We start from the raw sequence: 72089 nt of genomic DNA, 5'->3' as shown, positions 1-72089 counted from the left end.
ACTCAGATTTCAAAGAGCCATCAGGCTGATTTTTTTTCTTTCCGTTTTTGCTTCAATTTTACACTTCCTAAATAATGTTCAGAAAAATAGGGCAAAAGTTAACTTGTGCATCTTCTGGTAACATACACACATACACACACACGCAAGTCAATAGGTTACAAAACAAGCAGACATAAAGTTGGGGGAAGCACAGGGAGGTGATGGTGGGTTTGGACAGAGTTAGAGGGAGTGTGGGATTTATATAAACAAAATACAGTATATGAAATTCCCAACAAATGAAATAAAGTATTTTTGAAAAAGTAGGCTAATTTGGCTATAGATGCCACATTCAGGGACTCATGGGTGGTGGGCTGTAGATATCATACAGGCCCCAGAAGACTGATGGCTTTGGGTGACAGGAGCAGTCTTTGGACTTTCTCTAATACAGTCATTAGAGACTGCTGGGTGAACAATTGCTACCTCTTTGCAACACACATTGGTAGTTTAAAATGCTGCATTACTCATGCAGTGAGGCACAAGAAAGGTTAACTTTGGCTGTAATTCTATTTGATTGGGTGGAGAAAAATGGAAGTAAGGAACTGGCCGGAAACACGTGAGAGAGGCAGGAAACTTGCTGTGATTAGGGCCAGGAGAAGAGGGGCCAGTAGTGGCAATTAGGAGGAAAAGAATAGCTGTTGGATATCCTAACAAGCCCAAACTGACAGCGCCTAAGGCTGATGGATGTGGTGGGGCAGAGGGAGGGGAGCGTCACAGGTCATTTCAGGGTATTCCACTCGGATGCTGACAGGGTCATGATGTCAGGACAGAAGTAAGGAGGTTTGGAGATGGGGGGGCAGCTTTGATTGGGCAGCTTTCTGCTGGAATAGATCATTAAAAGCGGGAGGAAAGGGTCCCCTTTTCTGTTTCAGGAATGAATGCACGTGAGAGGGAAAATAAAACATATGTGCTGGAGGAATCAGTTCACTCAAATGTTATGATTCAGGTTTGCATTATTACTTACACAGACGATTATAAAATCACATATTTTAATTTTAGAGCTCTCCAATAAAGTAATCTAGCTGATCATGGGAATAGCAGACGATCATTACTCTTGGTAGAAATGGCACTGTAATATTAATTTCCTCTCTTCTCCCATCACCTCCCTTTACTTCTCATGCTGCATCTATGCAGACAGTAGAAACTGGGTGTGTGTGTTCAGTCATCTGATCAAATACAAAATTCCTGGAAAGGGAACTCCAGGAACACGTGGAGCTAAAGGAAGTGTTGATCACTCTCCTGTCTGGGTCTGCAAAGTTGTCATTCTATTGTATTGCTTGTTCCTTAGGCTGGTTTTGGTTCAGGTGGGCTAAAACTAGTTTGTTTCCTATGCAGATTTCAGCTCAACCAATCACAGCTTATTGTCTCTCTCTCTACTCTCTCCTCCATCTCTTTCCTTCTTTCTCCTTCCCTTACTTCCTCCCTTTCTTCTTTCTTCATTTTTCTTTCTTCCCTTTCTCTCTTCTTTCATTTCTTCCTGTCTGTTTTTCTCCATCCTTTCTCTCCCATTCCTCCCTCCCATCTCCCATCTCACTTTTCCCTTCCTCAGCTTTCCATAGTATGTCTTTCCACATGCCTAGTTAATCCTGTGGGCATTACTTTTCCACTACAGGAATGGCCCATTAGAAGGTTATACCTCATTGAGTGAAAGAGCTAAAGTAAGATAAAGAGAATAAAACTATCTTATAGAAGGCATTTTAAACTGCTTTTGAAAGGGCCCTGGGCTTCCCTGACCTACGTGCAACATCCAGCTTAGCCTTGGCTTCCTACAAGCATTGAGAGAGAGGAAAATGCATTCTTTGTTTGCAAAAGCCACAAAGAACAAATTGTAATCGCATCTATTATCCAGCCTCTCTAGCTCCTCCAAGAAGCTGGGGTTTAAGTAACAGAATCATTTTAGCGCTGGGGTGGGTGGAGCTTGTTATAAGTGGCGACAGGTGGAAAGCATACTGAACTGAGTACAGCCATCCACTGCTCTTCAATTTCTAGTGAAAATCCCACATACATATTTGATCATTTTAAGTGGGGTGGATTTTTTTCGCTGGCTCACAGGCTACGTGAGAGAAGAGATAAGTGATACATAAGTGATACAAGGAATTGAGTGTTAATTGGTTTGGGGTGCAGGTTGTGATGGGAAAAAATTACTACATGTTTTTCCAGTTTCCCAGTTGGATTGCTTAGAAATTCCCGCAATGCACATGTAAAAGCTTTACCAGCATGATTATTTCAGTATTTTTTTTAATGTGGGTTAACTTTGGCTAAATAATGTTCTGTTTTGGATTCTACCCTTCTCCTTTCCTTGGATTCTAGGGCCAAATGTAAAAAGAGAGCTAAATTCGGAATTAGGATGTAAAAGGGAAAAAATGCAGATAGCTTTCTGGCGCCAACTGCTTCGGAAAGCAGGCCAGGGAGTGCTTTGCATTTTGTTCGCAATATTTGGAAGGGGACCTAAATTTCAGAGATGCCGGCCTCTGGGAACCGAAGCACCAGGTTTAGCAATCTGCCAGGATGAGGGTGAGACAAATTGGAGAGCCAAAAAACGTTTGCCTGTGGTGTGGTACAGGACGGCTCAGCTCTGCCCACCCACACTGCCATCCCCACACACACCACTGCAAGAGTCCATGGGACCTGAACAGAATGAAAACTGGGCAGAGCCCCTTTGGCAGCGTCAAGAGCATATGATGAGGTGCTTCTTGGCTTTTGGAAGCAACAAGGCTTGGTGATTTATGGCTGAGCTCACATTGGGAACAATGAGCAGCCTGCAGGTGACTGACTAGGGAGGCAATGGCTGAGGATACCGGGCAAGAACACTGCTTTCTGGAGGTTTGGCTTTGAGCCAGGTTTGCATGGGGATGTTGGGAACAATTACTCAGCGGTGCCTCCTTGTCCTGGTGTCTGATGTCACTGGCTTCTTTGAAAGAAGACTGGGAAACCGAGCCTGGCTCAAATGTCACCTCTAGTTCTTCTTGTTTATTTTCTCTTCCTCTTTGCCCCTTGCCCTGCCTTTCCACCTGGCTTAACGGAGTTGGAATGAGAGGAAGAGCAGCGACCACATTTAACAAAAGGTGGGCTTTTTTTTTGAGGAAAGGTGGGCTGCCAAGCTTAGAACCCTCTCAACTTTGTGTCTTTGGAGTTTTCAAGAATTTCTTGCCTCCTGTGCCTCCAGTTTGTTTATTCTTGGCACAGGGAAGTTTCCTGTTTTTAAGAAAAACAGCTTACAAAATGCGTGCAAAGTCTTCTTGGATATCAAAACTCCCTTCCGAAACAATATTTTGAGGATTTAACATGTAAATGAACCAAAACACAATGTGAGCAACATTTCCTATAAAGTATATGTGGGCTTTAAAGTAATTATGGGGGTAGTGCTTAACTAAACATACTTTAGTGGTAGAAGATGAAAGGCATCTGAAACCCAGCTAGGGATGTTTGCTAAGTCTACGGTGATGCCAAATTCAGCCACTGAAAACTCCAGGAAGTAATTTATTATTGAAATAGTTCAGGAGTGTGATTAGACCTTGCACTCTTACAAGCAAAACAATCTCTGTAAAGTGATTGGAGCCCTGCTCTTAAGCAATTATGGGACCAGAGCTGTTACGATTTGCATAAAAAGTGTCACTCTGAGAGGCTGGTACGTCCGAGGTTTGGTTCCAGGGCTGCTGGTGGTATTGAAAGGGGACAGAACTATGATGGTGCTAATTTCTTCGTTGGATCGACCCAGGGAAGGGCTGTTGGCCAAATGAGTTATTAGAAGCTTACTACATTGGGAGAAGTGTGGTCTTGCCCACAGCCTCTTTCTCTGTCTCTTTCTGCCTGTTTTCACTATGAAGGGACCCACTTTGCCTGACCATGAACAGCACTTACATGGTACTCTGCTTGACCACATTCAGGTTTAGAAGCAATGGCGCCACGTGCCTCTGGACTAAAACCCCTGAAACCACAAAGCAAAACAAACTCTTCCTGCCCCTAAGTGTCCTCAGGGTACTTGGTTACAGCTCCCAGCCATCCATGAGGGCAGGAGAACCATCTGAAGGCCAGGCTCTGCACCTCCTGGCTCACTCTTTTCCTACTTTAGAGCTCATCTCATGATTTCTTATCCCTGCCCACCAAAACACTCATCAAATCTCAAACTCCAATGTTCAAATCTCCAAATCTAATGAGGCTCAGAAGCCAAAAAGCTTGATGTCCTTCCCATATAGAATATTGCGTGTGTAAAATTCTTCCCAGTCAGGACTGTCAGGGAAGAACATGAATTCCCAGTTATCTCCAACACAATCTTCTGTGGGGAAACCACAGTACAAGTACTGCAGGTCAGTGGGTATATGGTTTGGACAAAGCCGTAGCTTTTATGAGCCACCTACTAAAAAAAAAATTATTATAATAGGTAAATATTTGAAATAAATATATGCACAAGAGGCAGGCTCTTGATTTTAAAGAATTTGAAATTCAGCTGAGGAAATTCCATGACTAACACAATGCATGAGGCTGAAAAACGAGCCTTACAGTCCAATGGAAAGTTAGATGTTCTCCTTCAGATGAGAGAGAGAGAGAGAGAGAGAGAGAGAGAGAGAGAGAGTTTCTCCCTTGAAGATCATTTCAGTATTTCAGATATATGACACTTAAACAAGGAAGATTATATAGTCTGCAGTGTCCTGGGTGTGAGGGGACGTGGAGGCAGTCAGACAGAATAGACAGTTGCATTCAAAGCCCTGTGAAAGTTAAGTCCACAAGTCAGAGAAAGGACAGGAAAAGATTTAGAAGTACCAACAGAACTTTTTTTAAACTGGGATTTCACAAATTGATTTGGGAACATCTTGGTCAAAGCCTACAAATGTCGGGTTTTTTATTTTTTGTTTTTTTTTTTGTGTGTGTGTGTTTGCTTTTTTTTTAATTGGACAAGTTTTTTTGAACGCTTAGACTACCTCCAAGAGAAGGAATGAAAACTATGACATTTATCTCATCCCTTGATAAATATAGGTGGTGAATAGAAGGACTCGTTGGTGGATTGAAGAAAGGCAGTAGCTGCAAGAGTTGTAAAGACTTCTGGCTTTAGCACCTACCTTGAGGTCATCTGTTTGCCTTTGCTATAACCGCTGTTGCTTGGAAAAGGCATTTGACTAAGCTTCTCTTTGTAGACAAAATGAACACATACCATCTGAATGGTATCACAAATTAAGGGACTTAGTAATTGGATCAAAGGCCCATCTTGGGTTATATTCCCTAATATAGATTATGAACTTAGGTTACATGAAAGTCATTTGTTTTCATCTTCAACTAATGGTTTGGATTAATCTATAAGGGTGTGCAAGTAAAAAATTCAGATCAATGGGAACTGCAAAAAAGAAGTATACACTGATTCACAGGAGTTCAATGTGACAGTATCAATATGCTATAATGAGACTATAAAGATATACAAAAAGGAAATTCATAAAATCTAATGTTTGAACCTTCAAATCATTTGTATGCATAGAAAATGTTAAATGGGAAGTTTCCAGGAACACATCAGAAAAGACTCAAAGAACTCTAGTAGCTAACACTGTGATTCCAAGGGGAAAGGGCTCTGCAGACATGAGCAGAGAACAGCGTTTCATTGGCCACGCAGAATCTAGACTGAAGGAGGCAGGAGTCCTCTTTGGTCTACCAAGGTCAACACGGCTGCACCGTTTCCATTCAGCATTTGGGAAGGGTGAAGACTCATCACAGGTATGACCAAGAAGGCAGGATGATCTATAAAAATCTTTCAGGAATAATGAATGCATTGGGCAGTTTCAGTCCACTGTAGAAAAGACTGAAGAGAAAACACGTCAATGCATTCAAATATCTGGGATTTTCTATTTATATGAAGAATTTCACTTCATTTCGCGATATTTTATGCTAGAGTTGGGGTGCAGTAGTTGCACACTAATCTTTTCACAGGCGGGCTTCCTGGATATACGTTCTCTGCCAGGTATTACATTGAACAAGAAACAGTGAGACAGGTTACTCCCCTAAAGGAACTCACTTCCTGTTAGGTGATTGACAGGCAGGTGGCTGAGGTCCAGTGGATTCTGGGACACCCTACTGAGCAATATGTTATAATGCATTTTTGCCTGCTACTGTTTTTGTTGTTGTTGTTGCTTTGTTTGTTCACCAATGTGTTATTTCATGTGAGTCACACATTTTACTCAATTCTGTTGTATCTTTTTTTTTTTTTAATTAAAGACAGCCTCCAGTAGCTCCAGTCTTGTAGTTTCTCTTCCTGCAAAGACAGCCACTGTCATTCAATTTACCTTTCCATGGCCTGGTTAGAGAACTGTCTTTATTAGTTTTTCAGTTTCAGATTTAGGGACTTCTCTGTGTGACAGAGGAGAAGTTGCTTCTATTCCCATCCTCTTTATTCTGTCTATATAATTACTGTGTGGTTTTAACTAAAGCTGCTATCCTGCCTGCTGTGCAAACTATTTGGAGGTGGGTCACGTCAGACATTGTTCAGTTTTGTCTTTGCTACAATGCCCCCACTTTCCCATACAGTATCATACTTACCACTTAAAATTTATTCCATTTCAGATGTATTTGCTCTTTATTCAACCTCATTCAACACCTCATTGGTTGTCTCAAAACTGATTAACTAATTTTAGCATACAAAGTTCCATTGTGGCATTTTCATATACCAATTCTCTCTTAAAACATCCAGGGCCATTAGATTTCTTTTTTTTTTAATTAATTAATTGCAGTTTATTCACTTTGTATCTCCCCCTGTAGCTCCCTCCTTCCTCCCCTCCCAATCCTTCCTTCCCTCCCTCTTCTCTACCCATTTCCCTCCCCAAATTCACTGATAGGGGAGGTTCTCCTCTCCTTACTGCTGATCCTAGCCTATGAGTCAAGAGTGGCTGCATTGTCTTCCTCTGTGGCCTGGTAAGGCTGTTCCCCCCTCAGGGGGAGGTGATCAAAGAGCAGGACAATTAGTTCATGTCAGTGACAGTCCCTGTTTCTATTAGTAGGGAGCCCACTTAGACACTGAACTGCCATGGGCTATATCTGTGCAGGGGTTCTAGGTTATCTCCATGAATGGTCCTTGGTTGGAGTATCAGTCTCAGAAAAGACCCATGTGCCCAGCTTTTTGGTTCTGTTGCTCTCCTTGTGGAGCTCCTGTCCTCTCCAGATCTTTCTATCTCCCCTTTCTTTCATAGGATTTCCTGAACTCTGCCAAAAGTTTGGCTATGAATCTCAGCATCTGCTCTGATACCTGCAGGGTAGAGCCTTTCAGAGGCCCTCTGTGGTAGGCTCCCGTCCTGTTCCCTGTTTTCTCCTTCTTCTGATGTCCATCCTCTTTGCCTTTCTGAATGGGGATTTAGCATCTATTCAGGTTCATCTTCCAGGACAGATCAAGGAAGCTTCCTCTGCTGCTTAAACCACACTGCAACTGTCTATCTTGAGATCTTTGCAAACACCCAGAAGGTCTCCTTTGTGTTACTTCCCTCTCAGGGTTTCTTCTGCAAAGGCCCTATTATCTTCTCTTAGATAACAACTTTCTTTTTCCTTTTGTTCTTTGCTCTCTCAAACTCTCTTTCTTTTTCTCTCACCTCTTTTTTCTTGACAAGCACACTTCAGAAGTTTCCTGCAGAAGGGAAGTTAAGTGATAGATTTTGAGATTATGTTGATCTTATACTTGGTTGACAGTTTGTCAAAGTCTTTATTGGAAGCCATCTTCCTTCATAGTTTTGATGGAATCTCATTCTTGGCTTCTACCTTCAGTTTGATTTACAGCCATTCTGATTCCTGATTTTGTATGTGGCCATTTGATCTTTTAGAGAGATCTCCACGAAATTTCATAATTATTTTCCTTGTTATTGCTTTATTTTTGCTTATTTTTTTGGGCACTCAAGACTGTTTCAATTTTGTCTTTCTAGGAATTTTATTTATTTATTTTGCTTTCTTTTTGTTTTTATTCTCAAACCCTGTGGATATTTATATTAAAGCAATTTGCACAAGCACTACCGTGTTCCCACTCGCTTCTATTACAACTTCATCTTTTCTCTCTTTAAAAATATTCTCTGGTTCTTATTACACTATTTAATTTTTTTTAGTTCCCTAATGACATTAATTAGAAACTCTTGGATTTATGGGATTTTCTTATCTCTGCTAGTCTACTCACTTTTTTCTGCTGTGTCCAAGCGAGGCCAAATGCTTGTTTTCTGTCCCATATCTCCTCCTTTGGAAGCCTTCTTCAATTGCCCAGTTATGAAAGCTTAGATGAGGCCTGCTGTCCATTTCAGCATAGGCCCAGTCTTCAAAGCAGAAGACCTCCACTCTCCAGACCTTACGGCTTTCCCTTAGGCAAGTACTTATTTCCCAGGGGAGAATGCTCTGACACCCTGCTTGGCAGCTGTTATTCTAGGACCTAAGCAAATACCAAGAGCTGAGATTTTTTTAAACAGTTTTTTTATTGTTCTTTGTGAATTTCACATCATGCACCCCAATCCTATCATTCTCCTCATACCCTGGCAACCTACCCCCCAAAAAGAGAAAAAGGAAAAAAAAAAACCTCATTGTGGAATCTGTGTGTCCCACAGTATACCCTTTTCTCCAAACTTCGTTGCTTATAAGTGTTCATTGCAATGCATTGTTGTTCTGGTTTAGGGCTTTCTCTACATTACTAATATAGGAACTCCTCTTGCATATCCTGTTATTGCCCTGTGTCATGGAGATTCTCTAGTTTTGTATCTATAGAACTGGCCCCTTCACACACTCCAGTAGCTCATCAATGGGGTAGATGGATGTGGGCCAATTCAAAACCCTGAATCTGGACCTGAGAGGTATCTGAGCTGGTCAGCCCACCAGCATTCCCATACTGACACCCCAAGGCAAGCTCTCTTGCCCTGCCCTGGCAGGACCATCCATTGCTGCAGCTAGTTAGAGACAGAGCCAGCTCTCCCACTCTCATGCTGTCAGGGCTGGCTCATCTGCACCCATGCCATCAGGGCCAGTTCCACTGTGCTGCCCACTGTGCTGTGCAGGGCCTGCTCTTCTGAAGGCTCCAGTAGGCGAGGGATTGGCCTCTCTTGCTCTCATGTCTTTGGGGCCAGCTCACCCACAACCTCCACAACCAGGGCCAAGAAGCTGAGATTTTTAACACGACACCTTGCAGTATGCCTGCTGCCACTTCAGACTGTTTTGTGCTTGCTGGGCAGCGAACTGGGAGGACGGCCTAGCCCAAAGAACTTGAGAACTGCCTGTCAGCCTGGCCTTGAAAGATTCCTTCAGTCTTTTTTTATTTCATCCATTCCCTTCTAACTCATCATTCCAGATACATAAGGTGGACAAATCTTGAGCCTTTAGGCATTATGTGATGTCTATCTGGATTGATTTCTTTTTTAGTTGTCCTTACAGCTGATGTACTTCCTGTCCTCCTTTGGCCAGTGTCAATTATTTTTCTATCTGTATGCCTCTTAGGATTCAAGTTTGTTTCTTATCCATTGTTTTTCTTATCCTTGAAGTGATATACATATATTATATACATATATTTGTATCTCTACATATACATACATACACGTTCTATTGGTTGCACGTTTGTTTTACATAAATATTGAATCTACTTCTTTTTGTGGTGAATCTGAGTGCTTTCAGAAAGGATGATGTTTGTGACAGACTTTGCAGAGTGAGGGAAACCTTTCTGTGAAAGCAGTAATAATGATCAGCACAAGGTAACATGAGGAAATTTTATCGAGTATTCAGGAAATAATGTATGTACCTGACAGCATGAATGTTTGAAGGGAGCCTGACTTAAGTGCTCAGCAAGACTAGACGCAAAGAAAAGTGCACTCTGTGATTTCTTAAGAGTGAGGAAGGGAAGAGAGGAATCAGAGAAGAACCAGGATTTGAAAAGTGGGTGTGGAGAAATGAATGAAATCAACAAAGGGTGTAGTTTCACCACATTAAAAGTTATAGTTAAGCAGACTGGGGGCAATGTTTGTAATTCCAGAACTTTGGAAAGCTGGAGCAGTGAGACAGGAGGATGGTGAATTTGAGGTGATCCTGGGCAACATGATAGCTTGCACTACCTTGGAAATCCAATCTCAAAAGAGAGAGAGAGAGAGAGAGAGAGAGAGAGAGAGAGAGAGAACAAAAGAAGAAAGAAAGGAAGGAAAAAAAAAGAAAATCATGTGTATCATGTGTATTCCAGATTGTTTTGTTTTGTTTTTGTGCCTTCAAGTGATGTATTCTTTGTGACTTTATCTTATCATACATATTAATGTATGATAAATGCCAAACAGCTGCTGGCTGCATTTAAACTATTTGGTCTCCAGGAAGACATGAGAATCATAGAAATGAAGGAAGGAGTGAAGAGTGAGGAGTAAAGAAAAAAGAGGCACAAAAGGAAAGGGAAAAGGAAAAAAAACAACCAGTCACAGTGATGACATCACCTCTGTTTTAACTGAGCCTTGCATCTGTAGGAGCCATTTCTGCGCTGCCTCAGTAGGGGAAACATGCTGAGCTCGTGGGGCTGCTGCCTAACAGGTCTACCAGATGGACACAGGGTCTGGCAGCTGCAGAGCAGCACTCCGCTCAGGGTTTAAGATTCAGCAATGTATTATTAAACCTGTTTGTAACACAATGTGCAAGATGACATCATGTCCCCGAGTGTGTGTGACCTCACCAAAAATATGTGCCCTGCTGTGTAAGAAGAGTAGAATTCCAAGTTATAGACAGCCAGGCAGAAATTTGAGTAACTTACAACTACACACTTTCTTTCCAAACCTTTAGAGTTCTTACAAACAAACAAACAAACAAACAACCGAATTATTTTGTGCAATTCCACATCAAAAAATTTTAATTTTAAAATATCCAGGGTAAGCATCTATCAGGAAGGTAAAATGGGTATAGCCTCAAGAACATGTCACCTCAGCTATAATCTGCCAAGGAATAAAAGAATAGGAGTAGTAGGACAGGTTTTTACTCACCATGTAGCAGAGAATGACCTTAACTCCTGATTGTCTTGCATCTACCTCCCCGGTGCTAGAATTCTGAGTATACACCATCACACCTGGTTTCTGCAGTGTTGGGGATCAACCCCAAGGCTTTGTGCAGGCCAGCCAAGTACGTACCGACTGAATGCCATCCTCATCTACAGCAGCCATTGCGCTGGGGGAGAAGCTAGAAGGGTAATGGGATAAGAAAGCAATTCAGAAATCAGCAGAGTCAGGAAGGCTCTACTATCTATGAGCTGGTCACGGGAGGCTTGGGGAGCTAATGAGGCAGTTGGAAGAGATGTCGCTGTGTCCTGGGACATCACCAGAAACAGACAAGCATATTTTATTTACCTCCTCTGTATAGCACTCCCTAGAAAGATTTGCTTTCCAGGTGTGTGAGACTGATATGGGGGTCAGGGAAATGAGAAACAGCAAAAGCAATCAGAGCTGGGAAGTTTGAAGAATGGTCTGAGGACAAATAGGTCCCAACCCACCTTAAAAAGACACATACTTTCTTACAAGGATTGTCACCAGAGTCTGCAGAGCCATCACTGATCTGGGCACACCCTGGTCCTCAGAGCCAGGGCTAGAATTAAATGTGGGAGTGTTAGGAGTAAAATTTATAGGGAAACAGAGAGGGTGATTGCCTGGATCACCTTCATAGCCAGAACCTCTGCTTGGAGATTAGCAATGAGGCTACCTATTGTGACTCAGCTTTTTTGTTTGTTTGTTTGTTTGTTTGTTATGTCACATTGATAAAATTAAGTTTACTCCAAAATAATGGAAAACATTATTTGGACAGGGGGAAAAATACCCAAAACTCATATACTACTGGTTCTGTTTCCATCGTGGATGCTGACAGTGCTCACAATATTGGCATCTAACACCCACCTTTCCTTTTATGACTCAACAGCCTCTTTCTCTGTGTCATCTTGTTTTGTATTGTCCCTTTCCCAGACATTCTACTGTGAGGTTGAATTAGCTTAAAGTGATATTTGACAGTTGACTGTTGAAAAAATGTTCTATTATTAACTAACATGTAATTAGCTCATTAAATAATAGCTCAACTGAATAGCATGTAACTTAATACAGTCTACCAAGGTGGGGAAGTCCACACTTTCTCACAAGTGGGAGTGAAATTATAGTGCAAAGAAACTGGAAATGAGGAGATGCCAGCTGGCAGGACCCACAGTGTTTCACATTACCATGTGTTTATGACCTCTGTGTTCTAGAAAAAAAAAATCAATTAGATTATGCTATTTGAGAATCTTGGAATGCCTGTGGCTCTGTGCCAGTTTTATCAGAAGCCCCCATCTGAAAATTAATTAAGCTGGTTTACATTTCACCAGCATTTCTGAGTTTTGAAGGAAAAAAAAACAATAAATGCAGGAACTAATAAACAACAGTGGGAGAATTCTGAGAGTCCCTCAGAGAACAGCATTCAGTGTAGTGTTATAGATGACTCCAAAGCCTACTGAATGCTAGCTTTATTGAATGTGGACATGCCACAATGCTACACTCTTGGTGTTCAAAGAATATTTAGAAAATAAGTGAAAGCAATATGAGAACTGCCAGTGTGTAAAAGCTTAACATATTTGGTTCAGAAATTTTAAGTTATTAGTAGCTTGTGTGTATCTCAGGCTGGGTCCTGTAGAGGAGAGACATGAGTTCCAACACACAGAGGGAACTGGAAGAGCAGTGACTCTCCTGATGGAAGAATCTTCTTGACTGATATTCTAGCGAGTTACTTTACATGGAAGAAAAATGAAATCTTGTTTACCATTGGGAGGTTTCACAACATGAAATTTACTATTTCGATGTCTACTGTCTGCCATTGGCATTATGCATACTCAGGCTGTTTATGGACAACTGTCAGAACCACCCATCTTTCATAATTGCTGTCTAAAAATAATTTTAAAGTCCTTTTGAATTTTACAAAGAATATTAATATGACCAACACTTGAAAATGGAAGGATAGTTTATTTATGTCTACTGGAACATGAACTAATAGGACCCTGCCCTGTGGCCCTCCAATTAGAACAAAGAAAGGGCTAGATTATGTGATTAGATAAATGATTCAAGACTGAATCCTGAAGCTGTCTATCTAGGCTTATGGAAAACTATTGCTTTTTTTTTTTTTTTTTGTAAAGAATATAAACAAATCTAACAAAACAGAACCCTGATGCAACCAACCACTTTGGGCATGCTATTCCATTAATCCATATACCTAGTCAGCACCTATCCATTCATTCCTTTTGGATATCTTCCATGGTGGCGTGTTGCGTCAGTTGCTGAATGAGGCAGAATATTTAAGTCTTCGCTCAGCCCCAGCTTCACTGGTGCTTACATGTGTACTTTCCAAGGAGACAGTCTACAGCTATGAACCACACCAAGAGAGGTGGTAACACTGTTGGAGGATTTTAGGGAACACTAAGATGACTTCCATGACAGCACTCTAATACAAACATTGGGAAGGTAGCCCTAGAGGTGACTTGATACACAAACTAAGCCAGGAGAGAGGCTCTCGGCAAAGGAGAGGTGGCCAATGTGTCGCCACTGCAGAAAGGTTAATCAGGAAAGATAAAAGGTTGTTAGAATAAGTACCCTGTGGGACAGTATCTACTCATGGGCAGGTGGGGGGGAGGCATGCCAGCTGAAAGCTAAAACTCAGGTTATTGATTATTTTATCTACGTGTTGTAGATATTGTATAATAGTTACTTTGCTTAAATAATATCAGCTCAAAGCTGGGGGTGTGGTACAGTGGTACAGTGTTTGCCTACTGTGTGCAAGACCCTGGATTTGATCCCCAGCACCACCAGTGTAGGTTGGTAAGGATGAGGATAACGATGGAAATGTACATATTTGGCAGATTTGTACCTTCAAATGAAACTGATTTATCTATTATTGTTTAAGAGATAATATCAGGTTGCTGAATTTATGCTTATACTAGAAATATAGCAATAAATGAAATTGAAAAAGCTTGTAACCTCATATAGCTTTATTTTAAACAAGGGGTGGATTTAGAGCATGGCAATAAATAGACCACTTACTCAATGATCTATGAAGAAAGAAATTAAAGGGCTGAGATATATAATCTTGGCTGTGCATAAGCATGCCTAGCATCCATGTAAGAGAAGTCTAGTGAGGCTGAACCATCAGAGCCAGTGTATGATACATGACACAAATCCAAACATGTTGTATTCAGATTTGATGGTCCCTCAGGGTCTCACGAAGACCTTTGCATTTACTGAGAGTGTGTGAAGAAATCATTATGGTTTTAGACAGTGAATTGATGGGACCTGATATATGTCTTAGTATTATCCCAGGCTATTTCCTTATGAAGGGATGGAAGACTTCATGTAATTATAATATAGACATATCTTGAATTTCATTGCTAACCTTACACACTGCAGTCATGCCATGGTACCTAAGTCAAGGGAAAAATGATAGAGCTAACTGTTCTTACTCTTAGTCCGCTATGCAATAGTTGTAGTAATAGTAAGCAGGGCTGCATGTAAGAAATACAGCCAGTAGGATCTTCCTTTTCTCCTTTCTTCTTCCTACTTATCTCTCTCTCTCTCTCTCTCTCTCTCTCTCTCTCTCTCTCTCTCTCTCCATCCTCCAATTATGTATCTATCTATCCACCCATTCATTCTCCTACCCACTGAAAAGTCTATTATAAGAGATTTTCCTCTCTGATTGTAGGTACTGGCTATCAAAAAATTTAAATCTCTAAGGCATGCTGGAAACTCTCACATCGATATGCCAGCCTGTCAGATAGAAAAATCTAAGTTCAAAGGCGTAAGTGTAACTTGAAAGAGCCAGCTACCTGCACAGTGAAAGACAGGAGCACACTCATGGAGAGTTGTCAGTCTGCCCAAAGCTGGGCTATTTGTTGTTGGATGAAAATTATAGAATGGTCAGTCTGGTTTCCATCTCATCAACACTGGGAACCTGGCTTCTGCAAGTGGGCTTTCCAATGCCCAGGGGGTCACTTTCAACCCTCCTGGATCTTATCCCTCACACTGTTGCATTTCTAATCTTCAACTCTTTAATAAGGAAAGAGAGGTACTTCCTATATCTGACTTAAAAAAAAAAAAAAAAAAAGAACAACACAGTGCCTGTGTTCTTTCCTGGGTCATGAATGAAATCTAGGTTTAAGGAGTAACTACCATACAGTCCACCTCATTGTCCCCAGTGAACTCTGCTCAGCAAGCATTTGCAATGTGGCTGTCAAGGCATGCCTTGAGTTAATCTGAGGAGCTTCCCTCTACAGTGCTATTGCACTTTATCTTAGTGAACTCAGAGAGATGGTGAAGTTGCTCTGAACCTAAGAGGCCCTATTGGCCAAATTATATGCCTCTGGAAAAGAACCATTCCTGTTTATTAAGAGAAAAATAAAGGAGGAGGGAAAGAAGAAGGAAGAAAGGACTCTTCATGACTAATACGCTAAGAATTATTCTCATCTTCTCCAGTAGAATGGAGTTAAGCAGAACTTTGCAACAACTCCCTGTCAGAAGCCTCGGCAGACACACAGCTCACTGGCTAACCACACGTATGTGTCACACGGAATAGATGATCCCAAGGCTCTGAAACCACAGGCATCTCTCCACTGGATTAAAGGAAGCAGCTCCGCAGGCCCAGACAGAAAAGAGAGGTGCTGATTTTTTATATGACTCTGATTTATAGTCAATAAGGTGAAAGGTTAAGGTACAGAGAGTCCAGGAACCATTTGTATTTCTCTTTACCACCCCCTTTAAGAACTCATGGCTGCTAGCGGTTTCTACAAAGATACCAAGAATTGCAGTAAGTGTGCCTGGTCCTTGTTTCTGGCCCCCAGGCACAGTGTGTGAAGCTACCCTTTGGAATAAAACCCCTGCCTTTGGTTGCCAGCCATGACAGAGTGCCATATATTTCCTCTTTAATTAAAACAAAACAAAACAAACAAAACAAAACAAAAAAAACTTGTCCATTTGCTTTTGCCAGCTATCTGAAAGTTCAAGACCAAAGAACATTTCCCTCCACAAACAATCTGTGGGATGGATTTGGAAGCTGATTTTACCTCAGCAGTTGCTGTTTGACACATAGATTCCACCGTGGAGGAAGGTGGGATGGGAGTTCCTTCCTAAAAGGAAAAGAAAATAAAGCAACTTTGTATTTATAATTAGCCACCTATGGGAGGGGTTATCTGACTTGTGGGCCCACTTTCAGACATTGATGTAAGCACCGTCAGATGGGAGGCAAATGTTGTGCTCCCTTGTCATTTGAGGGATTCCAGTTTCCACTTAGAAAATAAAGATCTTAAAGTGACCCTCTTCTCACTTTGGGATGTTCTGTTCCAGGCCATAATGTAATTAAGTAGTTTTCTAGCAAAGTACTTCATAAACTGAGTTCTTAGCTTATAACGATCCAAAGCCTAATGGCATATTCAGTGTGCAGGAATGCTCATTAGGGACACAGACTCTTATTTATAGAACATTACAGAAAACGCCTCGAGTCCCCTCCGCTCCAGGGTGGAGATGAAGTGTCATGGCGTTTGTGGGGGGAGATGGGTCCTGGATTGAGTCTGAAATGCGGAGGATTTGGAGGACAAGAAAGGGTATAAACCAAGTGTCTGCTGCCTGCTTGGTCTCATCTTCCCACATTCTAAGGGTATTTCTCACTTTCGAAGACTTTTTTTTTTTTTCTTGAAGGGTTGTGTCACACATAAGCCCATACTTAACATTCCTTAGCCTGAGAGGTTATATAGGGAACATATCTCCTTCCATGAGTCTGATCCCAGGAGGATCAGAAGGGAGTTAGCATGTTTCCAAGGGGGCAGCTAGGTGAAATGTGTAGCAAAGGATACTAAAATATGAATCACACCACTTGCTCCCCAACTGCCAGTTCCCTCCGTGGCCTCTTAGCTTGGGGCCGACCTGGAAGACACACAATGGGACGATATTGTACTCTCAATCAAGGGCAAAGTTTTCCTAAATACCTTGGATATGGCATTGTGCAATCTCTATCTTGAGACATTTTGTCTTAAAGTGACCCTAGGACTTATGCATGATTTAAAATAGGCCTAAGGGAATTTTTATCTTAGTGAGATAAAAGTTTGAAAGAATAGTACAGAAGTTCATTTGATTACAGTGTGAATTCTGCTTTCTCAGGGACCTGCTTGCCTTGCCCTAGATATGATGGTCCCAGGACAACACTCCAACTGTTTCTCCAGATCCATCCTGTCCCCTAAGACACCTCCTACCTTGGTTGGAGTATGAGTCTCTGGGAAGTTCCCTGTGTTCAAATTTTCTTGTTCTGTTGCTCTCCTTGTGGAGACCCCGTCCTCTCCAGCTCCCACTATTTCCCACTTCCTACACAAAATTCCATTCACTCTGCCCGAGAGTTGGCCATCAGGCTCAGCATCTGCTTTGATAGTCTGCAGGGCAGAGGCTTTCAGAGGCCCTCTGTGGTAAGTTCCTAGTTTGTTTCCTGATTTCTTCTTCTGGCTTTCAGAGGCCCTCTGTAGCAGGTTTCTAGGTTGTTTCCTATTTTCTTCTTCCTCTAATGTCCATCCTCCCCGCCCCTCAGGATGGGGATCGAAAACTCTAGCCAGGGTCCTCTCTCCTGCTCAGCCTCTCTAGATGCACAGATTCCGGTGGGTCCGTCCTACGTTGCATGTCTATATGAGTGAGCATATACCGTGTGTGCCTTTTTGCTTCTGGGACAACTCACTCAGGATGATCCTTTCAAGGTCCCACCATTTACCTGCAAATTTCATGATTTCCTTATTTTTCATTGCTGAGTAGTATTCCATTGTATAGATGTACCACAATTTCTGCATCCATTCTTCAGTTGAGGGGCATCTGGGTTGTTTCCAGCTTCTGGCTATTACAAATAAAGCTGCTACAAACATGGTTGAGCAAATGTCCTTTTTCATGGAGATGACCTGGAACCCCTGCGCAGATGTAGCCCATGGCAGGTCAGTGTCCAGGTGGGTTACCTAGTAATGGGAAGAGGGACTGCCTCTGACATAATCTGATTGGCCTGCTCTCTGATCACCTCCCCCTGAGGGGGGAGCAGCCCTACCAGGCCACAGAAGAGGACAATGCAGCCACTTTTGACGAGAACTGATAGACTAAGATCAGAAAGGAGAGGAGGACCTCCCCTTTCAGTGGACTTGGGGAAGGGCATGTGTGAAGAAGAGGGAGGGAGGGTGGGATCGGGAGGGGAGGAGGGAGAGGCTTATGGGGGGATACAAAATTAATAAAGTGTAATTAATAATAAAAAAGAAAATGGAAAAAAAAGAAACCTCCTACCAGCCCTTCTCAAATCAATGCTATGTCCCAGCAAATCTGTCACAAGAAAGCCATGTGATTACACCAGCCCCACTAGTTCAGCTTCAGAAAGCCAGGGGCCCATTTCATTAAAGGATTCTGGGACCTCATGGATGGCCCTATTAGAGGAAGTAATGAGAGGTGAGATAGGGAGAAACCCCTCAGATGTGGCAAAGTGACTGAGGAAAGCAGGGTGCCTGTCCGAAGGTGAGCTGCCACACACAGCTGCCTGGAAAGGTCTCCTCCAGGTCTCTGACCTCAGGTGTTGGGGTGACAGTGGTGCCCAGGCCTTATTGTGGCTGTTGTCATTCCCATGCTACCGAGCCAGCCTTGTCCCGAGAACATGCTACCCTCCCTCATATGCCTGGTAGATAGAATGGTGTGGAAGGGTCACACCATCTCTAAGGGGTATTCTAAGCCCTGCAGCACTCCTTAAAATGGCTTAGTGGCTCAGTCAATATTTAGCAGTTAAGCATGAAGCTGATAATACCTCTCTCTAATAATTAGGAAACAAATGGAAGTTCAAAACTTCTGCTTTAAAGATCTCTCATCTTCCATGTACCACTATTCTGTGTGATGGACACCATTTCAGAACCTGGAAAAGTAAAGGTATTAGGAACAAACATGTCGATAGAGAAGTGTCCTGCTAGAATGCAAGCTGCATCAACTTTACCCCAGGACCTGCAGGCTTGATGCAAGCCAAGGTGTCTAACAACAAAGGACAGAGAAAATGGTGCTTCCACACTGTGGTATCACATGGATAAAAATGAAAGTATGTCATTTGTGGGACAGTGAGTACAACTGGAGACAATTATATCAAGCAAATTAAGTGAGTCTGAGAAAGCTATAGCACACTTTGTCTCATTTGTCAGCCCTGGATGTCACAGATACAGAATAGCAGATACATACTCCACTGGCACTATGTAGGAGATCAAAGAGGACTAGTGGGGAGAGAGAGCTGGCCATGGGGTACAGGGGAAATATGGCCCTCTGTGAAAAGTAAAGAACGAAGACTGTGACGTAGAGTGCAAACTCAACGAATGTCACGTCCTTGGGTGAATTACTGTGACTGCCGACATGAAGACACTGAAAATTAAATGGAGGACAAAGTCGTGTCCTCAGAATAAAGCGCAGATGGGTGGCCCCAAAGCACCCCAAGCCACACAGCAACAGAGCAGGGGCGAGGGAGGAAAAAGAACTTGGACTAAAAGGATTCTCAGAGCGATTCCCACCTCTGTCTTGGTGTTGTTCACCACTGCGTCTTGGTTTCATATCTCCTCTCTTGGTACACAGGGACAGTGGCCCAAGAGCAGGCACATGGAGTAGAGTCCTTTCTGTAGCTCTGCCATGGAGAGCTCACAGCAGCCTGTGCTCACCTGCACAAGACCTGTGCAAGGTCAAGCCAGTCAACATCCCAGCAGGGAATGTCACTGAACTGCTACTGGCTCTTGATGGCTGCTGGAAGGGGAAGGGTTAACATGCCAGTGATGTGACCCGGTAGGATGTGAGCACCAGGCCTGTGGGACTGTGGCTGTAATTTCTTGGCAGAAGCTATCTTCTCAGTGCTAAGGTCAGAGCTGGGGAAGGATGCCATAACCACCATAAAGGCCCTTAGGCCCAAAGGCAACGCCCCAGTGCCTCGCAATCTGCACTTTCAGAGAAGCGCACAGCAGCAGACTCTCCCTGCGTGTGGCCAGTTTGATGGGGTTAAAATATGATTAAGCCTAAACATGTAAACACTAAATTCCCCAGCTGATCATGCTGTAATACTCTATTAGGGTTAGGCCAGATTACAGCTGCTTGTGTTTCTTCATACTGGAGCCTGGTCCAAAATGATGAATTCTCTTATAAATTCCATAGTCGTTCCCAGAAAGAACACGATTCGCAAAGAGAGCCTTCCTAAACTTTCAAGTGGGCTTCGGAGAGGCGTATTTGAAGCACCACCTGGAAAAACCGCAGGCAGCGCTGGCTCTTAGGGAGCATCAGGGAAATGCCACACACCTAGGGCCCGAGGCCCGGGGTGCCCTTCCTGAGGGGGAGCTCCACGTGGAGCCCAGGTCACGCGTGCTCTGCCTCACATTTTAACAGGGAAGAAAAGCACAAGGCCGTTAACCATAAAGGAAAAATAATACCACACTAGGCTGAAATCACATCCAACTGGAGCCCGGTTTGTAATCCTTCATCCTTGCTGGGAGTCAGTCATCTGCCATGGACGCCCCCACAGGATGGATCTTTTTTCCAAGGCAACAAACGCTCAATTCATTGGGGGACTGGAGCCGGCTCCTGTGCTGTTTCTTCGAGATCCTTGAAAGGGTTGAATATGAATTGAAACCAAAGACATATTATTTTCAGAAGTGAGCACATTTGCACCCTGGTTAAGGATGTCGGCCCTTATCCCTCCCTTGCGTAGGGAGGGTGTCCCTGCTCTGTAAGCTGTTCCCAGTGACTTCACGGGGCCTGGAAGACAGGCGGGTCTTCTCTGCTCCACCCAGTGTTTCTGACAGCCTTAAGTGCAAAAGCAAATGTTTCGTTTAGGTAGGGACCTTAAAATAATGAAGCTTGGCTTTTTGAAAAGATTAGCTACGAGAAAGAAAAATGCCGGAGGAAGTCGTGACAGTATGGGTATCACGATATTAATGTGCAACATCTGGGTTTCCAGAGATCATGCCAGTGGGATCCAGAGGGCGCTGAGTATACACAAGCAGATCTCAATATAGGGCTAGAATGAGGGGAGAGAGAGGGAGAGAGGAAGAGAGGGAGAGAGGAAGAGAGGGAGAGAGGGAGAGAGGGAGACAAGGACAGAGGGAGAGAGGGAGACAAGGAGAGAGGGAGAGAAAGAGGGAGAGAGAGAAGGAGAGAGAGAGAGGAAAGAACTAAAATTCTTTTTTTTTTTCAATGCAGTTTATTCAGGAACCTTGAACAATCATCTGACCCTGGGGAAAGCCAGCCCACAGCTTAAATAGCCTCTGGGTAGCCAACCCCAGCGTGCCATGTGGGCAATGCAGATAGGTCCACATACATGGAAGCAAGCCAGATCCTCAGCCTTAGCCAAATGTGGAGTTGTTCGTGACGGAGAGCACTCACCATCGGGAAGGTGGAAGGCAGAAACCAGCTCCATCTTTAAGGCGCGGCATTACGCAGCTCTCTACAGTTCCTCCTTTTTGTTTTAGACGCATCAGGCAAGAGTAGAGGTCTGATCTCTGATATTAGAAATAGATTGGGACTTTGTACTGATGTTCATTTAGGTGTCATCCACCCAAAGAGTATCAGACCCGTCCAATACCTTTTTCTCAGAGGCGGGACCTGGGGCATCAACCCGCATGCAATCAGACATGCTCTTCTTAAAGTTTGACTATGAGTCTGTTTTGGAAACCATTGGAATTTTCCAAAAGCTGCATATTACACACCAAAAGGTAGGAAGCCTTTCTATTGGATAAAACCATACAGCTGACTCTACATTCCATTTCTGTGCAACAAAGGTGAAAAATAAAAAATGCCAGGGCTGGGAAAATAATGGCTCAGCGGGTAATGTGCTTGTTGAACAGCATGAGACCCTGGGCCTGGGCTCCCAGCTTCTGTATAAAGGACAGAAGTGGGGTTTTGCACCTGTAATACCAGCACAGGGCATGGAAAAGAGGCTTGAGGGAAGGGGAGGTGGCAGGTGGTTCTGTCTAGTTGAAACAGCAAACAGAGAGTGCCAGGTTTAGAGAGAGACCCTGTCTCAAATGGTAAGGTGGAGAAGTAACTGAGGAGGGCATTCAGACATCAGCCTGCGGCCTGCACGCATGCTCAAAAGATGAGCACACACTCACAAGCTCAGATGCCGTGGTGGCCTGCATTATTTCCATGCTCAGCTGGAAATTCCCATCTGCATAAGTCCTCCTGGGGTCATGTTTTTGGAGGAATCATATCTGCAAGCCTCACTAATGCTACCCTCTGCTGGATCTGCTATTGACAGTGAAATTTAAAAAGCGGGGCGGGGGGCTTGCAGAATGGAATCCTAATCACCTAATACCTTCTGCCAACACCTGGTGATCAGCTCTTTGTCATTTATCACCTCCATTGCTTCATGGGATTCGTAACATCCTGCTAGTCCAAAGGCAGAGGCTAGGGAAGACTCAATTTGATGTCTATTTGGCTGTTAAAAACAAGATTTTACTCAGCAATGAAAAATAAGGAAATCATGAAATTTGCAGGTAAATGGTGGGATCTGGAAAGGATCATCCTGAGTGAGTTGTCCCAGAAGCAAAAAGACACACATGGTATATACTCACTCATATAGACATACAACATAGGACAAACCCACTAAAACCTGTGCATCTAAAGAAACTAAGCAAGAGAGAGGACCCTAACTAAAATGTCCAATCCCCATCCGGAAAGGCAAAGAGGATGGACATCAGAAGAAGAAGAAAACAGGAAACAACCTAGGAACCTACCACAGAGGGCCTTTGAAAGCCTCTGCCCTTCAGACTATCAAAGCAGATGCTGAGCTGGATGGGCAACTGTTGGGCAGGTGAACGGAATTTTAGGTAAGAACTGGGAAATAGTAAGAGCTGGAGAGGACAGGGTCTCCACAAGGAGAGCAACAGAACAAGAAAATTTGAACACAGGGAACTTCCAAGAGACTCATACTCCAACCAAGGACTATTCATGGAGATAACCCAGAACCCCTGCACACATGTAGCCCAGGGCAGTTCAGAGTCCAATTGGATTACATAGTAATGTGAAGAGGGACTGCCTCTGACATAATCTGATTGGCCTGCTCTTTGATCACCTCCCTCTGGGGGGGAGCAGCCTTACCAGGCCATAGTAGAGGACAATACAGCCACTTTTGATGTGAACTGACAGACTAAGATCAGAAAGGAGAGGAGAACCTCCCCTATTAGTGGACTTGGGGAGTGGCATGCAAGCAGAGGGAGGAGGGAGGGTGGGATTGGGAGGGGAGGAGGGAGGGGCTTATGGGGGGATGCAGAATGAATAAAGTGTAATTGATGAAAAATTTAAGAAAAAAGGGAAAAAAATAATTTAAGAACCTTAAATGACTTTCAAAATTGGAGGAAAACATGGAGTTAGTCAATTAGCATGGAGCACGTCTCGCCCCTGGGGGCAATGGTCTCCTGAACCTACTCAGACCTCGGACACCACCACTGCTAGTTCTAGAACTGACGCAGGATGTTCCAATGAGGGGTTAAGGCTTCTCATAATATTTCCTATAAGCCCACACCTGTTTGTCTATATCCCCCATTTTTATTCATTATTAGCCAGATAGAGCCAAGTAATTGTGGTAATGATACTTGCTTTTTTGCTCAATGCTGGAATGCTAGTAAATTTAGGTATGCCCTGGTTACTCGCATGCCTCACTGGGTGCCTGTGCCCATTGATGCCCCTCACGCTATGACTCTCTTCAGACAGAAAAGGGATCTTGGAACTACAGCCACCATTGTTACTACCATCTCATTGGCGGCTGTTGGAGCTACCACCAGGGCATTAGCCATGAGTCATACTAGGCAGACTGCTCAGACCCTGAATAATCATTTAGCCAATGTAGCTCATGCCTTAGTGTAGTTGTACATAAAGGAATTAATGCTCAACTAAAAGGAAGCTTGATGGTGGTCAATCAGAGGATTGACCTCTTGCAGGAGCAAATTGATACCCTATGGCAAATTGCTCAACCTGGCTGTCAATGAAAGTATGCTGGACTTTGTGTCACTAGCATACAACATGAGAATTTTTCCTGTACTGCAAATCTGTCTAAACAATTGTCCAGCTATATTTTAGGTAATTGGACTGGAGAATTCGATACTACGATGGAGCAGCTGAGAGTGGCCATTGTCACAGTAAATTCTACCAGAGTGGACGCAGGACTAGCCACAGGATTATCAACATGGATTGCTGCAGCCATGAATCATCTGAAGGAATGGGCGGGCATGGGAGCGTTAGCAGGCCTTCTGGTGTTGGTCTCCTTGGTTTGCCTGTGGTATATATGCAAGATTAGAGTCTCACAACAGTGTGATGCAGCCATGATCATTCAGGCCTTTACAGCCATTGAAGCAGGACATTCTCCCCAAGCATGGTTGGATATCATAAAAAGCTAAAATGATATGCTCAGGATGCGAGGCTAAGCACTGCACTCAGGGTCAGCCGCTTTGGACCCAGAGAAGAGCATGTCTGATTGCATGCGGGTTGATGCCCCAGGTCCCGCCTCTGAGAAAAAGGTATTGGACGGGTCTGATGCTCTTTGGGTGGATGACACCTAAATGAACATCTATACAAAGTCCCAATTTATTTCTAATATCAGAGATCAGACCTCTACTCTTGCCTGATGCGTCTAAAACAAAAAGGGGGAACTGTAGAGAGCTGCGGAATGCTATGCCTTAAAGATGGAGCTGGTTTCTGCCTTCCACCTTCCCGATGGTGAGTGCTCTCTGTCACGAGCAATTCCACATTTGGCTAAGGCTGAGGATCTGGCTTGCTTCCATGTATGTGGACCTATCTGCATTGCCCACGTGGCAAGCCTGGGTTGGCTACCCAGAGGCTATTTAAGCTGTGGGCTGGCTTTCCCCAGGGTCCGAGGATTGTTCAAGGTTCCTGAATAAACTGCATTGAAAAAAAAAAAAAACAACACAAGATTGTAGGAACAGGGATTGGCTTCATTGGTAGAATGCTTGTTCGGCATGTGCAAAAGCTAAGTTCCCTCACTGGAATGGAATAGAGTTGACTGGAGGTGGAGGCAGGAGGACCAGGAGTTCGAGGTCCTCAGTTACATGGAGAGTCCAAAGCCAGTGTGGGCTACACCACAGGACCCCAACTCAATGAAAAGAGAAGAGTATCAATGATGCCATAAATCAATCAAATTTATCTTTACATGCAGAGGGAAATGAAATAAAACAACTCAGTGGCTTTGTTTCATACAGTACCAATTTTCATCTGTACAGTTTGAAATTTTCCCAGTTCTTTCTGCCATCAGCTAGTTTCTAAGGTTGTACCCAAAATGGTTTTAAATTTTGAAATTACTGTGAAAAATACAGGACCGAAGTCAGGTCTGACACTGATGTACCTCTTGAAGATCCCCTCTCTGGTTTTTACAGTTCTACCTTTGCTCTCCTGTGTGTCCTACCTACCACTTCCTTTTCTGAAAACAGTCACAGTTCCCCGTGCTTCTCCAGGTTCTAGCTCCTTAGTACTGACTAAGGAGTACACCCAACCTGACTCCCCCTCTCACTGTGATTTCTCCACAGGAGACACGGGACTAGCCAGGTGGGACACTGGTTATCCTGAGAGTTTCGCCCCTACAAGGCAGCCCTGCCATTTTCTCTCTACAGGGCTTGTCTTTGTATTTTCCGTTATGATTCAGGCCCAGTACACACGTGATCTCTTATGAGTGAGAAATCTACACTCATCTGACCTGGTTTGTCTTCTCAGTCTCCCACTAGACTCCAGTAGAAGAGTCAGAGGCAGTAAGAAGCGCAGTGAGGAGAAGCTGCCAGAACCAATTCCCCTGTGGCTGTGGGAGCCACGCCCCACCCCTGCCCCCAGGATCTGGCTTACTGTCTCTGTATTGTGCTTTTCTCTTTGACTTTCTATTTGGGTCTCTACCATATGCACAAAAGTCCTTTCCCGCTTCTGTTTTCTCCTGACTTCAGGAAGAGCCTAGTTAGTTTCTCTACAGATTAGACTGTGCAGATAAGACCCAACAAAATACCTCTTTTTGCCATATGGTTATGGGAGCGACATCTCCCTGGATTTGTGGATACTATCTGTGCTCAGTAGAAGGGACTAAGTATAAGATAACAAGATCTTGGGAGTCCTGTTCAAATCCTGCTGACTACACCTTCCCTTTACTCTCTGCTTGGCGAAGTACCGTTTGTGATCCAGGAGTGAGCCTGAAACACGTGCTTCTACTTAGGCTTATGTACTCAGACTGGGGTTCTTGCCATGGGTCCACGTTTATTTCAGTACTGTGAGGTTTCCTCCTCTATTCCGTTTATGTACCCAGATGACTACACTAAGATGTAAGAAACAGAAATACTGTGAACTCTCAATTTCCTTTTGTACACCCAGAGCCCACGTCTGCTGATTCTACGTTTTGAGAGTTAAAACTCCTTTCTAGATATTGTTTGCACGGCCTGAAAGGGAAGCTGTGAGGGTTGTTGCGTTCCCTCAGGTACAGGTGGAAGCTTACTACCAAAGGAGCCCGATCTCCCTCCCATGGGTTTGCTGTGTGTACATGATCAGAAACTCATTCTTTTCCTGACAGAGCCACTGACACACAACTCTAAAGTGTAAGTAAGAGCAACTGCCCATGCCCATGGTGCATCTGGGCTTGCTCATAAGGGCTGGCCCTTACGAGGCATTAGCTAGAGGCACATTGCTGAAAAGGTAGCAAAGTTTGTGTGTGTGTGTGTGTGTGTGTGTGTGTGTGTGTGTGTGTGTGTGTGTGTTTAAATTCAAGCTTAACAATTACTTTGCATTTGTTGTCCAAACGGATAAAGCTGATGATGGCCAGAAATGGGGTAAATGGTAAAGCAAGAGCTGCCCTGGCAGTAAATTACTAAACCATTTTTCCCTCTGAAACTTATTTTCATAAAGGAAATGGAGCGAATGCCATTGCATGTGCTCAACCTCGATTCCTGAGGGGGATTAATGACGCCAGGTTTTTCTCTTCTTTTCTTTTTATCACTTTCCTTAGGTAAAAATGGAAGCAGTGCAAGAGTACCAGCGGCATTCACACGGATGCACTTGAAACCCACAAGAAAGAACTGCTTCTTGTCTATGGAGCAATGTAAATTATGCCCTATTTTGTTGGTTTCCTGATAAGATTGCTGACATTTGAGCCATTGCATACTATAGGCTGAATTTCAGGGCTCCTCGCTTTGAGGGAATGAACATAGGAAGATTTCCAGAACCCTAGCTCTTTACTGCAAACAGCAGGAAGAAGAATCTGGAGCTTCTCTCTGAATATTCTCTGTGAGACAGCATCATGATGCAACCATTCTAGATTCAGAATATTGCAGATAATACCAAGATAAAGAAAAAGATGATGCCTGATTCCTTTCCCAATGTGTGCAGAGAACAAGGGCTGTGAACTCTTTGCCGGGGGAATGCTAAGAATAAGGGCACAGTTAAGCTAGGACAATATTCAACAAAGCGTGTTGAGCTGGCACCAAGCTTCCATTAATGGAATCAAGAACTATCTGCCAGTGTTCCAGGGAGGATGATTCCCACAGTTCCTCTCCAAAATGTTTTCAGCTTCGCAGATCGAGACAAAGGGGTGGAAGAGATGAATCAAGCAGGCTGCCTCACGGATGGTTTCGCTAAGCTGGGGTAAATTAGGTCAGCCTGTTTCCTGATCAATACCCACTCTGAGACATTATGGATAGTGCCATTGCTCTAATTGGCAGAGACAGTTTAAAAAATGTGATCTAGAAAAATCAGCACTTGACCCAGCAACCCCACTCTTTGTCAACACGTTCAATCACAGCTGATCTTTAGCTGTGAAATTGTTGGCCTGATGCAGAGCCTGTTACTCTGAGAGGTACAGGCACTTCCCCACAAAGGAGCGCCTCTCAGAGATTAAGGGAAGCAGCCCAACACAGCCTTTGTTGCTAGGTCACTACGTGTATATTGCATATGTGTGAGCATCTTTATTTATTTAGCAAGAATTAACTGAATATCTACAGTGTGTCAAACTCCCTTTTCAGGACACATATGACATAAAGCCCTTCCAATAGAGAGTGAAGAAATAAGTATCCTGACTAGAAAATCAAGCTATGAGGCTCAGGAGACAGCTTCATCGGTAACCTGTTTGTCTCTCAAGCAGGAGAGTATGAGGTCACGTGCTAGCACCTGCACGAAAAGCTGCTTTTGTAGTCTAGCCACTGACAGAGGGCTGTGCTCTCACTCATGCTCACTCAGGCATCAAGATGTGAAAATAAGAAAGGAGGACTTGCAGGGGTGAAGTGCTTCAGCTAGAGAAGGGGGTGTGGATGAGATGGGGCAGTGGGAATTGAAAGAATGGAAATTCCTTATAGACACATGTATGAAACTGTCAAATAACACACTTAAAAAACTAGAATGATGATAGGCATGGTAGCACATACCTAAGTCTCAAGGCTGGAGAGGTGGAGATGGCAAGATCCCTGGAGCTCGCCACCCAGCCAACCGGTAAGATTCAGGTTCAGGGAGAGGCACCATCTCCAAAAAGTGAGGTGGGGAGCAATTGAGGGAGACCATTGCTATAGACCTCTGACCGCCTCGCATGTGTTCCAGGGGATCAGACACCTTCTTCCGGCCTCCACAGACAGCAGGTGTCACATGGCACACAGATACATACTAAGGCAAAACATCCACACACGTAAAATAATAAACAAAGCCCAAACACACATTGCTGAAGAAGCCACAGGCCCACGGTCACGAGGAACTGCTGATCAGAAGGACCAGCTGCCATTGATAGCTCAGGTCTCTCTGAGTGTATACCATCTGCATTTCTAACTCGGGACATGCCAGCCGCGTTGGGACTGATAGCTTGAGTGAGTCCACTGTCTCTAAGTTGTTCATTGCCTTTCAAAGAAATTAAGTAGAACAACCTACTTAGGTCACCAGGAAAGGTTATCGCAAACAATTCGAAGTTTCCTGTAACTTAGGGAGAGCTTCCACACCGTTTCCTAATCACAGCCAACTTTCTTTGTCCTCTGGTCTCAGTGTAAGTCAGTGGCTTCCTGAGAAGCTGCTGCCCTACTCTCCTGGCGTTTATTCAATCCCAGTCTGGTCACATCACGCTGCCCCCTCACCCCGAGCTGTCACATGAATTCATGACTCTTCCTGGAGACGTTTTCAGCCATACAGATTCCATTAGCATTTAACTGAGAAATCCCTTGACTTTGCTCACATGGCCTTCTGTGCCTATCATTATTATTGCATAGGCTGCATTTAACTGTCTGTTACTATTGGACCATAAGGCCACTATCTCTTACTCTGATTTCAGTAGGTGACATAAAATATGCTCATTAAAAAAAGAAAAAGAAAGAAAGAAAAAGGAAGGTAAATTTCTTTGTTCTACATCATCTTTTATTATTCCGGGGTCATGAAAAATGTCAAACATTACATGACTTCTTAGTGTAGTTTCCATATTTTCAAAGCAATATTTAGAAGGATGTTTTCAATGCTTTGTATAGTCACAAAATAGACTTGAACAGTTACTTTTCTCTAAATATATGAAAGCAGAAGACCCTGAGCATTCACAATATCCATCTCCTACATATTGGGATGCAAAAAGACAAACATGCATGCATTCAATAAATTACTCGACTAACAGTTATCATTTCTATCCTGAGCTCTTCTGATTCCTTAACACTTAAAAAGATTAGTTTTCCATTACTGAAGACTCCATACTCTCTTCTCATGTCTGTACCTAGTAGTCTTTCATATTTCTAAGGTACTTTATGTCTAAAAGTATAATGGAGAATTCTGTCTTCTGACATGATGTTAAAATAATACAGATTCTTCCATTTCTCGGTTCTGATCTGGAATACGTGACAGTGCCAGACTGACTGAAAATCACAGAAAATATGAATTGTTTCTGAGGCAGAAGAAACAACAGCTCAGACTAGATGGAGGCTATGCATTGTGAAGGGTTGGGATGGGTTGGGAGCAGCTTATTCTTCATTATGCTATTTTCGTACCACAATGTTGCCCATCAGGATCATTGCCTGGCTCTTTCAATCCTGTCTCCTCCTTGAGTTTTCTAGGTAGCCAAGTAATGGCCTTGAACTTCTGATCCCTTTACATCTACCCCCCACATGATGGATTTTCATGCTTGAACCCTCATGCCCAATTTGAATATTATGGTTCTCTTGAAGTGCCTGGTGGAGATCCAGCACACAGATCCTTAGTCTAATCACAGAGGTAGTGTGTTGGCAATCCTACAGGAATGCAGGGGCAAGGTTTCAGAACCTTCAACTCCTCAAGGAATTATTATCGAAGGTAGATTTATGATATGCTTCCCAACCACAGAGCAAAGGACAAGAGAAGAGAAGAGAACAGTGTTCTATTGTCTGCAGCAAACCGGAAAGGGTAGAAATGCTGAAATCTCATGGTGTCCTTAGGCTTCCTCTGTGGAGAACCACTGGCTGATTCTGAGCGTGCTTTACCCATGGGATTGGAATCTGGTTATGTGGCTGTGTTTTTCTTTGTTGATGTTATATTTTCATTCTCCATCTTTACAGGTGAAAGACAACATGCCTTTACTTAGTTCCATAAAGCCAAAGACTGTGTTTCTTTGCCTCAGTTCAGAGCATCTGCAGGCTCTGATCTTGCCCACCATCTGCGGCTTTGTTCCCTTTCCTCGATCATGTGCAGCTTGTCATTATCCCGTCTCTGGCAGATTCCCCCTCTTCCCAGACCAGAAGGCAGCATCCTAGGCGTGGATGTCTCAGACAAGAAAGCATTGATAGCAGAGGGGCAGCTGCTTAATCATCCCGTGTGGGAGCTGAGCAGGCCCCTCAGCCCCAGGCTGAACCCACACAGCCTGATAGGAATCGGGGCTCTCCAATCACATTTGTCTTTGAAAACAGCTTGGGGCTCTCTGGTTTGAACTGATCCTTGAGCCAAAGATCCAGGCCATTTGCAGAGATGTTGGCAATAGGAGCCCCAGCTGTCAGCAAGCATGAGCAGTGAGTGCACACATGCACGTCCAGTGAGGTGAAGTTAAGGGAAATCCATCTTCCAAACCCTCTGTCAAGACACTGCACACCCTTGGTAGAGACTTTGACAGAATCTGGCTCCTCATGGGATAATTTCCCCCAAAGTATAAAACATCTCTGACTTAGATACCACCTGTCAGAAAAGAATGACACAGCTTTGCTATTGTATTACTGTGGGGAAACTACACTCAGCTAAAAAACATCATCACTATAAAGACCACTAGCGTTTCACTCAGAAGACAGATGCTGATCTGTTACCTGCTGCTGTGATAGGACTTTTTTATTGATATCATTTTATTGTTTGATTAATTTCTAAGCTGATATCTAGGCTCTTCTTATGCCCTAGCCTTTAGAACTTCCATGGGGCAGGAAGCAAAAGCATCGTGGAGTTAAAGACTCACCTCATCGTCTATGAAGCCCCAAACTACAGAGCAGTGAGTCACAGATGCAGACAGTTTTCTCTCAATTATCCTGTTTATTTCGTTCCTCAAGATTTCTTCTACACAAATGCTAAGTTCAAGAAACAACTGCATTGAGTGATGGGTGACTCTGGATGTTAAAAATTTATTAACATAGTGACAAAGCCCACTGACAGAAATATTATGTCTAAAAGCTAAAGCCCACCACAGTTAGTCCATAAAAGCTGCAATTTTGAATTCACCAAGGTGAAGAATCCAGTATCATAGGACATCAGATCCAGTAGTAGCATTTGAATATTGTCTGCCGCCTCTTGACTCAGAGGTGGAGAGACTGAAATGATTCATACCTGTGTGCAAAGCACATGTAGGTAAATGTGTATCATTCCTCAGGTGCTGTCCACCATTTTTCTTTTGAGGCAGGCTCTCTAACTGGTCTGGAACTATGCTAGGCTCACTACCGAGGGCTCCGGGGATTCACCCCTCTCTGCCTTCCCATGCCAGGACACCTGACTTTTTTTAGCTGGGTTCTGTGGGTTGAACTTGGGTCTTCATGCTTTCAAAGATTCCAACTGGAATCAACGATTCCAACTGGACTATCTCTCCAGCTCCTGAATGTGAGTCTTCTTGCTCACAAGACGAGCAGTGACAAATTATTGGGCTGCTGAATTGCTGCTCTTGGCCTGATGAAGTGAATGTGTGAAGAGTGGCCGTGGCTGGGTGTTGCATGAACAGAGAAGTGGCCTCCAGTTTTCAGCAGTCAGGCCTGGCGCTGCTTCTGGCTAAGTTTTTGGGTAAGTTCCTAATATAGTCTTACTGTTTGTAGCCTACCTAAATACACTCCCTCTCCACAGCAGAAAGATTTGAAATCCAAGAAGCCAATATGACATCAGGGTGCCCTTGGCTGATTTTCCTCCAAATAAATCAGCTACCTATAAATGGATAATTGAATCGAAACCTCCAGAGTTCAAGTGCTTTTGGAGAATTCATCCAAGTAAGCCAGATTTTTTTTTTTTTTACTCTAGTTAACCTCTAAAAAGATATAATCATCTCAATCTGGGCACAAGAGAAAAAACAAAACCAAAACCTTAAATATATCCAGTGGGATAATTTGATATAGGGGGTTGGACATTTGAGTCTTCAGAAAGGCCAAAGAATAGGCTCAGGGTGAGCTCCAGGGATGGTCCCTCAGCACTGGAGCTCCAGAAAAGCTTCCAGTGTGCAACAGCCACAGAGTCAGGGAGCCACTGACAGGACTGCTTCTGTTTCTTTAGTTCTGTCTAGGGTGCGGCAATCAGGGTGTGCTCATGCCTGTGCCACAAGAGTCAAGGCTGCGTGGCTGTGCTCTGGGTGCTGCTCATTGAATGCTGCATCCACAGGCTCTTAAAGAATTAGACACTATGACTGGACACTGAAATCCCAATGCAGAAAACCCCTAGCACGCAATTGGTGCCTCGCTTGCTAGTAGAGTTCAACCGAAGCAGCAACTGTGTGGCACTGGCTTCCGTTTGCCAGCCACATCCTCTCTCCTCAACACATTGGCACAACCTGCAGTTCGTGGATGTCAACAGCGTTACTTCTGATATATTTCATATATATCTACATTTTCATATATATGTACACACACATATTTTTATCATATTTACTACCACTACTTTCCTCCAAATCCTCCCTTCCCAGCAACTATTAACCTATCTCCCTTCCAACATTCTGTCCTTTAAAAAATAGTATTGTTATTACTAGTCTGCTGAGTCCAGTCAGTGCTGACCATGTGCAAATGAGTGTAGGACATCTATTGGGAGGTGGGACAGTGTACCAGGGTCCATATCACCAAAGAAAAGTGACGTTCCCTCTCTCAGCAGTCATCAGCTGCCAACAGCTCCTCAGCCATGCGGAATGCTAGAGTTTTGACTGGCTTGATGCTGTGAAGGTATTGTGCAGGCAACCACGTCTGATAGGAACTCATCAGCATTTACTGCGTTATGTGCAAAAGACAGCCTTTCACGGCTTTCCTTCCCATCCTTTGGCTCTTAAAGTCTTCTGGCCTATTCTTCCATGTAGTCCCTGAGCCTTGGGCAGGAAGAGGCAGGTACAGGTGATCCATTTACTGCTGAGAAGTTATTGTCACTTATTCACAGCCCTTCGGCCAGTTACAAGTCTTGGCATTCACCATTACCCACTATAACAAGAAGCATCTCTGAGTAAGGTAGAGAGAAGCACAGCTCTTTGGCTAAAACCACAGATAGGTTGATGGCAGTTTGAAAACATGACCATTTAGAAAAACAGTATCAGTAGCTTCTTCTCTTGGGCCTAGAACCTCCCTAGCCATTGGTTTCTAACTGTGTTTACAAACCAGGCATGAATTCCCTCCTGTGGAGCACCCTACCCTGAGTACTGGTTTACACACAACTAAGCTTCAGTCAGTGGTGGCAGAATACTGATTTGGCCAACTAAAATTCCCTCTTCTGGGGTTGGGGATGCAGTTCATGTGATAGACTGATTGCCTGGCATGCTTGAATCCCTGAGTGTCCTGGTCCTCAGTACTCAGAAGGCACTTCTGTAATCCCAGCCCTTGGGCAATGAAGGCAAGAGGAGCAGAAGTTCAGATCTGAGGCCAGCCTGAATTATTCGAGAGAGAGAACCTGTCTCAAAAAAAAAAATCTAGGTAATTAATTAACTACAACTACAATTCTTTCTTTGAAGGAGTCTCTTCTTTTTACTTTTCTCCCTGAAGAAATTGGTCATCCTTCACTTTCCACAACCTCTTTCTATTATATACATTTATAGTTTTGCACTTTTGTTGAAATATGATATTTTTGAGTGTATTTCTTTATTTTCTGATAAACTGTATGCTGCAGTCATTTCCAAGTCCTGTTGCCCAGGATGATTTGTGACACATATTAAAATCAATAAATATTCCATCAATAAAAGTTATGGAATTGAATCAGATCAATGTCAGCTTTATATTTGGTATTTCAGATGAATTCCCAAAGTGATATTTGAGTGAGCACCATAATATCAACTATGAAAGTTTTAAAAGTATGTAGACTTGGGATTGGGGAGATAACTCGGTAAATAAAGTACTTGCTGTGCAGGAAGACATGAGTTCAGATCTCCAGCACCCACATCAGAGAGCCAGGCACAGAAGTGCATGCCTAGAATCCCAGAGCTGGAGTGCCAAGACAGGAGGATCCCAAGTGGTGACTGTCTAGTCAGTCCAGCTGGATCTGTGATCTCCCGCTTTAATGATAGATCTTGACATAAAGATAAGATGGAGAAGAAGAGATGAAGATCCTCAAGGCCAGATATCAACTTCTGGATCTCCATATGCATGCATGGGTAAGCACACTTGCACATTCACACTTCTGTAAGTACACACACACACACACACACACACACACACACACACATTCCCTAACAAGAAAAACAAGGACAAACATTTTTGTAATGACCTACATGTTATCCTTAATAGAGTCAAGGATTGGTTCCATCTCCACTAAAAATCCCTCCATCCCACAAAGAGCATGAGTTGATAAGTGGCCTCATGTTGCAGTAGTTGCTCATGGCAATGTTTACAAGTTTAAGTGAGATGAGATGGGGTGGTGAGCGGAGCAGTGTGTGAGGACAGTCTGCAAGGTTGAGTGTCCCTGCGTTTGGTCTGGACAACACAGAGTTATTGAATCCAACATTTGGACTGGACAGTGAGAGGCATAAGCACCCACAGCCAAGAGCTGTCATCTGGGGTGGAACTCTTCCAAACACCTTCCCATATCCTTCAAAACAGTCAGCTCTCTGAAGGCGGGGCAGGGTGGACAGATACACAGACTGTGCTGAGTCTACAAGCAAAGGACAGAGAACACATGCAGGAATCATTTCATTAATTCACAGCAATTATATTGATGGAATTCACAATGGGAAAACTGCTTCTCAGAGGATGAAGGAGAATTGGGCCATAAACAATTGAAATAACTAATGATTCAAAAATCATAATCTCATTACACAACCCTATCAACTGAATCACAGACATGAAAAACAAAATACAGCCGGACAGGCCCCCATACCTATAATTAGCAGTTGGGAGACTGAGGCTAGTGAAGGCTGCAAAGCAAAACCCTGTTTCAACACAATACAACACAACACAACACACAGACAAGCAAACATGTATTTTGTGGTTAGAGAAGTGGCTCAGCGTTCAGGAGTGTTACTTCTCTTGCAGAACTGAGTTTGGTTCTCAGTGTGCAGCGTTTAGCAGCTCACAACCACCTGCCTGTACCTCGAGCTCAGGAGATCCCAGCACTTCAGGCCTCTGTGTGAAGCACAGACACACCTGTATACATAGAATCGAAAATAAAATAAAATTTATTGTATTGTATTCTTTTAGATGTTTGAGCAAATGGATCAAGGTAAGTATACACATCAACTTAGCCTGTGTTTGAGCTTCCCCTGGGTGACAGGAGAGCAGGACTCTAGTGTGTCTGCCTTACTCTGTGACCCTGGCCCTGAGCACACAGACTTTTACAAATCACAGGAAATGTCAAAGTATTTGATTGACTAAGTGACTTACCAGAAAAATACACTAAAACAGAAAATAATATCAAAATCTTAACTGAACGAAATCATTAAAAATCTCCAGCTGGCAAACCTCTCCTTCCTCCTCCTTTCAGGAGATTAATTGCAGCACTTAACATTTGTAAAGCATTTCTGACACATCAAAATGGCCAGAGGGGAATATGTACTGAAAATCTAATCCATTATTATTAAAAAATTGCTTTGTGGTCCCAGCAACTCCCCAGGGAAGCAGAGATGGGAAAGAAAGGAAAACTCACATTCAATATTTTTCTCAATGTCTTAATTTGGGAAAACGCAGAGGGTTTGATGGTGGTTCATTCAGAGGTCTGGGCAAAGGTTCAAGCCCATTCCTGAGTTATCTAAACTGATTCATCCTTCCCCTGTCTAAAGCCAACAACTGCAGAGGTTTGCGGCAGCCGCTGCCCTGGCTGTGCTTTGAGCTTAGGGTTTAGTAATCCTTCTGTTGTTGGTCTCCTTATCATCCGGTGCTTCTCTGTCTCATCTCCTCTTCCAGAGGCTCCGGCTGCTGACAGACACAATGAGCAGATGAACCAAAAGGTTAATGGAAGGGGGACCGGTGAAGGCAGTGCTGACCTAGAGAAAGGAAACAAGGCCAGAAGTTGAGCAAGAGTGACATGTAAGCAGTGGGAGCCAGAAGGACTTTAGAGAGCCCGGATGTAATGTCAGGACAAAGGAATTCAAGAGGTGAGCTGGTCATTCTCTCACACCTTCTCCCCAGCGGAAAAAAGTTACAGCCTCAATAAGTCAAAGTGTTTTATTTGCTGGTTTGAGGTGGCATCTTATATAGATTACAGGCAAACACTATATATTTCTATATTTCATAAAAGCTATTGGGTTTCTGTTAATGTGACTGAGCATTTGATGCAAGGCCCTCAAGCTGGACTCCTCCCCCAAGTCTTAGAGGATGGAGTCAAACAACTCAAGGGACTGGAAAGATGCCTCATTTGGTATGTGGGCAAGCATGAAGATCTGAATTCACATCCCTAGAAGCCACATTAAACCAGCCAGGTGTGCTGTGCGCTTGTAACCCCACCACTGGGGAAGTGGAAAAAGGTGGCTCCTGGAGCTCAAAGCAGCTAATGTAGATGACTTTGAGTGCTAGGTTCATTGAGAAACCCTACCTCAAAAATTAAGGTGAAGAAAGAGAAAGGAAGTTATCCAGTGTCCACCTCTGTTCTTCGTACACAAATGCACACGTACATACACATGCATACAGCAAAAACTCTCTCTCTTACACACACACACACACACACACACACACTGGAAAATAATGGTTGGTATTATCTCTGCAACTCTGTAAAAGAATCTCAGACAGGTGAATGTAGAACTAAGGGATATCATTGTAAGTCCAGCTGTTTCCTGATGCAGTTCTGTCCTGCTACAAAGCTTCCAGAACAGCAGGCTCAACAGTTCCCAGCCACACGTGCACTGTTCTGGCTGGGGAGCAGGGGCTCTGTGGACTAGTGCTAACTGCAGTGCTGTCTGGCCTCATCCATTCATCCGCTGCCACAAGGCATATTTTTCCAAGTATATAAAGAATACAACAGAAAATAGGCTCTCACGCTAGGAATGCCTGCTGCCTTTTCATTGGCAGCAGTTTATGGAGACAATTTCCTTTCTGAATGAGATACAATAAATTAAGCTAGTCATCTCCCTGCTAATCTCAGTTTATAAAGAACAAATGTTTACTTGAGCCCGAGTTTTCAGTCTGTGATTAACTGAGCTATGGGGGCACGCCCATGCAAAGGTTTTAGTATGTAGATAAACTGTTCCAATCATGCCCTAAGAGCAAAAAGGAACTAGCTGGTGCTTTGTGTTTCCCTTCGAGAGCACATCCCTACTGACCTAGTGACTCCCTACTAGGTCCTACATTTTAGAAAGTCCAGTGACATTTTCCCTGGGATAGGAACCTCCAGCAGAAGTAAATTGGGGGAAATTTAAGATTCAAACTACTACACAGGTAGTGCATTAGTTAGTTTTATAATTTCTGTGACCAAATACCTGACATAAAGCAACAGAAGGAAGGGATGGCTTGTTTTATCTCATCGGTCAGTCAGGAGGTACGAAAGGTGTGAAAGGCTGCTAACTCAGCGGCAGTGGGAACGTATGGCTGTTGGTATAATGCTCTTGTGGAATGTACACAATTTATACTTGTTCATTCAAATGCTGATTTCTCTACCCCACTATCTGGTTTCCATCCAGACATTGCACTGTGATGCTTATTCTAAGCATCACCTGTCTACAAGTCTGTATAAACATGCCACCATTTGTTCTCTGTGTTGCCAATAAAGACAACCAGCCAGTGTTGAGCAATGGAGAGAACAGAGTGGGGCATCCTGGTCTGGAGGGGAGGAGAAGGAAGCAAGTGAGAAGAGAGGTGAGGACATGGAAACATCAGAAGAAATGAACTGGATCTAAGATACAACTAAAAAGCAAGTATAATGCAGGAAATCTGAATGGGCCTTGGAGGTTTAGGAGAAAGTAATTATTGCCCAGCATTGTTCTCTAGGTTAGTTAAATAAATCCTAGTCTCTGTGTGGTAATTTGGGTATACAGCAGGCTTAGGAATAACTGCTGTTTAACTAAAAGATATATCAATATTAAATATTAATAATCATCAACATATGGGTAAATTACTTACCCATATCTTACCAGGACAGGAAGCAGAGAGCAGACAGGAAGTAGAAGACAGACAGGAAGCAGAAGGCAGATAGGAAGCAGAGAGTGGACAGGAAGCTGAGAGCTGATAGGAAGCAAGGAGCAGACAGGACATAGAGAACAGACAGAAAGCAGAGAGTGGACAGGAGGCACAGCCAGTGAACCACTTCAAACACATGAGCTAACAGAGAGTATTTCACAACCACACCATGATTGGTAAAGAAGAAAAGGAGTGGCATTGAGGAGCAGTGTGGCCTGTGATAGTGTAAGAAACTTTCCTGGACCAGATAGAACTGGATTTAGACTTCTAATAATGGACATAGAAAACAGATGAATGGAGGCTTTCCAGCTATGCTTGAGAGGAAGAGTAAAAGCATATAGTTAGAAAAAAACATGGTGCCTACCAAAAGGATGGCAAATATGGCATACAGCAGAAAGAGTGAAGGAGAAAAAAGCTTTTAGAAGAAAAACTGAGGAAAGGAATCTTTCAGATGGCAGAAGAACTTTATGGACAGTCTCCTGTAGGGTGAAATGACGTAAGTGGAAGACACAGCAAGAAGACTTTCTAATAAAAGGTAGGACAGCAAGGCCTGCTGCTGATGGTGAAGGCTTGGGGGAAATAAGAATTTGGCACAAACTTTGGACATTTTCACTTGCTTTGTTACCAAATCACAGACAGTTGTGTGCTTCTCATTTATTCTCAGAGCAAAGGATGGACTTTCCTTTGCTGGGGACAACAGTGGCGCAAGGCCAACCATCCAAGTGACACTGTGCTTTCACTTCCTCCCCTAATTTGAATTAGACACAGAATCTGTGAGCCACAATAAATGCTAAGCTAGCCTGAAGGCTTCATGCCTGCCATTTACACTGCAGAACGGAGAGTCTCTTTGGATGGTCTTCCTTACATTCCTGATGTTCATATATGTTTTACTATAGCCAGTAAAATTACTAAGTCTTTTTGAGTGCCATCTTGGGTTTTCATGTGCAGTTATCCGAACTTTAGGATGAACTTTCTTAAACAACTTTACACACTCAATAAAGAAAATATAAAGAATTTTCTTTTTGCATGTATCAGTCAGGAGTGACTTAACTGGGAATAAGAAACATAAGGATCTGTTTGCCACCCAATTTTCCTACAATGATAGGCTGTGACCTGGAACCATAAACCAAATCAACTTCTTTCTCCGTTAAGTTACTTTGTCAAGTATTTTGCTGGAGCAATGGGAAATGACACTGTGACAGGAAGCTGAATGTAATTAAAGATACTCATTATAAAATGTATACACATTTAAAAGAATGACATTTTCATTTCTGAAGAATGTTACATTTAAATGATGGAGTCTTTGATTTAAGATAGAATGAGAAAATGATATCAATCAGAAATTAATGTAATAATAAGGGGATAAAGGAAAACATTTGGAAAGATGAGAGAATTCTTTATAAATTCTGATCCACAAAAATATTTACTATATTCACTAATGAAGATCATATGTGTGCTCTGGTAATTCTAGCACAAGTCTGTTAATCGGTGGAAGCAATATGGGGCTTAGATGTCCACCACATAAGTCACACTGAATTGGAAAGTTCATCATGAGTACATGGAGATTAGATTACAAAACTCATCATCATCACAAAGCATCATTGTTGTTGTCATGACCACCATTATCAATACTATTATCTTCTTCATTACCATCAAATCACCACTAAACAAAATGTTTGCTGAGCAGCTACAGTATGAGAAATCTCTACTGATACTCAGGTTAACAAGAAGCTGGGTTTCCCAAGTACTTTGTAAAATGGCAAATACACACTATTTTAGACAAATCCATTTGGATACTGGGAACGGAAGAATACCGAAACACTTAAGCTAAGATCAGCCACACAGTGCTATCAATGAAATAGCTCTTTCAGAACACTCATAGCTCATGTTAAAGAATGATGATTATGAATGTGATAGTGCTTCTTTTCTGTGCTCTTGGATATGGTCACTTGGTTTTATTGTATGACACTCTCTTTGCACGCATTCATCCCCTCTTTCTACACCTGCTCAATTAGTGTCTGAATGTGGGGCTAAGCAGAGGCTATTGTAAAATGTCATACAACAAGAAATGGCACTCAGTTAGTCAAGACCCTGAGACTTTGATATCTTGAGACCCGGAAGTCTTTGAAAGGAACCTCATACTACATCCATCCCCACCCTAATCCCAAGGAAATCACAGCGATCCTGGAAAAGTTAAAATATTAAGTTGCTGATTTCATGCAGACATGTTTCACATAGACAGTATGGCCTCTAGAAGAAAGAGGGACCCCAGAGCTAGTAAGGCCAGCTTTGCCACCACATCTGAATCTGGAATTCTGGGAAGGTTGTGAGACATTTTCTGTTCTTTAAGTAAAAAAAAATAAAAATAAAAAATAAAATAAATAAATAAATTGAAAATAAATAAATAGCTTTCCTTGGGAAGAACATTATGAGAACACTCCAGGAGTACAGAGAGTGTAGGAACATGATAAATATTGACCTTGTCATGAGGAGAAAAAGAAGAACAAGAAATTAGGCTATGGAAGTTCCAAAGGGATGTGTCTTAAGTTCTGGGAAATATATAAGGCAAAGTTTTATATGATGGATGTGGTATTGCAAACGTGGCCATGAAAAACAAGAAACAGCTTCTTCAAACTGACACACCTGATCAAATAATCATTAGGTCTGCATTGACTGACTCCGGGTTGCATTCTCTCATGCTCAAGAGCAGCCACGTGAAGTGAGCAGGGCAGCCAACAGGAACACCATTTTATTGATGGAAATGCTGTGGCTCAGAGTCTTGTCAGAGCGTAACCCAGTAGCACCACCTTCAGGAAAACTATGCTGCGGAACATTCTGGAAGAAATTACCTGGAGTTTCTCTCTAAGAAGTTATTTTATAAGGAAACCAGAGGAAGGATGCTTGTTTTAAGATTGGTCACTTCTTCTTGGAGTGTTTATTATGATGTCAGGTTGAAAAAGAAATCAATAAAAATGGCTTGGATATAGACATTCACTTTACAGAGCGAGACACAGCAGAACTATGAAGCTTGTGGCAACTGTTATGCCTCGAATATACAACGTCCCCACGGGTGTGCATGCTTGAACACACTGACTTTTTAAAAAGATGAGATCGGTTTTCTTGTACAATGCCTCTCATCTTAACTTTGTTGCTCCTTTCAATATGGGGAAGGTGGAGTCTTGAGAATTGGGAAGTCCGTACAAGAAAAAGCTCAGTTTCTTCACACAAGCATTCCCTACGCTATCACCCTAATACGAAAGTTCCTCGGTCAGGCTTGACTGCAGTCAGAGGCAACATAGGGAAGCCTAAGGCCTGGGTCCCCTGTGCAATTGCTTTTTAAGGAAGAAGACATCTCTCTATAAAGCTTCCAGAGATGGTAGAGCCTTGCATATGTGCGGTGGACATGCGGGAACGCCACTTATTTTGTGACTCATACACAAATATGCTCAGACCCATTTCCAGTTGCCTGCTGAACAGGTGCAGGGCATGACTCTGCACCCCATGTTCTGGAGGTTCTGATCCACAGTGTGCAGGTGTGGGCTATGACTCTACACCCCATGTTCCAGAGGATCTGATCCACAGTCCGAATGTTAAGTACTTAGAGTTCCCACCTCCTAGGTGACCCTCCAGGACACACAGCAGATCAAGTCCATCCAGGGAGGCTTACAAGGTTTCCAGGTGCACTGTCTTCATCAGGACTCCAGGAGGGCAGGCGAGGGAATGGCTAGGCTTGCACCAGAGCCTTAGGCACCGGTGTGTTCCCTATACCTGCATCCAGGAAATACAGAAAGAGGACTCCATGGCTGGTCCTCCAGATCAACAGCATCAAGGCCTCATTACTCAATAGAGCCCACCTTGCCAGCTTTAGGGGCATCTGCTGAAAGATGATGGTTGGGAGGGTCCAGGGAAACTCTGAAATGGCTGCCATTAGTTTTCATCTTAAAACCCTTGGAGGAGCTAGATTTGGTGGGACACAGCCTGAAATCTTAGCACTTGGAAGGTGGAAGCATTAGGATCTAGAGCTCACCTTCTAACCCAGTGCATACCCAGGTGTGGCCTGCGGGGCTCACCAAATCTCTCAGAGCCAGGCTGTGACTCCATATTCTAGGACTCCAAGAGCAATAGACCTTCTTTTAGAATCTGTTCAGATCAGGATGGTCAAACACTTTGGCTTCTGCTTTGGTGGAAGGGAGTTTAAAATCCAAGATTGTAGTTATTATCATAAAGATTAAAACTGTTCAGACAACATAGAGAAATTTAACCAAAGTCATCAATAGGAAAGTGCCACAAAGTCACTAAAAGTCCTTACTTGGTTTCAGAAGGTAGGTAGGCTTTGGTCCTTCTCTGCCATCTACCTCCCTGGGACTTCCTCCTGTCACTGAGGAAGATCATGAGGTGTTAAGAGCTATTAAAAATTTTGTCGTGCCAGGCATTGAGTCTGTTCAAATCACCACGATGGTGACTTGTGCTACTGTCACTCCCAGTCACTCACATGGACAGCACTGTGAAAAGAGAAGACTGGGGAGATGACAGAGAGAGGACAGAATGGGGGTGTTCTTGCCTGGAGCAGTCTATTCCATTGCACAAAGGAAGCCAGGATGGCGGTTTTCAAATTTCTTATATAAAAGAAACACACATAATGTAGAGAACTGTAATACTGTTGCCCTCCCTGTTTCATTCATTTCATTTTGATCTTTCCAAGAAATACCACACTGTGCTCAGCCAAAGAATCAGAGCAAACTCAGCTTTCACGGATGTGGGAATGAGGCAAGAAGGGGCAGGCCAGGAGAAGCTGAAAGGGGGGAATGTTTGATGAGGAGAAGGGAGACCACCTCAAAGTTTCTCTGAGGCAAACCCTCCCCTGGAGAACAGACAGAAAATGAGTCGCAGCCCAGACATTAACCTAGCAGAGTGAGGGAGGTGGTTCTTGGAGAGAGAACTGCACATGGTCATTTTATATATATATAGAAGGGGGGGACAGAGAGAGGAGAGAAGAGAGAAGAGAAGAGAGGAGAAAGAAGAGAAGAAAAGAAAAGGAAGAAAAGAGAAGAGAGAAAGAGGAGAAGAAAAGAAAAGAGAAAAAGGAGAAGAGAATAAATTATGAGCTTGCTCCTAGGTGCACTCTGCAAGTTTTCTCATTTCACAGTTATTGTAATATAATATTGTAAGAGTATTATATCACAGTGGAGTCATTTTGACTACTGTTCGTATGTCTTGGTTTGTCTATTAAAATATTCTTTTATCAGAGGAAAAAAGATTTTCAGTAATTATAATCTTTAGATTGCAGGAGTTAGTCAACAAAATAAAATGCAGACTTTTAGGATCTGGTAGTTATGTGTTTGAGTAAACTATGTCTTGGTGAAATAGGTTGAATTTGTAGCATTTATGCATTGTGTAGTATTTATTTACTGTCATTTGAAGAACTGAATAAGAATTTCATGGTAGGACATGTTACAGGTTCATTCCATGTTAGTGCACAGGATAACATTTTGTTTTTTTAAATAAAAATTTTCCCTTCTAGGGGTATATAATTTCCCAGTATTTTTCTTTTTCATATATATTCAGTTCAAGGATATAATTATTATTATTTCTTTGAGAATTTCATATATTGTATTTTGATAATTTTCAAACCCTCCCCAACTTTTTCTAGAGCCACCACAACTTCCAGACCCATCTAGCTTTGGTCCTTTAAGCTCTCTAACATATTAAGTGCAGTTTGTGCTATGTGTATATTCTTGGATGTGTGACTATCCAGTGGAGTGTGGTTGATTTACCAGAACTTCTGTGTTCCGAGAGAAAATGGACTCTGCCTGTTCCAGCAGCTACCAGTTGCCACTATCTCCTTGGCTAGGGATGGGAATTCATATCCAACTCCCATCTCCATGCTTGGATTTGGTCTCGCTTGAGCTTGCACAGGTCATGTACAACCACTGAGTCCATACGTACAGCTGCCCTGCCATGTCCAGATCACAGTTTCCTTGTAGTCTTTTACCTCCTCTGTCTCTTCTACCTCCTCTGTCTCTTACACTGTTTCTGCCTCTTCTCCCTCAAAGATCTGTGGGGGTTGGGAAGAGGAGTTGATATATGGATGTTCCACTTAGGGATGAGCATTTGTCGGTCTCTTCCTTTCGCCACCTTGGTCAGTGTGGGTTGCTGTGATAATCACAAATAGAGACTTCTCTAATGAGGGTTGAGCAATGTGGTAGTCCATAGGCGTAATAAGTCATTGGGAGTTGGTTTCATATAATGTCCATTTAGTAAAATAATAGTAGTAAGTTCTCCCTTAGGCCCTATGACCTGTCCATCCATAGGTTTTTTTGGTTCAGTAATAGTGCCAAGTAAGAGTTTCATCTAGTGGAGTGGGCTTTAAATCCCGCTAGCAAGTGCTTGGTACTTACGTGATGCTCATGCCACTTTTGCATCCGCAGCAATGTCTTTCCAAGCCAGTTATCACTGCATCTGTAGGTACAGCCAGGTAAGATTGGTGGTTACTTTCCTTTAGTAACATGCATCTCACCTTTCAGTATCATGAAAGCGCACCAGTAGGAATAAGCCTTCCTGGTCAGGACCAGCTTGATTTTTCTCCATGTTTTATGACCCAAGTATGCAATGTCTTTCTTCAGCTTAAGAGTCCTAATTTCCCATAAGGAGTCTTGCACTCTGGCCAAAGTTTGGCTATGAGCTTCAGTATTTTCTTTGATATCCTGATGGGTAGAGTCTTTCAGAGGTTCTCTGTGGAAGGCTCCTGTCCTGTTCTTTGTCTTCTCTTACCTCTGTTGTCTATCCTCTTTGCCCTTCTGAATGAGGATTAAGCATCTTCCCTAGGGTTCTCCTTGTTGTTTACCTTCTTTAAGGGTATAGATTTTAGTATGGTTATTCTTATTACATGCCTAATATCTACTTATAAGTAAGTATATATCATGTGTGTCTTTCTGCTTCTGGGATACCTCTCAGGATGATCTTTTCTAGTTACCACCATTTGCTTGCAAATTTCATGATTTTCTTGTTTTTAATTGCTGAGTCATATTCCATTGTGTAGATGTACCTCACTTTCTGTATCTATTCTTCTATTGAGGGACATCTAGCTTGTTTCCAGATTCTGGCTATTACAAGAAGAGGGAGACACAAAGACCTGGAGGGAGCAGAAACTCCACAAGGAGAACAACAGAGCCAAAATACCTGGGCCCATGGGGCCCTGTGGAGAGTGATACTCCATAGACCCCTTGTTCAAAGGAAGCCCATTGGCTGCTCCATTTCCAAGTGGGTTCCCTAGTAAGGGGTACAGTATGGAGAGCCCTGGGATGCAGCTACAGACAAAGCCAGCCTGAGAGACAGTCCTGGATACTCCAGGTAACCCAGAAGACTCCGGTACCTGGACGCAAATGGCCTCTTGCTAAAGCAACACACCTGTGGCCAACCCTGCGGCCAAGCTTGACCAGCTGAGTTGGATCACTAGGACTCACACTGTGGTGTGGGGAGCTGCTTGTTAAGCTGCTTTGTTATGTTTTCACCTGAGGAAGTAGTTTTTGAAAAGAAGTTAGGTGTTTCCACACCTTTATCTTTTTGTATTGATGTGACTTGTTTTTGCTTTGCTATAAATAATGAACCCTGGAATAAACTCGCTGCTGCTTCAGTTAGACTGACAGCCCTTTCAAGCTGATCCCATGCATAATCTGATTTGTCCTCACTCCCTGCTCAGGTACTGTTCGACTCTGCTGGCAGGCTCCAGCAGTACAGGAGCTGTCTCTGATATGAACTCAGTGCCTAGCTCTTTGATAACCCCCACCATCTTTGATCACCTCCCCGTGGGTGGGGTGCAGCCTTGCCAGGTCACAGAAGAAGATGATGCAGCCAGACCTGGTGAGACCTGATAGGCTAGGGTCAGCTGGAAGGGGAGGAGGTCCTCCCTTACCAGGGGACTAGGGAAAGGGCATAGGGGGAGAAGAGGGAGGGTGGATGGGACTGTGAGGAGACAAGGGATGGAGTTTCAGTGGGGATACAAAGTGAATAATTTGTAATAAATAAATATATAAATAAAATTAAATTAAAAAAGAGTTTTACTCTCAAGATCTGTAGAGTAACAAATAGCATCGACAAGAGCCTGTAATGTTTAAGAAGCCCATGATTCCTTACTAGTCAGCAACAGCAAAAGAAATAACACATTCCTGGCACTGGGGTTGTTATTTGTTAGCCTTCAGTGGGACAATTTCATCCTGTTATACAGTAACTTAATTTTACTCTTTTTTGTGTATACGTTCATACATCTTACATACACACATACACACACATCCATACACAAACATATGGAAGCTTCTACAGCAGTAGGTTTTAATATGGCTTTTACAAAAAGTTTTGAATGTTATTTTATTGCTTCGTATATTCTTTCCTTTGCCCTTTCCACCCCACTGCAACTTAACTCTCTGTGTTCCCTTTTATACACCACTGAGTTACATCTCCCCTGCCTTGGAAGGCACCAAGCTGTGCACCAACTGATGAACAGATATTGAAAATGTGATATATTATTATTATACACAATGTAATATTATTCAGCTGTTAAGAAATTATGAAATTCACAGGTGAATGGTTAGAACTGAAAACAATCCTTCTGAGTTAACCCAGACTCCGAAAGACAAATATGTTTTTTCTCATTTAAGAACATTATCAATGACTCTTCAGGTACGTGTGTTTCATTTGAAATCTCACAGAGATAAAAGCTTTCTTCAGTGTTCTCTACCTTCCTTGTCACTTCTTGTCACATGGTAAAATTTAACGTTATGTCCTTGTCATGTGGTGGACTGTCACTGGCCACTCCACCTCTAGGCAGAGACTCAAGCTGTCCTATCTTCAGGGAAGAATTAGCAAAGAAGGACCAAAGAAACAAAACCAACCTGCAGTTCTTGAGTGTCAAACAGTTTGAGCTCCTGGCCAAAAAAATATATATTTGAAGGCAATAGATGTTTGGATTTGAGAGATTTCTAAAATATTGTTCTTGTTTACAATGACATTCTAAAGGTGAGACATTTTTTCCTGGCTCTAAAATATGAAGAAAAAGGAACGAGTCAGAAAGTTAATAATTCACAATGGGTTCCCTGCTTCTGCTCCAGCAGGCCTTGGTTTGGGAGACACGAGGATAGGGGTGTAGCCCCACCCCATCCTTGGAATGAAGTTTAGGCTCTGTCCACAGAAGAATGTGGTTTCGCCTGAAACAGGTATCTTTGGGGTACCCTAAATGATGGTGGGATCAGCTAAGAACCCCACAGTGACCTCTATAGACACATGACTGAAATGAAGATTGCTGGTCTGTTGGGATGCTATGGGCCTCAGCAAAACATTGTCAGTCATTTAAGAGGTTTAAAAACCAATTGTATGAATACACAAGCAAAACGGGTGAGTCCAGGTCTGTAAATGTGAGAGCTGTAACGGACACAGTGATTTAGTTAGACATGTCTATGCGTGTACACCCAATTAGAATGAAAAGGTAAACATGATTGGAAATTCTCTTTCTTCCTGACTGTAACCTTAATCAGTTGTCATCATTATTGAGACAAATAGCCCCTCTGATGATAAATTACACAATTGATCCATATACACTATGAGTTCCCTGGCCCAGGAGTCCAATATTTATTTCAAAGTACACTTTACTACTTCCAAATGTGCTAACAAAGAGCCTTGCAAGTCACAGAAGTGGTAAGGCAGGGAGGAAGTGAAAAATGAAAGGAGAAAGTATGTGGGAGGAAATTCAATGAATGGATAAGATTCTGTTCTTTGAATTTGGGAGAACACATAGTCAGCCTTCTAGTGATAACAGCAGGAACTCTTTTATGGTATATGTTTTAATTCAAAACTAACTAAACAGAATTCTATTATTTCAAGGAGGATTAAGCAATCTGAAAGAACTATAAAGTCCTTTTAAAAATTATCTGGATTATATTACTTAAATTTCATGTCATTTAATAGCATGGAGAACAGAATATAAACTTGCAATAATGTCTGGATTATTTACTACACTGGATACAAGAGCCATTGATAGAGAAATGGGAGTGAAAAGATTATAGGAGTCAGACAACCAGGACATCTGCTGTGAGATAGTGTCTTCTATATATGACAAGGTGAAGCACCCATGAAAATGTAAAGATATTGGGTGTGGTGGCACCCACCTTCAATCCCAGTACTTCGGGAGGCAGAGGCAGGTGGATCTCTGTTAGTTCAAGGCCAGCCTGACTTTCAAAGAGAGTTCAGGGACAGCCAGGGCTGTTACACAAAGAAACCCTGTCTTGAACACCCCTCCCCCCTGCAAATAATCAAAATGAAATGTGGTCACCTAAAATAAGACCTTCACAATGACAACACCAGTTGACATTCCAAAGTGGATGTGGGGGGGAATCTTCCAAGGCCCTGCTCCTAGGTGAAAAATCTAAGAGTAGTTAAATGGCTGCTGACGAAGGGAGAATCAGCCTTTTCTAGGGATGAGTCTCCTGATGGGCTATCCGTTCCCAAGTCAATCTTAAATACATGTACCTACGATAAACACTAAATGGATTCAGCAGAACATGTGCATGCACACATGCATGTGATAATAGTAAGAGATTATAAAGTTGAGAAGGGGTGGGGGCATGGAAAAGGTTGGGGAGGGTAGAGTATAAATGATATAAAGTATTTATGTATGACATGCTCAAAAGCAATATAAATGTAAATAAAATTTGATGGTTATAAAACATGGGTTAAGATTGTAGGAGGATGGCTGAAGGGCAGACGGTTTGTAAGGCCCTGCTTGCAAGAAAGACCTGGGAACTGCCAGGAAGGTGAGTTCCTAGGTCCTAATAAAGTCACTGAAGCCGAAACAGTCCTGGCAATGTTGGATAATGTTCTCGGGTTGTTCAAAGCCATTCCTGGAAGAGGAGAGGGAAGCAGATCCCCCCTGTCTCTACAATGTCAGAATATCCCAGAAAAAGGATTTAGTCTTTTACTGGATGAAAGCCAGTGACCTGGAGGACCAGTGAAATCTTTCATGTCTCCAAAATCTGAGATTTATAAGGCAGTGACAAAAACTTTACAATTACAAGGTTTGGCTCTTTTGTCACCAATGAAGCTAGTTGATCTCAATAAATGAAAGCTAAATCACTTTTCATGAACCAAGCCATTAACATTTCTATTAAGCTCCTTTGATTCTTAACTCCAGAACTCTTTTGTCCTGGGATGAGCTCTGATTGCATAAAAGTATAATGGACTAGAACCTTTGAATGCTGATGCTTCCAAAAGCAAGCAGATGTGGGGAGCGGAGCGATGTGTTTCTTTTTCAGAAGAAATCTACTCTGTCTTTCTAAGAGCATGGAGTAGGAACTCCCGCAGGTGTGCGGCCAGAAGCCAGGAAGCTTGATGCAGTTTGATGTCATCATCATCAGGACAGGGTGCCAGACCTGACATTGTAACTTCTACACAAGACCATCTTGGTGTGCTCGTGTGTGTGTGTGTGTGTGTGTGTGTGTGTGTAGGTTGGGACAATAATATACATCTTCCTTAATCATTCTTTCTTAGTTTTTGAGATAGTGTCTTACACAGAGCTGGAGCTTGCTGATTTGTCAAGATGGTGAATGAGCACAAGGAACCCTCCTGATTCCACTTCTCCCGGGCCATGCTGTATCAACCATACGCTGACACACTTGGCTGCTTTCAGACAGGTTCTCAGAATCCAAACTCAGGTTCTGTGCTTACATGGTAAGCATTTTACTCAGCTGTCTCCTCTGCACCTTGGGTGCATTAAAAAAAAAATTCAGACTCTGAAGGCTCAGTTCAGGCTCCAATCTCAATCTATGGAGAGTTGAGGGTGTCATTAGCACTTTAATCAAGTTTGGTGGATTATTTTGCATATCCCACATTTGAAAAGAAAAATCACAATAAAAATTATAATGGAAAATTCTTTACTTAAGTACAGGCCACATTTTATTTGAGCCAGGGTCTAGCCTAGCCTGGAACTCACTATGTAGCTCACACTAGCTTTGAACTCTCAGACTCTCAGGTGCCCAGTCACTTCATCCTCCCCAGTGTTGTAAGTACAGGCAAGAGCCATGTCACTCAGCTAATTTATTTTTGTACTGCTCTGAGAGAACCCAAGGTCTGCCTCATATAGTATGTGCCTGTGCTACCATTGAGCTACGTATGCAGGACAGGTGATTTATGTTTAACTACAAGAGTGTGTGGTTCCAGCAACTGAACTTGGGTTCTCTGCAAGGGCAGTATGTATCTTGACTGCTGAGGTATCCTTCTAGCCCACAAGTAACACCTTACATGGATAATTTAGTCATTACAGTTCTCTTTAATGTTTCAAATCACACTATAAATATGAGAAGGAGGTGAGGTCATGGGTCTTAGCATTGATGAGTTCTCTCTATACAACGTTGCTGTGGGGATTTTGGAATTTATCCCATTTTAAGAATTATCTTGAACACATCTCATTTAACAGCCTTGTTTTTTCCTTTCACTTTTTCTTACTAACTTCCCTGTGTGGTGTCTTTCAGAAATACTCAGTATAAATTTCAAAGATGCATACTTACATGTTACTGGTTTATTCAATACTTATTCATATGGATTGAAGTATCTTAAAATGGTGACTGTTGTAAACAGGTTTATAAGTGTGGGAACAGACACAGATGACCTGTCCAAACAAAGCCGAGGTAGCAGAGTGCACAGGAGAGTCTGTCATCAGACCTCCGCCGTGCATGCACAGTGACTGTGCTTTCTAGAATCTGTCCTAGGGAATTGGTTGATCTCAGCATTTAGTAAGCGTGAGCTCATTGTAGTAAAATTTCCAGTTAGCATGTGAGTATGTCATGGCAGTCGAAATAAGCAACTAGGGTACATGCTCCTGGAGTGACAGATGGTTCAAACCAAGCCACCCAGTCCATGAGCCTTGCTCACATAAAATTTTCAGTCCCTTGTGATTAGAGGAAACTTTCAATCCCCTGTTTGAGGAAACATCTTCCCTGACAGCTTGCTGCAAGGCCTGAAATATGCAGCCCCACCCATTTGTCTGGTCCTGTGGCTGAGGCTCCACAATGAAATGCAAAATACAAAGACTGAGAAGGCTAGCATGCTGTATGATCCCCAGACAGGAGAGGTATAGCCAATCAGCTGTAGGAAGGCAGAGCTCGAGGAGAGCACTGACCAGCACATTCTGCTCACATCCAGTGCAGCTTATTGCAACCCTGGGCCTAGAGATAACAGACCTGGCCCCACAAAAGGGATAAAAGCGAGGTAAAAAGAGAAAACCGCCTTTGCCCAAGTCTGTGGAAAGCAGGGCCTGAATTTTCCAGCCTCCACACACTTAATGTCTATGGATATGAAACTGCTTTTGTTGACCAAATCAAAGCAATTTCTTTTGTTATTGCTTCACAACAAACAAACAAACTTTAGCTGTTAAAGGCCTGTTTACCATAAAGTTTGCTCTGCTTTCTCATCACTTCAGGGCAAGACAGGCTCTTGGCAGAGAGTTACAAATATTTTCATTCATAAAATCCCTCTTCTCCTGCAGAACCTATCACTTCCAAACTCACCTCACCTATTTAGTTTTCTTGCATATTTCTGGACAGCATTTGTGCCTCTTTCTTGTACATGATCTCAATATCTATTCAGCATACCTCTATCATTGACTTATGTTCTGTTTACTTACATTATTTACTAATTCATGCCTTACGTACAAGCCTGGCCATCAGCTCTGTCATTGTACTTTCAATGCCGCTTGGGAGAATTACTTACAAATGAGCAAATGAACTTAGTCAAGCTCTAGGCCAACAGCACCTCATCAAGGGTCTTTAATGAGAACAAAGTTAGAGAGTGACTTAGACTTCCAACAAGGAACAAAGGTCATCTGGCAGCTGGGATGTCCATGAGTCTTTGTAGGTCAATAATTATGGTAGCAATCTTCCCTTTCAGGCTTGGGGACCTCAAAGAAGTTTCCTTTGGTCTGTTGGCAAATATATCCTCTGTGGTAATTTGGCTTGCTTAGGATGGATATCAGAAATGTTAGCCTTACATCATAAGATCTCAACTTGTGAGCCATGAGCCCTTTGGGGAGGTCGAATGACCCTTTCACAGAGGTCACCTAAGACCATCAGAAAGCACAGATATTTATATTGTAATAGCAACTTTACAAAATTACAGTTATAAAAATAGCCTTATGGTTGATGTCACCACATGAGGAACTGTCTTAGCAGGCCACAGCATTAGGGAGGTTGAGATCGAGTGCCACAGCATCTCGCACTTCAAGTGTTTCTGTGATCTGTCTCTCGCCATGCTTGAGAGCTCTCAGAACAAGACTGCTGTGTTCTGTTTGTATTTAATGTTTTATTGTTTGAGTTTTTGCATCAGAACACACATTCCTGTTTCAAGGAGGGATTTTTCTATGCTCCCTGCATTCAGCATCTTCTATTGCTCACACCCCGTGCAAGGGAACCAAGGATCTTCATTGCCAATCAGTCAAGCAGTGTGCTGAGCCGCAAAAGCTATGCTGACAAGTGTTTTTTTATATGAGAACAATGATTAGGTTTCATTATCAACTGCTGCCAGAACATTTTAAGACAAATTATCCAATACTTAACAGAACAATATCTGTGTTTATTCTTTTCCCAAAGCAGATTCAATTTTTTTTTTATAGCCAAGAGGGCGTCATGGAGACTGTCATTGAGCTTGTCCCAGTATTCATATTTCCTTTCATCGATGAGATAATCAGCTCAGAAGAGTTCTTAGAACTTGCAAGCTCAGTGGTTAAGGTCAGAGAGGTAGAAGCAAATCAAAGGTAGATTTCACTCTGGAGTTTTCTTCAGGATTTTATTGCCTTTCACCAATAACTTGCAATGTTCAAAAATACCAATTCAAATCACCAAGCATCTATCTTTATGAAGCTCCTAGGCACCAGCCTGATGATGCAAGCAAATGTTACAGCTTTTAAGCATCAGTGTTCATTTGAGTGACATTTTTACTGCTCTTGTATTCAACATATGTGGCTCTAGGTTATGCCTGTCAGGGCTTCATCTGCATCTCTCTGCTGTGTTGATTTAGGCAGTGGCAGGAAACGCCAGATTCAGGACCAACATCCTCAAGAAGCCAGGATGGGGACTTTGGTTTAGAATGGGCCCAATTGTATATGCCGAAATTTGCAATGGTCTGCAGTGTACTTGCTTTACTTTCACCACTTTGCTTTCTGACTGACTAAAATTTGGTTCTTTTGAAAACACAAAAACAATGACCAGAACTTAAATTTAGGCTACTAGATGGTGTTACATCTTGTATAATATGTAGAAGCAGACTGAAAAAAAAATACTGATATGCAAGTTATGTATATACCTTTCAATATATAAAGCAACATTGCAGTTAACTTGTGTATGCTTCTAGCCTTCAGAATCATCCTAGTAAAGAAAGTATTACTATCCTCTTCTACCGATGCATCCAAAGACTTGAATAAATTCCCCAAATCACACAGTAAGTGGCAAAGATAATATCCACAGCCAAGACAATTAATTATTCAGGTAATTAGCAATGCCAGGGTGATTTGGTGCTGAGTAATGAATAATGGCATCTGCTTTCCAAAATGCCATTATTGATAGACTGATGATGATAGACTCTAGATTTCGAGTACTAAAGGACAGGGCTGGGAAACTGTTTGTCTGTGTCATCACAGCTACTGTAGCTGGCCTGGGAGGTGAGTCTTGCACAAGCGGGAGGACCTAGGCTTGAACTTCAGCAGTTGTGTGAAAAGCCAAGCTCCTGGCTTTCACTTAAAACCCCAAAGCTGGGGCAGCAGAGGTGGAGGGCTCCTGGGGCTCGCTGAGCTGCCACAGTAGCCAGATCTGTGAGGCTCAGGTCTCAAAATACAAGGTAGACTCCACCTGAGGCTGACCTCTGTGCTCCCCATACACACATGCACACATCTTATCCACAGAGTACACATGCACATGCCCAGGCTTACACATAAATAAAGAAGGCCGTGTGGCCCTAAAGGAGTTTACAAGGGGTTGTGTTCATGTGGGAGATAAAAGCACATTTCAGAGTCATAAAATAGTAGGCATCCATTGCTATAGAAAAGATAGAACTTTGTGATTTGTATACTTAAATGTAGATAGAAGTGGACACGTTTCTCTAAATCTTATATGAAATCAAAAAGGACATTTATCACAATGGTAAGTGGTTATCTGCAGATTAGAGAAAAAAGCTTTTTTTTCTCTTTGTTTAAATATGTATTTCTACTCTTAACACAATCATCACAGATTGTTTGATTTCTAAAGTTATATATGGTATGAATACAGAGATTGTCTCTAAAAATAAATGGTTTTATTTTTATTCTAAAAAATGAGTTCTTTTGTGTTAAGGTGACAGAAAACTTAGTTTATATTATGAATTATGAAACTATCAACCATGAGGAAAATATTCTTTGTGCCTGTGGGAAACCCCAGGGAAAGACGCAGGAGTTAGGTGATAGCCCTGGCTACAAATGTGGTGCACAGACTCTCTGGGTCCCAGTATCCCATCTAGGCATTCTCTATTCCTAGACATCGTATCTCAGAAGAGATGGAAACAATCGTTCTAAATTTAACTGTTTGGAAAACAGGAAGAAACTTAGACAAGTCCATTGTATAAAGAAACTGTGACCCACGAAAGACACAAAAGGCTATTTTCTTATGGAATGCCCACAATGGAAACTTCTCAAGGCACAGAAAGCAGCTCTGCCACTGAGCCTTTATATTACTAGCGAAGGCTTTTTAATTCTCCCAACTCTGAAAGAATGAACACATCACTTTTAGACTTGGGTACTCATGGTGGGCATGGCCAACAACGCAGAAGTGACCTTTAAGGTTGCGGAAGATGAAGGGGGTTGTGATGGGTTTGCTGTGGCTATGTGTGATCTACTCTGCCTTTGTGTGGAAACTCAGACATCTGTGGATCTGAACCAGTCTTTAACGGAGAAAACAAAACAAATAGGGCTCTCTACTGAATCTGACCCCACCCTATTCCATTTTTAAAAACTGTTCATAGAACTGCCTCATTCCATTAAATTGCCTCGAGTGGAACCATTCTGATTACCCTTTCTTTGCTCCATGTTCAACATGCCAGCATTGTCTAAGAAAATCACCCAGAAAACCCATCTGCTCACTGACCATCACACCTGTACAATGAACTATCAAATGATGTTGTTAATCTTGGGATGATCAGGGAAGGTGTGGTGGAGGAAGTAAGCGAGAGGATGGATTTTGTGTGGGAGAGCATGAAGAGGAGAATGGGACACTCAGATAAGAAATCCACTATTAGCTTAAGCACAGACAGATTGTGTGCCCAAGCCATGAGCTTGCTCAGTAGGCAACAGTGATGGATGGTGTGTTTACTTTTATTACCTTCTATCTTTCTATATTTGCCTCTCTCCAAGCACCTGCCGGGACGACTGGTGCTTGACCAACTCATTGACTCTCTTTCTCTTGTTCCTGTGCATGGATATCAGGCTGTGGAGGGCAAATTCTCATCTTCTCAAATAAATTGAACTCCATCTTCCTTGTTCGCTGCATTCCAACATTTTTTCCCTCAATGACTGTAAAAATGATTGATAAGATAGAGATTTGATCCCAAATTGATACTTTCATTAGTTACTGCCTGGGGAAACAGTTTTTAGTCAAAGAGAGTCAAGGAGCTGGGATATGGCCTAAGGAATGGGCTTAAAATCAGTCCCTCATAACGGGTTTTGGCTGACATGCACAGAGGTAGTGTGCATAAACTGGTTGACGGTGTTTGACAGGAGTACCAGAATCAGAGTGGCAGAAGCCTTTTTGCACACTCATTGGCACATGTGTGATAGGTTTGACATCCCTTGAGTTGGGCATAATTATGATTTTGCTTCTTTATCTCATCTCCCCACAAAAGATAAAAACAACTTTCAGGGCTGTGTTAAACACTTGATGAGTACAGTTCACTTGTTTGTATTCACATCTGAGTGCATAACTGCCTGTAATTCTAGCTTCAAAGGACACAACGCCCTCACGAGCCTGCACCTAGAGGGTGGGAAACTTACACAGATCCACATGCACACAAACAAATAAAAACATAGAAATAAACCTAAAAAACCCAACCCTCTAACACTTAAAAGGAAGCAACAGCATGGAAACAGAAAACTTATTGACAACTCTGTCTCACTGTGGGACATAATCCACAACAGCAGAAAAAACAACACCCATAAACTGAAATAGGCAAAGGCCTTTAAAGAAACTGTAACCATTTAACAACGGTCCTTAAAACAATTCAGGGGAAGCAGAGTGTGAAGTTAGCCTCTACTTTCTTGCCCCCAAGTCCCTGGATCCATGGGACGCAGGCACACTTGTTTCTACACACATCTGGATGTTCACCTCCTTCCCCTCTACCTTCAGACTGACACTCACAAAGCTACAGGGACAACGTAGCCTCCAACAGCCTTTCCTATTTTTGTAAACCATGGACTAATAAACCATTCATCTTTCAGATGAGTGGTAGAAATGGACACTTTTAAAGCTTATGCTTCCCACAGGAAGTCTCAGTGCAGTGTGGACAGATGATTTCGATTTTGTGGGACACAGTGGGCCTTTAATGTCTTCAGCTTTGAGGGATGTTAAATTCCAATACTCCTTCACTGTCCTAAAGAAACAGTAATAAAACATGCTTCAGGATTCAATTTGTGCATTTCAGAGGCAGAGATGAATGAACTATTTGAGGGAAGGCAACACATGCCCCAAACGTTCACCTGAACAAAAATGGCTCCAAATTTGAACTTTTGGTAATGTTCAAAATATGAAAGAGTAGAAACTCTCTTCCTAAAAAAACCTGCTTTTCTGTTGCCCACCACCTTCTTGCCTTTGTGGCTAGAAACAGGAGACCTGAATTAAAATGGAAAGGTTGGATTCCCTCTGATTTTTAGCATTGGTCACCAGCAAAGGCCATCAATGAGTAATGTCACCCATCTCTGAGGCCATGAGCTGTGCATTTGGCCATGAGTGTTCATTTGGCTAATGAATCTCTATGGCAGTTTCCTTTTCAAGGTCATGTCCATCCTGAACAGACACTATGCCACTGAACTAGTCCATCAGCCCAGCCCTTTATCTTAACATTGTGTTCAGAATCAAAGTTGCAAAATATCCACATACATCCCTTGTTTTTGTTTTTGTTTTGTTCTTTCTCTTTTTGTCTGTAAAACAGTTCATCCTTCCCTTGGATTTGGCTGTATATAAATCCAAGCGAACTGTGTATATGTTGCTGTCAAGTACATAATTGAAACTCTGCATAGGTTTTTCTTTTAAGGTTTTTGAATAGTAAGTGATTAGTTTATTTTCATCACTCCTGTAGTTTCGTCTATTGACAACAGACTGAACTACAACACAAATGGCTTAGCTTCTGGGCTCCTTCTGTGGCTTTGGAACATATTAAAGGCTATACACTCTTACTTGAGATAAGGCTCACGGATGGCCAGTCACAAAGGAAGCAAGCTATCACAGCAGAAGCCATACCTGCTGGCACAGAGCTCAGAAGTCAGTTTTTCGCCACATTTGTTTGAATCTAGACAAACTAATTTCTGAGCCAATACTTTTTCTTTGTGAAAGTGAGAAGGGCGCCTTTTCACTCCTTTGCAAATTGCTTTCATGTACAGGTCAGTCATAATGTATGCTGCCATGTTAGGCTACCTTCTGGTGGGCCAAGAGTGCCAGACTCCAATGGAAATAAGACCTCATTTCCAAACAGTTAGTCCATATTTTTATAAGAGAACTTGAGCTTAATTCAAGAAAGACCTTGATTCTCTTGGCTGCTTTTTAATATCTCTTTTCTCAATGCTTTGGCAACAAAGAATTCGAAGTGTGTTCAGAAATGATAGCGATAAGAAAGAACATGGAGCCAGGAAGTGGGAGAGAGACAGTCTTCAGGGACTGGTGGTTTCACTGACCTTGCTTCAGCTGGTCTTGCAAGTGTCACTGGTCCATGGGTCTCCACTGGAGGAGAGGATGAGTGGGAAATTGCTAAGCCAGAGAGGCTGAGGCTGTGTTCTCTGGTCGGCGTCAAGATGGGTGGGAATGGATTACACCGCTTAAGTAGTCTTAATGGTAATGACCTTATTAAGCTGACGGAAGGGTGTGGGCGAAGATGAGTGATTCATTTTAAATAAATAAATAAATAAAGATAGTAGATAGTGCTTTATGTAGGGAGGACAGGGAGATGGAGATGAAGAGTAGCATCTTACTCAAAGAACTGAATTTTAAGAAGGAACCATAGCAAATCTTTCTCTGCCTTCTCTTTGGAGCACTGAGTGAGCGTGTAGTAAGTTCTGTGGAAAAAGAGAAGGCAGAAGGGTCAAAGGCATCACTCAGTCCACACGTGTGTTCTCTGCTGTTTCCCTTCTCTGTTTGCTTGATTGCTTTTCAGGGTCTCACTCTTTCAGAAGCTGCCTAGAATTCACTGTGAAGCCTCGGTGGGTTCACACCTCCTGCCTCTGCCCACTGTGTGCTACCGTGATAGACATAAACCACTAAACTCAGCTTAATGTCTTCTGTGTTTTAAAAACTTAAATGAATCTGCCTGGAAAAGCGTGCAGCCAGGGCACACACCATTGTCCTTCTCTTACTTCCTCCTTATTTCTTAACGATCTTCTTCCATCTATTTTATTTTTTTTTCCTACTAAACACCAACTATGTTTAAAAATAGAAATTGAAGGTGTCTAGTAAAGGTGTGTGGAACCAATCACTTCTTTCAGCAGCCCTTATAACTTGATCAATCTGGAAAAAGTAAATTTTAATGAGGCTATGTTGCGATTACAGGGAAGTTCAATAAATTATTCTCTGTACTTTTAAAAAAAATTCTTGAATATTTCAGATGTTTATATATGAAAGAGGAAAAGAAGAAGAAAGGAAATTACGAGACTGGAAGACATGCATGCTCTTACAAGTTCAGATAATACCACTGGGGCAGTACTCAAGGAACCCTCTTTGAGTAACATTGGCCTGAGAGAGAGGTCAGGCTGCCATCCCCAGGGATCTCTGGATTGGGTGGGAGTGCGGGTGGCATGATGGAAACTGTAAAGACTTTACCCCAAGTGCTCTGTTCCTTTATTCCCCTTGTTGACTTGAACAAAATAAATCTGCATGCCCATAATTTCATGAAGCATCTGTTTTTCTGTGGCTACACAAGGCCTAAAAATATATAACATATGTTGACGTGGCAGCGAGAAATAGGCCCATCAGATCTCGAGGGACCCTTCAGCTGTATCCGCTTGAAAGCTCGTGCCTGCCTATACGCTTGTCAAGTGCTTGGAAAGACAACGCTGGTGACAGATGTCACTGGTGTCGTCTCCACTGTACTGCAGTCTTGTATCGTCTCCTCTGGCTTTCTCGAGGGAACACCAAGGAGCCTACCGTCTAGACAGCTTTTTTCCCAGGGGGTTTTCTTCAGCCGAGATTTAACTGTGCTTCAAGTGGCGTTTTGTAGGAAACACAGAGTAATGTATTTACTGTTGTCCATACCTGTTTTCGTTAGCTCAGAAACTCTCAGATCGCCAACCTCTGTACCTTATGAATGGTATGGCACATTCATCACTGGCTGAATCATCAAAAAAGCAATAATGAAAACCACATCCCAGCGTGGGTTTGTATGCTATTAACTTTCTCATTGGTCGTAACTCTTACAGAAGTCGTGGACTGTGCGCACGGCTGAGTCTGTCTACACTGCATGAGCATTCTTTTATATCACAGCTTGTACCTTACCTCTTCTGTAAAAATATTTATTTTTATTTTATGTGTATGAATGTTTTACCTACTTGTTGTCTGTGTATCACGTAAATGCCTAGTCCCTGAAGAGGCCAAAGAGAGTACTAAAATTCCCTCACACCCCTGGATCTGGAGTTAACGGACAGTTGGGAGGCACAGAGTAGGTGCTGGGCACTAAACCCAAGCCCTCTCCAAGTGTAGCAAGTGCTCTTAACTGTGGGGCCATCTTTTATCCCCCACAAAATTACTGTACTATGAGAACCTTCCTGTTTTATTTATTTCCTTTAGAAGTTCATAGCTTAAACTATTGGATGCTATGTGCAAAGAAAACACTGGAAATGTTTTCTGGCAGAATTTTCCCTGCTGAATGAATGAGACAGGGGATTAACTGGAGATATGTCCAGATTACATTGGTATTTACTTCCATGTTTTAGATCTTAGGTTACACTTCAGTCCTTAATCGGAGCCATCTTTCATTGTACTCAAAGGCCCAACAGTGTTTAACCTTGTTTGGGGAGGGAAGTTGTTTAACAATCCCAAAGCAAATTTTTAGTTATTGTCTGTTTACTTAAATATTGAGCAAATTATGATCTAGTTGATGAGCATTTGTTGTTGATAACAGAGATTCAAATGAGGTATGGGGACGTATTTTGTCTTTCTTTCCATTCTTCCCACCCCCAAATGCAGGCTTATTGGTTTGTTTTCAGTTCCACACAAGACTTGTATTTCTCAGGCATGGAGCTCTTGGCTAAACTTGAACCATTTTATGAAAAGAAAAATGTGCTTAGTACAAATGGTATTTTGTCAGTGCTATGAGAATGTAACATGAATCCAGCATGTTAAGACATTCCAAAATTACTATATCCTAAAGTGTGGGAGACCTTGCCTAGATCTCCTCATGAGCTCTCATGATTACAGACAAGGACTTGGCCTGCTGAGCTTTAGCTTAGAGTTGTTGAGGAAAGTTTCCTTTCTAGATCCCTGAGTTTCTGAAGGTCAGTTTCATGGGGTTGAAAGAATCAGGACACTATCTCATCAGGGGTTGTCCTGAAGGTGTCTAGTCATTTATGGACTTAAGGTTCTTTTTTATGGGTCCTCAAATCTAAAAACAGAGAATGGAGACCTTACTCATGTTTTATAAATGAATCTCTGTTGCCTCCTCCTCTCCTGTCTGCCTTGTTGCTTCTACTCCTCCTGATGAATGACTTTGGAACCAGCTGGATAAAGCTCTCTGCTTACAGAGAACCAAGTGATCATTTAAGCCCATGCAGGTTGAACTATGATAATCTGCATATTCAAGATCTATATCCTGAACTGCTCTGGATTACGTGGCTGGTAAGACACAGCACAGTCACAACTGTCTGGAATTAGGAAGTGGGAATTTCAGAGTGGGATTCTCTTCCTCCCCTCAGAATGGGGGATATTTTCTCTTTCTGAGTCAGTAGTGTGAGCATCAGGAGAGGACTCGAGAAAAAACAATCGTTTTCTTATACTAGGACTTTCTCAGGCACGAGAAATCTGGTGGGGCAGCATCCTGCGGGGGGGGGAGAGGGAGGTCTCACAGTGGTACATTAAGCCACTAGCAGGCACTGTGACAATGAGCCTGTGATAGCTAAATAATTTGACAGTGCCTTCGGCTACTAAAGCATGCCGGCTGGTTTTTATGTCAACTTGACACAGGCTAGAGTGATTTGGAAAGAGGGAACTAAGAGAATGCCCCCACCAGATTGGCCTGTGGACAACCTGTCGGTCATCTTCTTAACTAGAGATGGGTGTGGGTGGACACAAATGGTATGAGACAGCAGACCACAGACTCAGCAGGGATCAGCACGAGGTTTGACATTCCTGCTGTTCATAGTCACGATCATCCTTTTTCTCGTTCTGTTACTAGTCTACTGTACTGAAGGTTCTAAGTTCTTACCATTTATACCTACTTGGGTAGGTATATGGGTATGGTCAACTGCAGAACCCATGAGAAACTGTATCTGACAGTTGACCATAGATTATTAGAGCTTACATGTTATTAACTTCTATCATGGGATTTCGCTCCACTCCTAAACAATGTGTGAAAGCTGGCCTAGTGGTGTGCTCTTAGGTAGGTGGGCCTGGACAGCTTTCGAAAGCAGGCTGAGAAAATCACAATTAGCAAGCCAATAAGCAACACTCTTCCATGACCCTGCGTCAGTTCCTGCCTCCCGATTCCTGCCTTGAGTTCCTGCCCTGTCTTTCCTGAATGATGGAATACAAGGTGTAAACGGAAATAAATCCTTTTTTCCTCAAGTTGCTTTTGGTTATGTTTTTCCCCCCCCACAGCAATAGAAAAGCACCTGAGACATAATGCCCCCTTTCAAAACATGGTGTTATGTCCTATCAGGCTTACTTTCCCTGAGGTTAAGAATGGTTTTAATCAGTAGAAATCTGTGAAGTCTTACCAAATGAGTATTCTTTTTTTTTTTTTAAATGGAGTATTTATGATTCAACAAAAGTTATTTTTAGTGCCATTTTGAAAACGGTGCTTGTGGTAGACAGCTTTGTCAACAACCCAGGATTACATGGGAAGAGAGTCTTAATGAGGGATGGCCTACATGGAATTGACCTGTGGATATGCCTGTTGGGGAATTGTTTTCCTTAGGTTGGCTGGTGTGAGAAGATCCAGCCCACTGTGGATAGTGCCACTCCCTAGGCCAGGGATCACATACCATGGGGGCTTCACAACAGCATCATTCAATAGAAAGGGAATTTTTAATTTCCTCAGGATGAAGTTGATACACCCACAGGATCAGGCCCTTGTCCTAAAGTCACATGAATGTCAAATGCAATTGGTCAGATTGATACTCAGCAACGTAAATGGTCATGAGATTGCCCGCCATCCCCCACAGTGTGATGTCAGAGTAAACCAGCAGCTTTATGCGAGAAACCATTGGGGATCTTCCTCATCATACACTGCCGACTGGGAGGGGGGAAGGAGTTCCAGATGACCCACCACAGAATTCATTAGTTCTGTAGGCACTTGTAAAGTTTTGAGAGTTTTATTCCTTCCATGTACTGTAAGAAACGGATTCCAGCTGAATCTTGTACTGGGCACGTTTGGGACACTGGGGGTTAAGAAAGCCCTGCTCCTCTGGCCTGCACATCTTCCCTCACAGCAGTGAGCACATGCCCTTCCTCCCCTCAAGAGAGAGGCTCAGCTGCACTGAGATAAGCTAAGAACTAAACACAGGCTGATAGGCCAACTGGAGTGATAAGCCTGTTGATTCCCTGGAAGCTGAGGATGATCTCTCTAGCTGCTCCAGGCCCTGTCCAGCCGAGGGGTGTGGGGTGGGCGGCTGCCACCGCTCTGGTAACTCTCCACTTAGCCTGCGATCGGAAGGCTTGTGCTGTGGGGTGCTCCCCCCACTTCTTAAGCCCGCTATCTGGGTGCCGCCTTTTCTAGTCATCCCAGCGGTACTCCTGTGTTTGTTTTGGTGGTTACACAACTGGGTTCGTTTCTGTCAGTTTGTTAGGAAATACCTCATTTCTCACAGAGCTACGTGTGTGCTGTCCTTCGGAGGACACCGTCTTACATTAGTCTTTCTGTTTCCGTGGGCGCCCTGATAAGACGTGAGGATGATGAAATCCAGTTCCTTTCCACGGAGGAAGAGGCTGGGCAGAAATGGCTTTAGAGAGCTCTTTACAGCAAGGATTTTTCTCAGAAAACTATACTGACTGGTTTATTTTATTTTGTTTTATTTTATTTATTTATTTTTTTTTTGCTCCGTATTATTGGCGTTTGTGGTGGTGGAGGAGGTTGTATGGACTAAACTAAAGCTAGTAATGTCTTAATACACAAGGCAGAGTTTGAAGAAAGCCAAAGACCCAAATTCCTTGTTTGACTGCCCCTCCATGCCCCCAACTCCCTCACCCCCACTCTCCACCCCTGCCATTAGCAGCGCTGTGAAGAGAAGGAGGAGATTGCTGACCTGCAATTCCATAGCGGCTTTCAGCAGCATGAGCATTTCTAGGAGAGAGGCTAAGCTGGGGGAGGGGCAAGAGTGATGTCCAGGAGCTGCACACTAGCACAGCCAGGAGGTTTGGGGAAGTATTGGCACTCTCCTATGAGAGTGCAAGAGTTTTTGTGATGGCCCTGTCCCCATTAATAGCCCACCATGTCCAGCATCATTCTGTAGTGTCTCCCTGCTCCCCACATGAGTCTTCCTGCACCCCACTCTCATCCCAAGAGCCAAGACCCTTCCTGAACTCACCTGCCTTTCAGCTATCAGCCTCTACTGCTATCAACTATTCTGAATAGAGAGGAGGAAACTGCCTTCAAAGACTCTTGAGTTTGGGCAAGGGTTTGGGAAGCCAACTTCAAACCTGTTTTATCCAAACACAAGCAAAAAACATGGATCTGGGTCAGGCAGAGTACCACTGAGGGCCTGTCCGGTAGCCATTAGGTGGAAACAGACTGGAGTTTTGCTCCCAGGGCGGGAAATGCAGACCAGCTTTGAAAGCAGAGGGGGCGCTTTTTTCCACACGTGGTCACTCTAGATGGCTTTGAAATGGTGTTATATTTTGTTAATGGTAAGTAAGGCCCCATTGGTGGGCTAAAACAAATTTATTATTAACTTCATCACACAGCCCATCGTGAGGCTCATGGCTCCTATCCAGAGCCCCATGAAGTCACATGGCTTAGACTTCAGAATGGAAGGACTTCAAACTTTCTCAAGTGGAAAGACTGTATGTTTTGGGGTCAAGTAGAATTTGTTTGAATCTTGGTTTGCTCTCTCACTACCTCCTAGGGCTCAGGTAAGTTATGTGACTCCTCTACGTCTGTCTTTTCATATGTAACCTTGAGAAAAAAAATCCTATGGTTAATTTACTGATATTGGATATTTCTCTTCAAAATACAAGACTCATCACTAAGTTTAGGCCACACAAAAGTGTCTCAGCACTGCATGGGGCCAAGGGATGGTGTCAAAAGGTATTTGCAGGTCTGGCCTGCCTCCCTCCCTTATGTGTCTTAAGGGCTTTCTCATTTTAGTCCGGTGTTGCTTGGATCAAATCATCCTTTTCCAACTTCTCCTTGGCATGAGACCACCTAGCGCCACAGAGCTCTAACTCACTGCTCAGGATGGCTGTGTACCTTCCTGGTGGTTCCAAGTCTCACCCGTGCCTGCGCTTTCCTCTCTGCTGAGTTAGAACTCTACAGAGCTAGAGTCGGGAGGGTCTCTTCAGACTCCAAGTGTTCTCGGTCACTGCTGATAACTCATACAGTGAGTCATTCAGTTTTCTAGCCTGGAAGATCTCTGAAATCACTAGAAGGAAGAGAGGTATTGGCTAGAAGTGACTTTTATGGAATACCTCCACATGCCAGACCTTTCCATATCATCATTTTTTTTTTTAAATGAAGAGCAGCAAAGGGAGGTCTTAATACCTGTACTTCTCGAGGAGAAAGCAGAGCTCTGCCAGGGCACATCAGTCATGGGCCTGACCATCACATTAGCCCATGCATTACAAGAGCCCTTGAGGAAGGGAGATGTCCAATGTCCCCCCGCTCCCCCATATGTGGGACTGAGATGAAGCAGGGAGGGTAAGGTCCTCTGGGAATTTTCAGATGATATTCCATGCTGACAAATGATGGCTTTAGGTAGGGGCACAGTCTAGCTTAGACATGAGAATAGGTTCTTAAACACCTCAGTGTTTGTCCTGTGTGCGTCAGTCATAAACAGAGAGCATAAACAGGGAAAGGCGGGAGAGGCAAGTGAGGAAAAACCATGCTCTTCTCTTCTGTAGGTGCGTGACTGTAAAGCAGTGTGGTCCAAGGGAGAAGAAAACCTGTGGCTAAATCCTAGAGCAGTGTTCTCACAGAATCAGTGAGGCCCTCGTTTGTAAGGTAATGAAGGCCTCCACTGGGTTAACTTGGGCTATGTGGAGACTTAAGGCAGGTACTGTTTTTAGAGCCTGGTACAAGTTCTAACTGGTGTCAATTTTTTCTTTCTCTCTCTCTTTCATTAACATTCAGTGTGTAAGTGGACTGACCATAGTCTGCGTGAAAAAATGAGACGGAAGCCAACACAAAGTGTGGTTAGTCTCAGGCATACACAACAGATAATAGAATGGGAAGTCTAAAGTCCAAAGCCTAAAAGTCCCAGTGGATTTGAAGGCAAATAAAATAATAAAGAAGTGAATATGATCGGTTGTTTACTTTCCAGTCACTTAGGCCATCACATCATCACTATCAGTTGCAGTGTTGTTTTTGGTTCATGGGGAAACTAGGGATGTGTCTTCAGGATCAAATTTTTCTTAATAATATTGAGAAAGGACCCACCAATAAATTTTGGTAACACAGGCTGTTCAGAGAAGAAAGAATGCAGTTCCTCTTCAGAAATAGCTGTGGAGGAGTTTGGATCCAAAGACAGCCTGTCCCTAGACCTGGATAGATACTGCTTACCAGAAGAGAGCTCTGCTAAAAGTAATACTATGTATAAGGGAAAACTAGAGCTGAGACCCTCCCCCTCGCCACACTGGCTGCCACAGAGCTGATACAGCAACTGGGATTAAAGTGTAACTTGAACTCAGAGTTCTTACCAATGAGAAGAAAACTGCCGTTTAAGGGTTTTCAATGGCACCAAGTGGATTAGATCTGCTCCGGAGACAGGCGTCTCTCGACAATCCCTGGGAACCATGTCTGTTTCCTGGAGGGCAGGGGGGGATGCATGCAAAGTCAATTAAAGCGCTAACTGTGCAGAAGACAGCAGCTTGACACGATTCGTGCCACATTTGCCAGGCAGCTCTGGGTCTGTTTATCGGGATTTTCCCTGAGAAGCTGCAGTGTGAATAATGATTTGAAACTGAAATCTGAACGTCAAGGGGTCGGGGCGGGGAGGGTAACTAGACTAATGCCTCACTGCTGAGGAGCAGGGAAATTCCATACCCACCATAGATACTTCGTGAATAATAGTTCAGCCTGCCATGCAACTTCATAATTTAGAAAATGAAGCTCTTTCCATTAACGTGTGTGTGCACAGGGTAGGAACTATGTGTGAGTGTGTGGGCTGATGACCATGGGTGTTCCTGTCCAGCGTCACTGTTTCTGCATTCCCTTTTCACAAATGCCAGGAATGCTTTTCCGTGAGTGGGGAGAGCCACGTGGGCTTACTGAGGATGGCAATCAGAACAGAATGCTCAGGAGGACAGATGACTTCTCTCTCTGGCATTAGTCCATCAAAACACGGCGAGACTTTGGGAGTGGGGTAGATGGTCTATGTGTGCGCTCATGTATGTGCAAATGCACGCATGTGTGTGTGCACATGTATGTATGTATGATGAGTAAAAGGACAGCTCGAGCTGCTATCCCTCAATCATTGACCTCTGTGTTTGGTCTGGCTTTGCTTTTCAAGCAATGTCACTCATTGGCCTGGTACTTGCTAAGTAGACTAGGCTGTCTCCTGAGAAGTCTCATGAATCTTTTTTTATCCTAATTTTTATTTATGCAGTTTACATCCCAGTCATAGCCCCCTCCCTCCTCTCCTCCCAGCCCCAGCCTTCCTTCCTCTCCTATCCCCCCTCCTAATCCTCAGAGAAAGGGAGCCCTGCATCCCACCCCTACATCCCTGCCCCAGCATATCAAGTCACATCAGGACTGAGGGCATCCTCTTTCCCTGTGGCCTGGTGAGGTAGCTCTGCCAGGGGAAAGTGATAGAAAAGCAGGCAAGAGTCCATTGCAGAGTCAGCCCCTATTCCCCTTATTAGGGGACCTATATGAAGGTGAAGCTGCCCGTTGGGGCTCCCTCTATGTAGGGGGCCTAGGTCCAGTCCATGCATGATCTTTGGTTGGTGCTTCAGTCTCCACAGGCCTTCCTGGGCCCATGTTGGTTGGCTCTGTTGGTCCAGAGGTTGAAGGACTGTCCAACCAATGACTGGCCCAACCTGAGACTCACCCCATGGGAGACAGCCAGCCCCTGACATGATTAATGATACTCTGCTATGTTTGCATAAAAAAATCCAAAAGCATAGCTAATCTCTGAGTGGCTCTGCTCAGCAGCTGATGGAAACAGATGCAGAGACCTACACCACACATTGGGTGATGCACAGGGAGTCCTGTGGAAGAGTATGGGGGGGGGAGGGTTGTCGTCAGATAGAAGGACCCAGAGAGGACAGGAGCTCTGTAAGTCTCGTGTATCTCTAAAGATTATGTTAAGCAGAGCCCATGGTTAAGCCTCTGTCACCAATAGCTAACCATGGAGCCACCGATAGATACAAGGTGGTTCCTAAAGGCTTTTTGCTTCTGATTCATCTAATCTGCCCAGATCCCCATAGAGTGTTGAATGCAGCAGCTACTACTGTGCCCACCGTGCTGGTTTTCTGTAGCCAGCAGGATAAAAGGAGGGGCAGCCATAGTAACCACATTCTGGAAGCCATCGTGTAAGCCCTTGAGCCAGCTTTAAACACCTAGCATGCAAGACAACTCATAGGCTTTTCATTTAGGAATGTCTCATTTTATTCACACATTCTCTGCAGCTAACAAAGCACTCGGTGACACACAACTGTCCACCCAAGCCTTTCAATGGTTGTAAAAAAGAAAGAGAGAGAGAGAGAGAGAGAGAGAGAGAGAGAGAGAGAGAGAGAGAGAAAAGGAACTGGGGCTTAGAAGCTTAATTGGCTTGCACAAATTAACACATGACCTGTGAGGTGGGGCCTTTGAGACAAATGTCCCTGTCCCCTTTAGCAGTGGTAACTGGCTTTTGTCAGCAGTGTCTCTGACCTGCTAGGCTCTGCAGACAGCTGCCAGTCACCTGTTCTGGCCTCAGTATTCCTGTGACAGGGGCAGTCAGCACCCACATTCAGCAGACAGGTAACTGAGGTTTCAGAGGATGCATACTTTGACTGAGGTCGTACCTAGTGGGAGGAGCCTAGAGCCTGGGAACTTTAGGGGTGCTTCCTCCACTCACACTGACCTGCCCACAACTAGTTCTGCAAACCCTGAGAACAGTAACTTTTATCCTAAGCATCTTCTAAAGGCCCGCATACTGCAGGCTGGTTCTTCAGCTTGCCACCATCAGAAAGTGATAAAAGTCTCTGAGGACTCAGTGGGGATCTTAGGTCATTTGGGGCATGTTCTCCAAGTGAATGGGATGATGCCAGTCCCTGCTCTTTTCCTTATCCCAGGCGTGAGGTAAACGTTTCCACAGTCTCACTACTTATTTCCACCATGATGTGTCCCTTTGCCACAGGCCCACAGGTGACAGGGTTGACCAGGGACCAGAACCTCCAACACTGTGAACTCAAATGAACCTTTTGTCTTTGTAAGTTGGTTCTCTCGTGGATTTTGTTACAGTACTAGAAAGCTCATGAGCACTCTGGGCACAAAGGAACAAACCTGTGACTGAATGTATGGCTAACCTAGAGGAGTTCCTACATTTATCGTAAGAAGCTTCACATCCTGAACACAGAACTTAATAATATTGGGCTGAGGAGATGGCTCAGTTGGTAATGCATCTGCCAAGCAAGCATGAGGGTACAAGTTCAGTTCCCCAGAATGCATGTAAAAAGTCAGATGTGGTGGATTCTGGGGAGTTGTAGTCACAAAGATCCTGAAGTTGGACAGCCAGCTAGTTTAGCTGAATCAGCAAGCTCCATGTCCAATAGAGATCTTGTCTCTAAAACAAGATGGAAGCGCCCAGTGAGATGGCTTAGTGAATACAGGAGTTTTCCATACAGCAACACATGGACACAAGTCTGACAGCCTTAAGTTCAACATCCCCCCCCACTTTCCCCATAATGCCTAATAATAAGAATTAGCAAATTATTTTTTGTAAGATGTATTTCATTCTGATGAAAGTTTTGCGAAAAGCATAGGGATTCAGAGGGAAGATGCAAATAGCTATACTCAGAAGATACTGTTTCTTATTTTGGCTTTTCCTTGTGACACTATTTAGATTTAACCTTCAGGTACTAGGACCTCAGTACCTTGCTTGAAACATGGTGATCATACACTTGTCTCTATCTAAGAGTTGCTGTGAGGACATCAGGAAACATGTCAGATTGACGTAAGAGGTTATATTTTTTCTGCATCTATTCAGTTCTCTGTTGCTGCAACAGAACACACAAGGCAACAAACTTAGAGAGAAGGAAGGTTTATTTTGGCTCACAGTTTGAAGATTCCAGCCCTGGTCTGTGGTCCTTGTGCTTTGGGGCCTGTGGCAAGACAGTACATCCCAGGACAAGTGCTGCTTGAGAAGCTGCTCACAGGTGGAGCTCCCAGAGGAGGCAAAGGAGAGAAAGAGGAAGAGATGGGTATCCCACATTCTCCATCTAGGCCACACCTACAAATACTGTAAGACCTCCCTTGAGGTCACAGTACCAAACATGACAGCATTTCCCAGGAACACCCAGCTGGGACTGAGTCTTCAACATTTGAAGCACATTCTAGATCCAAATTATAGCATACCAAAAAGTTGTTTTCTTTTTACTTTCCACACTGGTATTTAAGGGGGTTGATGCCTTATACTTACATAATTTTCATGAGTGGTGAGCAAAGAAATTTGCATAAAAGAAAAAGATTTTAGTCTTCTGCAATTGCCAGCAGATTCTGGCCTGAAACTCTATCCATACCAAATCAATGCCATGGAAACAAGCTATCATCATGGTTGCCCCTGGCACAAGTGGATCAAAACAACCCACACAACAGAGGTTATCTTCTTGCCTTCAAACACTGCATACACATATGAACAGTTTCAAATGACATGGGGCGTCCCACTAAGACAACACCAGGATCTGGGAGCTACTTCCTCCCTTCCCTCAGGGTGGGCCACTTTTGTGATTGAACAGACCATCTCAGTCCTTCTCTCAGGGCCTCAAGATAGTTCCAAGGTAGAAACAAGGTCTTGAAGTCATTGTCAACACTGCAAGAATCTACCCAGTATTCTGGGAATTGGCACTGGGAACATTCACACAGGTGAATTCATACATGTGACAGACTTTCCTCAAGTGTTGGTTTTGTGGACCAGGATGAAGGACACATCACTCATCGCAGGACATAAATTGGAATTTGCAAAGCTGTTCCTGCTCTCTGGTCAGATGCTGCTCTATTCAGTCCACAGTCCTAATGGTGCCCAGGGCAGTGCTTTCCAGTGTTGCCCCAAACTGCTGCTCTGTCATGAGTCCATCATACGCATGCCCCATCATTCCCAGTTTTGTTTTTAATTCTATGATGAATGTGCTTGTGGATTTGAATTTTGGCTCCCTAGGGCCTGCCAAGGATTTCTATTTGTGGAAACAGAAAAGCTTCTGTAATCCAAGGGTTAGCTAAAATATTTTCCTGAGAAATGCACAACCTTCTACTCTGCAATTCTTCTTTAAGTGGACTGTGTGACTGGCAGAAATGACTGAGCACTTGTGTGAAAAGGGGTGCACGGTGCTCAAAGAGGCCTGGAAAGTGGGGTGGTATACTGATTAGTCCCACAAGTCCCAGGCCCCAGCTCCACTGCACACCTGAGTGAGCTCCGCCCACAGAACCATGCTTGTCAAAGCTGTAGCTCAGGGCTCTCCTGAGAGAGCCTGTGCAAGGTCAAGGCAGTCACAATTCAAGTGTGGTAGGAGAGGGGCTCCCTGGCCCCTACCCCTAGCTGAGGAGCTGGTAGTAGTTGCTA

This window comes from Meriones unguiculatus, chromosome 11, assembly GCF_030254825.1.
Source record: "Meriones unguiculatus strain TT.TT164.6M chromosome 11, Bangor_MerUng_6.1, whole genome shotgun sequence".
Lineage (NCBI taxonomy): Eukaryota > Metazoa > Chordata > Mammalia > Rodentia > Muridae > Meriones > Meriones unguiculatus.
The sequence above is the reverse complement of the archived record's forward strand: the minus strand, read 5'-3'. Positions refer to the sequence as shown.